Genomic DNA, 72,089 nt, shown 5'->3' on the forward strand with positions numbered 1-72,089 from the left:
TTGTGTTAAACTCATTAATTTGTTTATCCCGCTGGTTTCATTTTCCCTTTCCCCCCGCTGGTTTCATTTTCCCTTTCCCCCCGCTGGTTTCATTTTCCCCTTTCCCTTTATTGCTTTGATTATCAATATTAATTGCCATGGTTAGTAATCTTAGGGAGTGCAAGCCTGTAATCAACTTAGAACAATTAATTACAAGATAATTTTCTAAATATAATCACGTGATTGTTGCACCCACGCACGCTTTTGGGGTAACCTCTTTGTTGCCTTGTTGCCTGTTGCCTTGTTGCCTGTTGCCTTGTGTTTTTGCAGAATAGCCATGTCCCTCGAATACGAGGATACCTCAGCCATGCTGCCTCGATAAATACAAAGGTCATACGACCCTAATAATGCTGCCTTCGATACACTAAACATGATCTCGACCCTCGGAAATTGCCTACGAAAAGGCTGAGGTATCCTCTGGCTGCCTACGAAAGGCTATTCTGGTTCTTCCCTTAGACTACCTGCCTCTCTATGGCATGGGACAATCTTATGGAGAACGAACTCTCGATGACCCTTCAACCTCCAAATGAAAGGATTCCTGCCCTCTTATGGCATGGATAGACCCTTTCACCCTGAAAGGCTAAAAGAACAGTTTTCCACTTTATTAAGGTGATTGCCCCTAATTGCTTTGCCTTGCTCTAAAACTTTTTTCATATTCTTTCTCATAAACCTTCAAAATGGCTACGTTCATTTACGAGCTAAAGTCCATATTCTTTTCTTCTACGTTTCTGAAATCAAAACGAGCAAAGCAATTAAGAGCCCATGGAAAACCATGGATGGAAAGGGTGTCTTACACCTTCCCTTTGCATAATCACCCCCCGAACTCAGTTTTTTCTCAAAAAGGTTTTTTTCTGTTTCTTTTAGCCTTTCTAATTAATTTGGATAAAATAAAAGTCGGTGGCGACTCTTGCTATCCGCAACATTTCAAATAAAAGTCAGTTCACCGTATTACATATTCACATATATCACATTCACATTACCTTCTCTAATTCATATCATATGATTCATCATTTCGCATATATATACATATGAATCAAATTCACATCCACATATTCATATCACATAATCACACATAACAACATTTCACACCGACACGTGCGACTCGAGTGTGACTCTATGCGATATGCATGTGGATCCCTCCGTTACCATTTCTGGTCATGCTCATTGTCATCCTCTCTAGACTAGATAACCACCTCAAAGCCCCATACTCGTTAAGCTTTCAAACCCATACTCGTTAGGTTTGGGACAAGTAAATAACCTTTGCGAGATTACCCAACATTTCCACTTTCAAAGACTTATGCTTGTGTACGTGTGCAACAAATTAAGACTTATGCATTTAAGACGATCACACTACCTCTTAAACTACACAATCACATCTTGACAACTTTGCACAACATTACACAACATCTTATTCAATCCAATCTCAACACAATTATCATTTAGCAATCAATTACATCATACATCCAATTATACCTCACGCATATTAATTAATCAATTAATAACACATAATGAACATATAGAAGTAATAGGTATGCAAGTCAAGTCTCAAACAAACAAGAAAATATCTCTGGACACAGTTCGCGCTGCCCAGCATTGGTCATGCCGCGAAGTACCAGGCAGAAACAATGTATTTCAAAAATTCACTCAGTTCGCGCCGCGAAGTACGCGGCAGAAACAAGTCATTCCAGAATCCATTCAGTTCGCGCCGCCACCATTGTTCGCGTCGCGAACACAACGCAAAAATGAATTTTCTGTGTGAAATCAGCACAGTTCCCTCTTTTCATTCCATCACTCAATTTATAGTTCAGTTCAATCTTTTGCTCACGAATTTCACACACATATCACACATATAACTCATATGTATCATTAGATTCATCAAAACCTCATTAATCATGCAAATCTATGAATTTCACCCAAATCCCAAAAGTTAGGTTTTCACATTCTTTTCATCAAACATGTTATAAATCAAAATCCACCCATGGAATCAAGTAAGGAATCATTATTACATGTTATTTCTACCAGTTCTAAGCATAAACAACATCAAACAACACAAATCTCATGAATTATGAAAATACCCAAATTGAAATCTCATTTTCTAACACATACAACATTACCCAAATCATACTCATTTAAGATAAAAAGGATTCTCCCCATTACCTTGGATTTCTAGTCCTTCTTCTTCAAGAATCTACCTCCCTTTTCTCTTCCTCTTCTCTTCTCTCTAGCCTCTTTTTTCTTCTTTTTATCTTTCTATCTAATTTTAAGGTTTTCTAACATAATCCCTTACTAACTCTATTCTTGTTATATTGGGCTTAACTCACACAACTCTCAATCTAGTTATTAGGCCCAATTAGTTATATCATCCTAATAACTCAATTAATCTACATAACACAATTACATACATAATCAAATATTCAAATAATTATTATATCACATAATAACAAAATAAATAAATAATTATTAAAACACCAAATAATATAATCACTAATATAATTAATAAAAATACTAATAAAATCGGGTTGTTACAATGGCCACACCTTCAGTGTCAAAGAAACAATTGACTACAACCAGAGGCTGCCACGACAACAGTATCGGGTCTCAATCCCAGATCGTTGGTGCGACTATGGCCAATTTCAAGCATATCGCATGCCTTGCTCCCATGTTGTTGCAGCATGCTCACATAGTCACTTTGATGCATTATCATTGGTATCACCCATTTACAAGGTATCAACGTTGCTCAATGTATACGAAAATTACTTTACGATGGTAGCAAAGGAGGCATATTGACCTGTGTACGAAGAGGAAACAGTTTGGCGCAATGATTTGATGCGCCAGAATAAAAACGATAGACCAAACAGCAAGCGTATTAGAACCGGAATGGACGCCACTGAAAAATGCAAAGGAAGTGTAGTATATGTCTTGAGGTAGGACATAATAAAAACAAGTGTCACAGTCGTGGATCTAGTTCCACAACATAGTTATTAGGTTCAATGTTATTTGTAATTTATTTTACCAATGAAATGGACATTTTTCCTTACTCAGATGAATTACAACATACATAAAAAACAACATAAACAATAACTAGAAATAAAATTTCAACTAAAAGCAACAATTAAAAAAACAATGTCATCTGTTTCATCCATTATTTATTCAGTATGAAGGTCGGCTTTCACATCAACTCACCAACGTATCGTCCTCCGATCATAAGCGACACCCTTGTTCTAAGCCCTCTGGATCCTTTTGATTTCTTCCCCGAGACTATACTCCCCTTCTAACTGTGACATCACATCTTTTGTATTCTGGTGCCAGCACAGGACGACTGGATGATGTTCGGAGCCATGACTCCAGCCTTATGCGAGACATGAACAATAATGTGCAGGGAAAATGGGAAAATTTGTGGAGAAAATAATGAATTTTGATGCAGGAATGGGCTGCTATTTATAGGGAAAAAAACATTCTCAATTTAATGTTGTCGCCACCCAAGGAGGCGACCCGGGCCCACGCATGAAAGTAAAAAAAATTATATAAAAAAATTTGAAAAAAATAAAATAAAGGAGGTGTTGTCGCCAGGGGTGGCGACAACATCCATTTTTTGAACATGCTTGCCACTGGGCCTGGCGACTTCATCAAGAGGATAGTGTTGTCGCCACCCCGTGGCAACAACATGTATATTTAGCAAAAAAGTTGTCATTTGCATAAATATTTTGAAAAGTTGGTTTTTTTGAAAATTTTTAAAAAAATTGGTTATTAAAAAAAAATCTCCTTTGTATTATATTTGAGCTTCTTTTGATTTATTTAAAAAAGAGATAAGTTCCGTTATTTAAATAAATCAAGAAATGTAAAGACTGAAGTAGAATTCGCGTGTAGAGCATAGCGGGACATGAAAATGAAACGGGGAAAATTGTGCTAGCTGCACATGTCCGCACACAAATTTGAGAAACTAAATTAAAAGTTTTCAACTTTAAAGACTAAAATGCTATTTAACGCAATTTACTAAGTTGGCCCCTGATGTGATGCAAGTCACCCTCAGTCTCTGCATGCATACAAGGCATCACCTCATACTTCAATCTTTGTTCATGTTTCCCATGCAGACATACTTGATCTGCAAAAGTGAAAAATTAAAGTCTACTCAAAACAAATCACATCATTTAGCAGATGATATCTGATATATGTCACTATATCTTTCTGCTATAATACATGTTTATCTCCTTGCATTGAACAAGGCAAGATAAGGAGTCTTCTAATTCTTCACCAATACTACAGATGAAATAGTTGAATAAATTTACAGTGATGAATTTTTTCTTACCTCCAAATATTCATCCATCCCATATTTGGAACCTTCTCTTCCGAGGCCAGACTGTTTAACTCCACCAAATGGAGCCACCTACATCATCCCAGACACAAATAAATCCATTAACAAAATATCTCATTTCTTCTTATTCTCATTAAACAGGGAATGAGACTCACCTCTGTTGAAATTACTCCTTCATTAACTCCTACAAGTCCATATTCAAGAGCTTCAGCCACGCGCCATGATCGTTGGATACTGTTTGTAAATACGTATGAACCCAAGCCTTCGTATGTACAGGTAGTGTTCCACAGTTATAAAGATGTGAAAACATTAAACCAAGGGTGATTAGAGATAGCAAAGTTAGTAACGTTCAACAACAGTATAGAAGGGGGAGGAAAAACCTGTCTTCCAAATAACCACATTTGAATATAGAGATGGAAGAACTACCTGCATTAGTGTCGTTAGCAATTTTGATGGCGTCCTCTTCAGTTTTGAATCGCAAAAGGGGGGCAACAGGTCCAAATGCTTCCTCTCTAAAGTAAGACAAATGGGTGAGTCGTGAAACGAAGTCCATTAAAAAATTACTAATAAAGCTCTATCTGATTGATACAAACCAAATCAAATTTTCAGCACATCACAGCACCGCAAACTGTAAAGCTATATTAGCTCAAAATTTCATATCACCAAGTCAGGTGAACCCTACCTTTTTTAAAAAGAAATAAGTTTTACATTAAGACTTCAATTGCAGTTTGAACTTCGTGGAGACTAGCCTTGTGCATACAAGGACAACAAATCTATATCCTCATTACAGCCAGTTTATTATTGTAAAACACAATTCAGCTATCAAGATTAGTTTTTCTTAATGGAAAATTTGTGTATAGTATAGCTAGTATTTTGTTAGGGGTAAGGATCAAATTGAACCCTCTCCCTCCTTAATTCCCCCACCCAAACCACCAACCCAATCTTATATCAAGATTTAGATAACAATAAAGGAAATGCTTACCCAAAAATCAATAGTGATCAATTGAGGAGTGTGAATGCAAGAATTATAGTGACAGAATATGCTGTTAATATTTCTCAAGTGCTTAGTTGGAAGTAATCAACATTGACACGGATTCTTTTCATCCTACAGCCATTTTACAGACTCCCTGTCTCCGTGTATCTTTTTTATTCTTTTACAAGACCTTCCACTATCTCTCTATAACTTTTCAACATGATTATTCTTATATGATCATAATAATTTATAATATGGATTTGACTACCACCACTACCAGTACTAGTACACGATTCTAATAATTCTAATAATCTCATTGACAATGGCCTCAAATGTTATGTTATGACCAACTTTTCTATTTAGTACAATTAGAATGAAGAAAACACAGCAAACAATGTCCATAAGTATATGGAAACTTGTTACCACCCTTTCATTATTCAATATCAATCATGTTAAATACTATTGCTGACATCTAAGAAATTGTAGGCTTAAATTCACTTATATAATATAATGCAAGAGCACGAACTATGAAATATGTAGAACCAGATCCTAACTTAGGAAGCCAGGTATTATTAAAGCTGTTAGGTATGCCTGTGTTATGTCGGCATCAGTTAAAAATTAATTAGAATATCAAATGAAAGTTGCTAGCCAAAACTAAAAAAATATAACGTTAGATAAAAGCCAGAAACACAAGGGTTTACCTTGATATACGCATCTCATTGTTGACATCACTGATGATTGTTGGTTCATAAAAAGTTGATCCAAGGCTATGCCTTTTACCCCCAAGAATAACTTTTGCCCCCTTTTAACAAAAGCAATTGAATCATCAGAACTATTGCCTTTTGTTATTTGACTTGCCTATCCATCTTTCTATACTTTCTAAAGAGAAAATTAATGGTTTATGTACATTTGCGCAAACAAAAAAAATTTTATATTTTTGTTTTTCTGCTCAAGTATACATCCCAGATAGAAGAACAAAGAAAGATTTGGAAGAAATCATTAAAAACACATTTGCATTGTTTGACCAATGTAACCAACCTCAACAGGCGCAATAAATAAGATGTTGTTCAAGTATAACTACAGTAGCAAAATAGTCATCACAAAAATGGATAAGAAACCTAGAATTTCCCTATACAGTTAAAGTCTCCATTTCAGTGCAGGGATTAAACACTTCGCTTGGATACATAAGTTGATAAACAAAAGTAATCTCCAAGGGGGTCTCACATAGATGGCATCGGTATGGTAGAATAAACATTTTTTTTATTCAACTACTAGGTTCATAGTGTAGAATTTGAAATATATAGGGGGATGAAGTGAAGAATCAAACAGGAAGCTAGCAAATAAGACAAACCTTTGTTGTAGCATCTTGAATCAAGGAGTCAACCTGAAAGGAAAATCACAAATTCCCATGAGTTGATGGAGACACCCTGCAATTCTACAATGTTGCATATGAAAAATCAAATACTAAGAACACAAACCTTTTTGACAGCAGCTTCATTTATCAGAGGGCCCTGATTAGAGACGAAAATGAAATGTTGTTACTGGATTGTCTCATTTAATTCAGATTTTCTATCAAATTTGGGAAATAACAAAAATAGCGCCAATAGAAACAGATTGCTACCGGAATTATCACATCGAAAAGTACTTTAGGCTAAAAAGGAAAAATGGATTCTCGGAAAAATGGATTATCAAATTTAAAAAGCTAACTACCTGAGCCACTCCTTCACTAAAACCATCTCCAACTTTCATACTCTGAACAGCATCAAGCAATGCATTTGCAAACTTGTCATATATACCTTCACCGAAACATGGTTAAATAATAAAATGCAAATAACTAAAAAACTGAAACAAATAATGTATCTAACTGGACATTGAATTAGTGTGAGATAGAAACGGGCAAATAATCAATGGAAAACATTAACATTTCTAATTAAAGAAAATCTCTTAAAAGAATGTTGGTAAATCTCTTATAAGAATGTTCGTAGAATTTCCCTCTATTCCTTATCCTATGTTCTCTTGTTTGCATTTTTTTATTTTTGTTTATTTCAAAACAATTCTAAATTTCAAGTTAAATCTATGTGACAATTAAATAAGCAGCCACTTGCTGAAATTGCAAATCATTAAGATTGAGTAATACAGGCTACAAAATACTAGGCTACAAAATACTAATCAAAATTCCTGAAAAGATTTATAATGTTATCTCATAAAACACATTACATGAACCAGCTACTATGTGTTGTGGCAAATTCCCACATCCTACAGCAGTTAGGAGAAGGAACTTGAAGCAAAAAATGTAGGGAATCATTCGCACATTACCGTCAAACAAAATTAAGGATGACAAATCAGAAAAATGTATTATGATAGTAAAATTGATAGTTTGATATCTCGTTTATCTTACCTTCTTGCACAAGAATTCTATTTGCACAAACACATGTTTGTCCACTATTACGGAACTTTGCTGCAAGCTGCACACAGGAATTTATTATTTCTAGTTGCAAACAGAAGGCCCAAGAGAATCATAAACCCTACAAATTGGAAAGAAAAAAATAGAAAAAGGCTACCAAGATATTGTTCGATTTAAAAACTTCACCTCAGCAAGATAGATTAGAATTTGAAGCAAAAGAAATATTCATATACCTAGACTTCAGTAGTTTACAACTAACCAGAGAAAATCCAAGGGAAGATGATGGTAACCCAGAGTTAGCAGTACAAATTAATTGAAGAGAGAACAACTGAATAATGAACAAGTGAATAATATTACTAAAATATAGAAACTACATAGGAATTAGTAATCCTACTGCCCAGAGCTAAGTTCTTTCAGAGAAACAAAATGCTTTCAGCCCATAACCAACTCAATGATTCTCCAAGATACCCACCCCCACTATTCTATCCACTGCCCAATATAACAAACTCAACTTTCTTCCTCTCTCTCTCATAACTAACTCTTTCCCTTCTCTAATTTCCATCTTTGGGTGATTCTAAGTGGGCCTTCAACAATTGGACCTACAAGTACGGATAAGGCTTCCAGAAGAAGATACATAATCCCTAAAAGAACAGAACACGAATTTGACTAGTCAAAAAGTATGTACTTCGGAGCTGGACTGATTGATCCTTGAAGTTTTGTTTTAGCCTCTGCAAAGTTTGTTTGTGTTGGAATTAGTCCTTGTAATACATGTGCAGTATGTACTTTAGTACATATGCAGCCATATTGGAGGAACTAAAATCAAATACTCTACATATTACAGAAACCAGTTCTAATATGAACAAATTTTGCAGGAACCAATACAACAAGAAAACAAAATAAAAAACGGGGTGTGTTTGCAACGATGAAATACAGAAAAACAAAAAAATTAAAGTGACTAAAGGCAAAAAAAAGTATATGATTGTAGGGATTACATACATATTTAAATCAATTAAAGATAAACAAATATCCCCGAGCAGAAAAAAATGAATGAAAAGACTTATAGTGACAAGAAATGTATTTAGCTACTTATACCCCTGACAAAACCAGCAGCTGAGATTGATTTTGAAATTAGCATGCGCAGAACCAGCAGTACATCCACTTCTAAAATTGCAACAGCCTAGCCCAGCTAACAAGCCAAGACGAATGATCTATTGGGGATACTAATACATGCTGTCACAGTTTCTCCATGAAAGTGGAATTGCTATTTGGAAACTGGACTCTGCTATTTCCCCATATGCACATGACCCAACTTCTGAGCTACATTGTTCCCTATGCAATTTAAGTTCCACATAGTCAAAGGAACCCCATAATTTTCCTGTTTGGCCCAAATTGTCTAGGGTCAAACCTCACATTGATACCAACATAGACATAAACTTCCATTTCTGGTAGGTTCGCTACAGAAAATGCTATGGTTTGTAAATCTGCAACCTTTCCGTCGTTGCATATGCTAGCACTTGCATATGCTTGAAGAAGAAAAACATGCAAGTAGATATCTCATTTCCAGTTAGAAAACAATACCCTAATCCACTATCCAGCATTGTATTAATCAGACGCATTAATATGGTTTTCATGTGATCATTTTCAGGCCACAGTGAGAATACAGGAATTAGCCGCTACTGTTAGAGTCATCAACAAAAGTTCGAGGACACTGCAAATGCACATCCATATAAAATAACATCTAAAACAATATACATCATTACAGTAAACATGTGTTGTCATTCTTTCTAACTTACCGTTCCTTTCACTGCAACATCCAGGTCAGCATCATCAAAAACTATGCAAGGCGCATTGCCACCAAGTTCCAGAGATACCTAGAATTTCAAAAAAATACATATGTAAGGGCTAAAAGTCCATTTGAATGTATGCCTAAATCTGCATTGTGAGAAAACCAGCCTATGCAATTTATAGTAACTATGAAAATCTACAAAAGAAATAATGAGGGAAAACAAATACTAATTATGATTAATAAAAACATCTAATCATACTTTTTTAACCGTCTCAGCAGAACCTGCCATCAATTTCTTTCCAACAGCCGTTGAGCCAGTGAATGTAATCTTCCTAACCTAAAGAAGGTGATAATTCTTTCATATATGTTCAATTACGTTTACAGGGTAATTGCTTTGTAAAATCATATGGTGATAGAACCTGTTGACTTGCTAGTAAGGCGTCTCCAATATCAGGAGCATTTCCCATAACCACATTCACAACACCCTATATCATTAAACAAAAAATATCACAACAGTTAAAATCATAAAAATGGGTAGGAAGAGGGGAAGAAATCTGTATTTGTAGAGTAAAGAAAGAACAGGGAAAAGATCTGGAAACATGTAGCGACATAAAAGGTGTGTAAAGACTTCAGGTACGTTTCTGTAAGATTTATGCAATATAGTCGAAGAAACTAGATAAAAGAAGCCAAATCAGTATTTCTCTTCTATAGATCTACTTCAGATTTATGTTATGCATGTGCCATGAATGTAAAATATATTCTACAATCATAAACTACAAAGACTTATGTATTTGAAATGGGGCCATAATGTTACAGTATAGTCCAGTATTGAAGTTTTGACATGAAGACAGAACACTAGAAGCCAAAATATGGCAACTTAAATTACCAACTAAGCTCCTGATGTACTATTTACAAGCTTACATGGCAATCTAAAATAAATATAATTACTAAATTACCAATCATCATAACAGAAAATTATATTATGTAGCGCCAACACTGCAGATTGAAGGTGTGTTTCCATGTCCAACACGACATAACATGTGTGATTATACTCAATCGCTTCCATTTTCTTAAAGCATTACCGGTGTCTACGTGTCGGCGTCATGTTTGTCAATGCTCATATGAACAAAAAAGCCAAATAATCTATAACCTCTTGTTATTACCAGTCATAAACGTAGGTTTAAGAAACTACCGCAGGTATTCCAGCTTGAATAGAAAGTTCTGCTGCAGCTAAAGCAGTCAGAGGCGTAAGTTCAGAGGGCTTTATGACAACTGTACACCCACATGCAAGGGCTGGACCAACCTAATGTAAGAAAAAACATAAAATTTGAAACAACTGGTATTCACTTGCTCCTAAAACATTATTAAGCAAAAATGAACAAAATCTGGAAAAAGAAGACCTGAAACTAAATATACCTTTCGGGTAATCATAGCAAGGGGAAAGTTCCATGGTGTAATTGCACCTACAACCCCTACAGGCTGCAAACCCCAAAAAGATGAAAGAAAGAAACATGCAGTCATGTCAGGATTTATGAAACATGTTATTGGAAGTCAAGACAAAATACTCAATAATGCACAAATATATAGCTACAGTTTGCTAGAATCTAATCCCATTTTCGTTTAATGAAACAGAAATATACTTTCTATTTGCTGAAGAAAATACATCCTTGGATCCTGCTTGACACATGACCAAAAATTAAAAAACTCAATACAACTCAAACAATGCCATGTTTAAGCTTCAACTATTAGCATTATTTCAACAACAACCATCCAGCCTTATCCCGCATTATCACACTAGATGGGGCAGCCTACATGCACTAAACGTCATAATGCTATATGATAAACTATATCAATGATGAATCATATCTTTAGTCAACCCATCCAAGATACGCAAAAATAAATAAAAATTTACTCAAACATAGATTCGTTTTGATTCCATTTGGAAAAGTGTTTTCAAATGAAGGTCTTAATGTATGTTTGGTCTATTTTGTTTTTGGCTTCTCTTAGGCTTAAAAGAAGAAGTTAGACCAAACAATTACTATATGAGCCTCTTAAAATAATAAGGAGCTTATTTTGAACGGAAAAAAACCCAATGAACTAGCTTTTAGATAAGCTCCTCCCGCTTTAACAAAAAAATTGTGGGCTTTAATTTAATAGACCTCCCATTAGAATCTTCACTCCTTGTTTTGTTTTAATTTTTTTCTATTTTATTCTCTTTCCATCCTAATTCTAATTGTCCTTAAATCAAGAACAGTGATCCAAAGGGCTCCCTGTGAGTTGTTTCCATTTCATACTTGTTGGACCATCAAATTTCTCTAGTAAAAGCAATCAATCATTCATGAAAGCATTTGTGTATATAAAGTGCAATTAGTATAATCAATATAAAACATCAAATTAGTATATGTTATATATTTTAAAATTTCCCATTTATATATTTCTATAAATGATTTTTTATATGTAAACTAACAAATAAAATATTATCACTCATGAATTATTTAGTAAAAACTTCTCATAAAATTTATGTTATTCCTGAACTTTCTTTGAAGAACTTTTTCTTTTATTGTTTTTTAAAACTCCATCACTAATATCAAAGTTTCTAATTATATACCCCTCCTGATAATTAAAACTTTCTTTAAAATCTTTTTACTTACTATTTTATATGAATTTTTATTTGTGCTATAAAAAATCAAACTAAACTTGAAACTTTATGATAATTTTAAACAAAACCCGTTTTTATGAAACAATTAAACCACTTTCTTTAATATTAATAGCATTGTATTTCAACTTTATTTGCGCAATAAATTTTGTTCAACAGAATTGAACTTACAAACTCATAATTGTAATTTTAAATAAAATCAAAGCTTTCATTAAAACAAAATTACCAAATAACTTTTAGCTTGAAAGTAAAATACCAAAAAGCTTTAGCCTAATTTTTTAGGATCTTTTTCTAAACCTCGACTTAAAAGTAACTTTTAAGTCAAAACAAGGTCAGTTATAATTAATAACAGTTTTGTTGGCTCTTATTAGGAACCCGTAACAATGTAATCCTAATGCGTTGACATGATGTGTAATGCTAAATATCATGCACGACTTAAATCCCATAAACAAATATATTTAAATGAACTGATGTAGCATACTACAAAGTTTTTCTAGGAAATTGCTTAATAAAATATGAAATAAGAAATTTAAGACACGAAATAAACCTCGAAACTTACCTGCTTTAAAACAAATAACCTCCGATCAGATAGAGGTGCAGGAATTATATCCCCATATATACGCTTTGCCTCCTCTGATGCAAACTCAATAAACCCAGCACCGTAACTTATCTGCAAACAGTAACTAATAACATAAATCTAACGTTGGAAAAAGCATGCAAATTGTTGGAATTATAAAATTAATTGGAGGAATATGTTCAAGAGATTACTAACTAATTAAATGCCTAGTAAATCACATTCATGAAGTTAGTGTTAGAGTTGTATTAGACAATTCAATATGGTTAGGGTAGCCAGTTGTAGTCTGTTAAGAGTTAGTTAGATAGATACAAAGGCTAACTAACTCAGATATAAATAGGAGATACTGGTCACATTGTAATATATTGAAAACATGAATACAATATCCCAACTTTCTTTCACTTTATATCTTCTCTCAACTTCTAGCACGGTATCTTAGAGCTTTTTGATCCATGGTGAATCCTTTTATCAATGCAGGGTATACCTTTTCTTCCTCCCAAACCAAGATCTCAAACCTAATTTCCTTGAAGTTAACAATAAGAACTTTAAGCAACGGAAAGAGCAAGTTAATAGAGGGATTCCTAGTTACAAACTCCAGAAATTCATCACAAATCCGGTAATTACTGGAAAAAATTCCTGAACAATATCCCACCGAAGAAGATTGAATTGTTGACAATGTGAATCATCTTGCTCTACAATGGGAGCAGCAAGATAATTTGAGATGCACATGGCTTCTCTCCAACATGTTTGAAAATCTTCTTGCCAAGTCGCTCATCACACATATTCTTGGCTAGTGTGGGAGGAGATTCATCACCATTTTCATACCTTACTCAACACCAAAGCACGTCAACATCGCTCCAGCAAAGGAGACCGCACGATCGAATAGTTGTTAAACGTGTTCGTGAAATCAATGATTCACCAATCTCCATTGGTGATTTTGTTCCTCGTCGCAATCTTGTTGAGATGGTTCTCGAAGCATTATCAGAAGAGTGTGATCTTCTTGTTGCTGCAATTAAGAGTAAATTTGTTCCTTGCTCGATTGATGAACTCGAATCATTCTTGCTCGCACATGAATCTCACTCAATTTCCTACATCTCAACCTTCGTCTCGGAGTTCAAACTCTGAAACATCATAAACACAGTTACAACAACCACCAAATCCTAATTTCCCTACGGGATCCATTCACGTAATGGCAAACAATCAAGTTCATCAATGTTACAAGTTTTGGGGTGGCCATTCTGGTAGAGACGGTGGTAGCTCTAGTAGAGGACGCGTTCAATGTCAAATTTGTCATAATAATGGACATGTTTCCATAGGTTACTATCGTCACACTGGCGCAAGGAACATTGATTTTCACTCTTGGTATGCCATGATGTGACGTCAATTTCCCAATCCCTATTGTTTGGGAAACCATAGCCCTCAGTTACAGCAGCGACTTAACATGCCTCAAGCTCTTCTTACAGGTGTTATTCTGGCTTCAACAACCAATGTTGGTATCTAGGTACTGGTGCTTTACGCCGTGTGACACCAAATGCATCCAATCTCTCTGACTCTGTCACTTCCTAGATCTAATCATGTTCTCATGGAGAACAGACAAGGTTCGACTATCGACTCGGTAGATTCTATGTGTCTTTCATCTAACACAAACCTTAAAACCTCCCTAACCCGTAACAATCTACTATTAGTCCCTTCCATAACAAAGAACACATGATTATCTTGTGCTTTGAAGTAGGGTAAAGTTCAAAGAACACATGATTATCTTGTGCAAACTTAAAGATACTAATGAGGTTCTTTGAGATACACATGATAAACTTCACAGGAGTTCTCTATCACACATTCAGCAACTTATTTCCAAACTCACCACTAAGTTTGCCTTGAAACAGCTTGGAACACTTGATTAGGTATCTCATTTATCTGATTGCTATTTTTTTTGCTCTCTCAATCTAAGTATATTAGAGATATCCTTTCAAGAGTCAATATGGATTTTGCTAAGGAATGCCTACCCATATGGTATCTACCTTTAAATCATCTAAAGTGGGATATGTTCATGTTGAGGATCCTTCAATGTTTAGGTCAATTGTTAGCATTTCAGTATGCAACTTTAACAAGGCCAGAGATATCATTCTTCTCAGTAAACGTGTGTCAGTTCTTATCTAATCCCTCAGAGGGACATTGGAAAGGTTGTCAAAAGAACACTTAGATATTTGGAGGCACTTTTCATCATGGTTTACTATTGGAAGCTGCTCATATTCATCAACCACTGTCCTTAATTGGATTTTGTGGTGTTGACTGAGCTTCAAACCCTGAGACAAGAGATCTACATCAGGGGCATGTATTTACTTAGGCCTTGATATTGTTTTGTGGTAGTCCAAGAAACAAACACTAGCAGCTCGCTACAATGCAGAAGTTGAATACAGAAGCTTGGCAAATATCTCTGCAAATATACTCTGGCTTCAATCTATCCTATCAAAACTAGGTTGCAGGTTCAACAAGCCTCAGATTGAGTGTGATATTTGAGTACTGTCTCACTAGCACAAATCTTACGCTGCACAATCGTACAAAACATATGGTACTCGATATCTTCTTTGTGAGAGAGAAATTACTTGGCAAGAATCTCTTTGTTTCACATGTTCCTGCTCATGACCAGAGGGCAGATGCCTTAACTAAACCACTTGTTGCTGCTAGATTTAGCATTCTTCGTGGCAAGCTTTGTGTGTTTGACAAACTCAGTTTGGTCAAGACACCCTCCACTTGTAAGGGGAATGTTAGAGCTTTAATAGATAACTCAACATAATTAGGTTAGCCAGTTGTAATCTGTTAAGAGTTACTTAGCCTTTGTACCTAACTAATCGTGATATAAATAGGAGATCCTGCTCACATTGTAATACATTGAAAACATTAATAAAATATCACAGTTCTCTCTCACTTTCTCTCTTCTCTCGACTTCTAAGACCTAACTAGAAACTACATTTAAATTTTAATGTCCTTGTAACTCTCACATTGTATTTAATTTTTGGTGTGTATATAAGAAAATCAACCGACTGGAATTTCACTCAAGCATTCCATTACTATTCTCTATTTACACAAATGAAGAGAGTAATAATTGGAAATATACAAAATAACAAATATTCAACCACCCTGTACCTCACCCATAGACTCTTTAAGAGGCTTTCCTTGCTCCAAGGTAATAAGTTGTGCTAACTTTTCTTGATGTGCCATGAGCAAATCATACCTAAAGAGAAATTAAGAGAAAATTACTCTTTTACCATTAGACACTACTTCTCAATGTTTGATAATAAAGAGGTCATACAAATTGTGACAAATCTTATATTTCATGAGCATAGAAAACATATAGAGGTAAACTATCATTTTAACAGAGAAGCCTTAGCCAATTGATGTATCTCTCTTTTCACAATTCTACTTCTCTTCAAGTCGATTATACCTTAACCAAGGTTATGATGAGACAGCCGCATCAGTTTCTTATTGGAAAATTATTGTTCGTAAACCAAATAATCCAGGATGTGGGTATGTTTAAGACGGACATATTTATCACGTCCTTAAAGCTATTGTATTTATTACGTTATCATATGTTACAACTGTATTAATCTGTATAGACCTAATTTTAGGAATTTATTTCCTATCCTATAAGTTTTCTGTACATATCGGTAATATTTCCAAAAACTCTCGTAAATATGCTGAATGAATATTTAATTAGGATGGCTCCAGTCTTCCCCAAGCAGAATTCCCAAATTATTTGGATATGTTGTGTGATTTTCTGATACCAGAGCTTAAAACAAATTCTAGACAGCAGGTAGGTCAAATATTTTCATCAAAGCAGGTTGTTCATGAAATGAGTCGACAACAAATTTACCATTTCCTCAGATATTTGCTTCGCTCAGCAGCAGTGATTTTACTCCATGCTACACAGAGGAAATCATAGTTATTATAGTATTATGAATATTCCAAAGATACCAACAACAAAGTTTTTTAGTTAATTCATCATTTGCTATAAGTAACATCGATGCATATGAACATAATTCTACAATGGAACATCAAATCCATCAACAAATGGAAATAGACAAAGAGCATAGTTAACATGCTAAAATCAATGAAACTAGGGCAATGCTCTGTTGACTGTAATTATAGGCTGAAACTTCGTTTATATTCACTTTCAAAGTTATAAACCTATTTGATTGTGCAAAAACATATGCATATACATCAAGTTATCTATTATAGTATATCTTAATCCTCTCCCGTTTCGTTTCTAGTCCCTAACTAATACATGATATTATAGCATGAAAATGTGAAGTTGTGTACATTTAAAAGCATCAAAAGCAGAGGAAATTGCATCATTTGTTTCCCTTCCACCCATGCATGCTACATCTGCTATAGATTCACCAGTAGCTGGATTAATAACCTACAATAACATTGAACATATCAGATTATTTTTTCTTACAGAAGCACTACCATGAAACTTATAGCAATAAAATAAGGAGAGAAGAATAAGCAGCAGCAACAAACTATAACCATCAGCAGTATCAACTGAAAATAAATCAGAAAACCCCCACTCCCCCTCTGTCTTTAAACTTTGCAAAAAAACAGTTGAAAAAGTGAAAAATAACAGCAGCTATGGCACACCTTTATGGTTTTCCCATCATAAGCATCCCTCCATTTCCCTCCAATGAGGCCCTGTGTTCTCAACAGCCCAGAACTGTTAAGCTGGGAAGCAATACTCCGAGCATCTACACTCATCTGTCATTTAAAAAAGACCATTAACTCAAGCACAAACTAATAACAAGAACATCCTCAAATTATTATAATTATATTGATGGTGAGTGGACACTCGTTTGGTATAGCAATTGTGTCCCAGGTAGCAATGCTTTTTAAAGTTTAATCGAAATGCTCTGACAGTGTAAAAGAAGCTTCACACTGTCATCTAATAGGAATATATCACTTTGCCATGTCATACAACTAAAATGTCAGTCTGACTTGGCGGGATACATCATCGTCATTGATTGACTTTATTTACAATGTTTGTACACCATCTCTTTTCTCATCCTTATTATATAGGAAAATAATGAACAAATGAAATCAACTGGCATTGTGCAATCCTTGGAGTTGCAGAAAATTATGAATATATATATATATATATATATATATATATATATATATATATATATATATATATATATATATATATATATATATATATATATATATATATATATATATATATATATATCAAATCAAATGAATGAATATCAAATTTTCACATCAAATTGGTTCACACTAATAATAACATCAAACACAAAAATCAACAAGATCCAATTCAAACTTCTCACTCTTGAAACAAGAACCTAGACGGACACCAGAAACACGGACACTTGAAACACGACACTTAACACTAACACGACGTTGACACCACCTACATTGCAGATAGATGCGATTGATTGTGACCTAAATTAACCATACAGTTAACGATCATAGTAAGAAAACACGAAATTCACACACACACACATGTTCAAATTTTCAAGTCTATGAACCAATATTTCAAACGCAATGGTTGATTTGGGCGAAAAAGAGGGAAAGTGAGATCGTACCTTGCGAGTGAAAGGAATTTGCATGAGAAACTTAGCGGAGAGAAGATGGGAAGAGGAAGAGCGATAGAGATGCTTCGATGATCGGAGTGCCGTGTACATGTTGCCACCGAATTTCAGTGCTGCCATCATCAACTGCAATCGTGTCGCTTCCTAATGATTTGGAAATGATGAATTTTTGCTGATTTTGCAACGAGTAATGCTTATAGTGACGACAAGAAATCGTGGATGCATACAAAATGGATACGAAAAATAGAAACAAAAGAATCGATTTTTTTAATTGAAAAAGATTTTTTCTTTAATTATTTTAAAACATGTACATTTTTGTGTATTTGTGATCACACAAAAATTATGTGTAATAATGTATTATAAAAGAAATGAATTTTTTTTCCTTGTTTGGAAATCTTAATTCAAGTAACAAAAATTGATATTATTAAATTGATTTATTATTATTATTATTATTATTATTATTATTATTATTATTATTATTATTATTATTATTATTATTATTATTATTATTATTATTATTATTATTATTTAAATTTGTTTTTATTCGGTTGATCTCAAAAGAACATTGGTCTACTAAAATATTGAAGAGAAATGTTATAGTTACATCTAAAAATGACACATACACCGTATATACATACGGTATGATTTACTTTTCATTTTATTTTGTTATTTTTGAATGTTTTTTGAAAAATGTGTCTCAATCTGTGGAGCTACGGTGTCAATCATACGGTGTAAAAAATAAATGTAAGCATAGCACAGCTCAATATTGAAATATGTAAAAATGATTCAATCTCAATGCATAGTATTTTTGGATGGTTGCATCAAAGGATAACAAAAAAAGATAGACTAGAAGAAAAAGTTGTAAGATTTTAGAAACATCTTAAGTTCTTCCTTAGGAATACTCATAATCAATGCATGATGGAATGGAGGATGTTAAATGATAATCTAAGTAGTATTAGGATACATGCCCAAAGGAGAAAGGTTATGGATTCTTAAAGAATTCATAAAAACTCTAACCCTGGAGTTTACTTGTAAAAAGATGAAAAAAATTATAATTAAGGTACACATTTTCTAAATTCTAAAATATTCTTATCGAAGTTAAATATGTCATAAAGTTTCATTAGGTTCAGATCGAATCATTAAAGTCCTCTGTGAGAATCATTGTACACAACATTCTCTTTTATCCCATTTCATGGTGAGGTGGCACGTTTTAAAAGAACACTTACCCTCGATAGTTAAGGGTTCAAGACTCCAATAGAGGTAGAAGACAAGCCAACTTTGACTCTTTTTCAAATTCTCCGCCTCTCGCTCAAATGGATGTTTAATTGGTTGGATGATATTTCAGTTGACAGTTATGCAACAGCTTAGAGGATCTACCCGTAAACTCACACAAAGGACTTCACTGAGTTCTCGTTGTCGACAGTCAACACTCACCTCCCAAGGAGAATTGATGTTTTCTCTCAAAATTGAACCCACTTTTTAAGAACACTTATATAAGTGAAAGCCCCTTTTTTTACAACGACGAGCTAGTCAAAGGCGTTCTAAAGCACCGCATACAAATGCTCATTAGGGTAATGATAACGGGTCATGATGTTCATCATGTGCTTGTGGACTAGTAGAGTCGTATGATGTAATGTAATATAAGACGTGTAATAAATTGGGTATACATCTAATACTCAAACCATATTATGGGGGAACTTTCCCTGATTTTGACATAATTATCATTAAAACTTTGTGATACATTGAGCTCCTGTGACCTTTGGAGTTAGTAAAGAGATGAGAATCATTAAGGTAAAGTTCACGATCATTGATGGTGACTCGGTTTACAATTGCATCCTTGGGAAGGCTGACATTAACGAGCTTATAACGTAGTCTCATCGACCATTCATTTAAAATCAAATTCCATACCATAAAGGATTAAATTGATGTGGTAGAAACAAATTTGGCCTCATGCCTAAAGTGTTTCCTAGCCCTCTTATCTAAGCAATCATCCATGCAGGAACACCATTTCCCTAAGGAAAAAACTGAATAAGCGTTGAAACTATATGTCTGGTTAGAATAGTGGTTCCCCTACAAAGCCACGGGGAGCAACTAAGTTATACCAACATAATCCCAGAGGAAAGTGGAAAGACTCGAACCAATGAGAGACTTTGTTTTAATCTTTGCTATATGAGACTCTTTGAAGACCATTAAGATTGGAGTAGAGTTTCCTGAATTCGTATGAGACGCGTTGATGCGATATGCCTATAATGAAACCATGATATATTCGTGTGGCCAATGTCATACTCCAATTTGTCTAAAGTTGTATGCATCTCATCCATAATGACATTTGCATGTTGACCCACAGAGTTAAAATACCTATGCCTTAACATTTTAGTCCATAGTTAATCGTGTTTCTTTCTGCATATTAGTACATTTCCCATTTAAATTCTTGTTGTGTTTTTTCTTGCATTAAAAGCTTTCTTTTGAAAGGTCAAAATAAAGTCAACAAAAAAAAACAAAAAAAAGTCAGTGTTTGATTTAGGACCAATATTTTTTAATTTCATTATCATTTTGTTCATTCATATGACAAAAATCCAAAGTTTATTTTTTCCATCATGTGCATTTACAATGTTGGCATCTTTTTGAAAGTCAAGGCAAAAGTCAACCAAAATGTGATTTTTGCTATAAAGACAAACATTCAAAATTCTCACATTATCTCATTAGCCATATCATGAGTTAAATTCACTAAATTTACCATTACAATAGCATTAGATCATTAATCATCGTATCAAGGCATTATACTAAAACCAATTTAGCCATATTTGAATAAGAACAAGTTGGAATCTATCACATTACTCCATACATACACCATCACCATGTGAAATAAAGTGTGAAAGTTGAAATTCATTCATGTTCATTATCATGTCAGTGTATACCATTCACCATTCATATGTCACTGCCTAAACAAATTGGTGGTTCATTCTTCAATCTTTCTTTATTTGCTTCTCTTTCAATGTCGCTTAACTCTTCCATCCTTTCTAAAATGTGATCCGACCAAGTTTCAACATCTTGTATGAAATGTGTTGTCCACTTCAATGATGTCTTTGGTATATAACATCCCGGTTTCAAATAAACTTGAAGATAATGTTACGTTTTGATAGCCAATCTATACACATGATGTGTTCGGATGGATTTTGAGGTGACTTACTTCGGAAATATCACTCACTTATTATTTAAATCAGTTGCGTGAATAATAAAACTCATAAATGAGTGCATATGAATCTCAGAGATGCATCTATGGAAAATACCAAAATGGTATATAAAGATGTATCTCCAAACCAAATTTTTTAAACTTGAGTTGAAACTCAAAAAGAGAAGATTGACGTAATTTTATATACATTCGAAGATGCAACTCCCAACAAATGAAAGACAAGTTCGAATTTTTAAGAATATTATATGCACATATAAGAGTGAAAAGAGTATTTTTCTTTAATAAAATGGGTAATGCTAACTTGTGCTCCAAAGGCTAGATATAGAAAAAATTACTTGGAAATTGTGTATTTCTTTTATTAAAAACTTATAATTAATGTTTTTGGTTGTTTTTTTCAATACAAACTTTTCATTTATGGGTTTTTTAACATGTACCCCTAGGGCATAAGTTAACATTATCCTTAAAAAAATTATGTTCAAATCTAAAATTAAGCATGTAGTCTATAATCTATAGACTTAGATTTAACAAAGTTGTGACATAACCAATTTAATTTATGCTAGTCCATCCCTTTTATGAAAGTATCATTTATTTAAAAAAAAATATTTTAAATAAATATTATTATTATTATTTTAATTATGAACTTTAATTAATTTTTTATGCACTTCTCTCAAACTATTAAATGTTACTACTTTCATATATTGAAAAATATATCAGTAACTAATAAATTAATTATTAAAAATAATGTTATTTTCTAACTTTAATATATTTCTTAATACATTCATAAACGACTTAATATATTTGAAAAAAAATTAAATACTTCCTCCTTCCCATAAAAAGTATCATATCTAGATTTTGTTCAGTTCTTTAAAAAATTATTAATTACGATAAATATATTAATGAGTTTACTAAAATTTATTAATAATATAAGAAAATAATATACCATCATAATTATTTAATTAACCTAATTAACACACTTTAACAACCTTAATTCATACCCTTATTGTAATTTCCTATAACTAATCATTAGACAATCTGAAAATAATTAATAATCCATTTATTTAATATCTTTTGTAAAAAAATCGTGCCTTTCCATTGAGATTCTAACGTTCCAACCATTAATATGCAGATTCATTTTGTAACGCCCGGAAATTTATTTATCCGCTTAATTTAGACGTTTGTGATGTTTATTGAATTTTTGCATTTTAAGCGATTTAGTCGGTATTAGTTCGGGATAGCGGATCGACATTTATTCAGAAATTTTAATATTTTTAGTATTAAAAATATTAATAAGCTAATATGTAGTGTTTTGGGAATTTTCTGACTAATTGAGATTAGACCGTAAATATTAGTTATTGAGTATTAACCGGTATATTAAATAATTGAATATTTTGTTTTAATAGAATAATAGTGAAATATTATTAGAAGTAGTAATTTAACTTATTTATTTTTTGTTAAGGAGAATATTGGGCTTATTTTATTTAAATGAAGAATAGAATTGTGATGTTATTTATTAAGCCCAATGTTATATAAAAAAAAAAAAGTTTTTAGTGAAGAAAGGGGTTTAAGTTAGTGTAGAGAAACCAGAAAAAGAAATAGAGTCATTTGGGAGAAAGAAAGAAAACTAGGGTTTTAGAGGGAAGAAGGAGGCCAAAGAGGGATTCTATTCAAGAGCTATTTTCTCCAAATTTCTCCAAGAGTCCATTAGAGCTGCACTCAATCCAAGGTAAGGGTGGGGTTCTCTTCCTATAATGGGGTTTATGAACAATTGTATGTGGGGAATTAAATGTGTCAAATTATTGTATTATCTAATGTTGATAGCTTTTGGAAAAATTGAGATTTGTCAAGAACAACCCGAAATCTGGAAACTGTGATGTTGCTTTTGGTTAGTGATATTTCATTAGTAGAAATTGTTAAGAATTATATGGGTTCTAGAAATATAATGCTGTTCTATTGTTGTTGTCTGTTTAAAATAGAATGCCGATTGGGTGAGAGGAGGGACTATCCCAAGCTAGTGCTTCCCATTATTTTGTCTATTCTTATTTCGTTATTTATTGATTTCAAATTGGTATGAAATATCTTTTGCTATGTTCCACCATGATTTTGTTTTATTCTGTATCCTGTGTATCTTTCTGCCATCTTTGCAATGTTCTACTAGTTTGTTCTACTACTTGTAATATTCTAGGTGTGTTACATGATAAATGTTCTACTAGTTTGTTTTACTACTTATAAATTTTAGGTGTGTCACATGATAAGAGTAGTATTGGTAAAGTAATTATATGACTCAGTAGCAATTATAGAGCATATAACTCAAAACAGTCCCGTTTGACCGAAATAGCGGAATTAAACGATATAATTAGTTGTCCGGAATTTGATGAAAATTGACGTAATAGCTAAGTTTAATTAGTACATTAATGTGACGTTGTTCTTTTGTCGAAATTGTGATAGTAATCGGTTGATTAAATTAATGGTTGAATTAATTTTTAATAAGCCTATTTAATTAGAATAAATTAAACTTAGATTAACTATTCGGTTTAGCGGTAAATTACGGTATCTTGTGAATTTGACCGTGAATGTGATTGTTGTGAATATCTTTGTGATTCTTTTGCTAATGGTATTCGTTCGTTGATTTGATGAATTTCCGGAATTGTTCCGTTGTTTACGTGATGTTGTCGTAAAATGTGTGAGTGTTATTACTTGAGTTAATAATGATAATTTTGATATGGGCGTGTGCCTTGTGATGAATAATTTGTGAAGTAAACGATGATGATGATGTTGTGTGATGTTCGGTTCATCGAGTCACATACATTTGCATATACTCTGTGACGGCCTGAAAACTATGGCAAACATGACGGCCTGAAAACTATGGCAAACATGATGGCCTGAAAACTATGGCAAACATGACGGGCCAAATGGCAATTGGTGACGGGAGCTGAAGCTCCGATTGGTACCACATGCATATACATGAGTCGTGTCCCATGTGTCTTATGTGATTTATACATTGTGACGTTTTGCGACTATATTGTGATTGTAATTTTGTGACTTGTTATATGACAGAAGTATTTGAATTGTGAATTAATGACTTGGTGAATAATATGAGAATATCAATACTTGTGAATGCGATTAACCGAATATGTCTAATTTCTAATATATAATTTATCATGCGCTCAATTATATGAATTGATATCTCACCCTTTCTTTGTTTCGCCGTTGCCTTTATATTGGTAACGTGCAGGTGATTCGCATTGAGAGGAGGTTAGCCGAGTTGGTGTTGAGTCGTTGACGCTCTGATACGTAGCACTCGGGGGGGACGAACGAGTTGATTTACTTGCTTTTGGATTTTTATGTTTTGGCATACACTTGAGTTATTTGTTTGAGATTGTCGCTTTAAAGTGCTTTAATTGTTGAATTAAGATGCTATGAAATCTTGAACTAATTGTTGAGTTTCCGTTGCACTTCTATGGAAGTTAATTCATGTTAAAGACTATTATTTGACGTTTTCAGTCCTTCCGTATTTGTGAATGCTATGTATCCGCTTTATGCGACGAGGTGAATTGTTTTTGAGGATGATTATGTGATACCTCAATTGTTTGTTTATGAATTCTTATACTCTGATTTTATTTAAATTCCGCGGGTAGAATTGGGGTGTTACATTAGTGGTATCAGAGCTGGTCGGTCTTGTCCGGCCAAGTGTCGAGTCGTAGTGTAGACTAACAATTGTGTATTGTTGTTTGTGCTGATTGTTTTTGTGTTGTAGTGGAGCTATGGCTGGGAGGAATGATGCTGCGATAGCTGCTGCTTTGGAAGCGATGGCTCAGGCTATGCAGAACCAACCGAATGCTGATGAGAGTGCTGGATCTCGTAGTTTGGCGACTTTCCAGAGGGAGAATCCGCCGGTGTTCAAGGGTACGCATGACCCTGATGGTGCTCTTGAGTGGTTGAAGGAGATCGAGCGAATCTTCCGTGTTATGGATTGCACTCCTGCACAGAAGGTTAGATATGGCACTCATATGCTGGCTAAGGAAGCGGATGATTGGTGGCTAGAGACCCGTAGGAGGTTGGAGGCTCATGGTGAGGAGATCACTTGGATTGCGTTTCGCATGGAGTTCCTGAGGAAATATTTTCCTGAGGATGTCCGTGGTAAGAAGGAGATTGAATTCCTTGAGCTGAAACAAGGAAACAAGTCTGTTGTGGAGTATGCTGCTAAGTTTGGTGAGCTGGCTAAGTTTTACCAATACTATAATGGTGTGAATGGTGAGTTTTCCAAGTGTATCAAGTTTGAGAATGGGTTGCGTCCAGAAATAAAGAAAGCGGTTAGTTACCAGAAGATCCGTATTTTTGCTGATTTGGTGGATAGTTGTCGGATTTATGAGGAGGACAACAATGCTCATTACCGTGTTATTAATGAGAAGAGGGGCAAGAATCAACAAAGCCGCGAGAAACCGTATGATGCTGGTAAAGGGAAGCAAAGAGTTACTCATGGTCATAAGACTAGTGGGGGAGATGCTCCTGCTAGGATTATATGCTTCAAGTGTGGTCGACCTGGTCATAAGAGTAATGCTTGCACTGCTGATGTGAAGAGGTGTTACCGTTGTGGTAAGACGGGGCACATGTTATCTGATTGTAAGCATAAGGATGTTGTTTGCTTTAACTGTGGTGCGGAGGGGCATATTGATAGCCAGTGTCAGAAGCCAAAGAAGACAGCTGTAGGTGGTAAAGTGTTTGCTTTGTCAGGAACTCAGACATCTAGTGAGGATGGCCTTGTTAGAGGTACTTGTTTCATTAATAGCATTCCTTTAATTACTACTATTATTGATACCGGTGCCACTCATTGTTTTATTGCTGCTGATTGTGTGAAAAGATTGGGTCTTACCTTGTCTGCTATGAATGGAGAAATGGTTGTCGAACTCCCCGCTAAGGGAACGGTGACTACTTCTCTAACGTGTTTGAATTGTCCTTTGTCAATCTTTGATAGAGACTTTGTTGTTGACTTTGTGTGTTTACCGCTTGTTGGTTTGGATGTGGTATTGGGTATGAATTGGTTGAAACGCAACTACGTTCATATCAATTGTTTTAACAACACGGTGAGATTTTCTTCCCTTGAAGAAGAAGGAGTTGGTTTGTTGAATGGTAAGCAGTTGAAGCAACTGATGCAAGACGAAGCGCAAATGTTCTCATTGATGGCGTCCTTGTCTTTTGAGAATCAAGTTCGAATTGATGAGTTAAAGGTGGTGAGAGAATTTTCTGAAGTGTTTCCTGATGACATTCCTGATGTACCTCCAGAAACAGAAGTTGAGTTTACGATTGATCTTGTACCTGGTACCAGACCTGTTTCTATGGCACCGTACAGGATGTCTGCATCAGAGTTATCTGAATTGAAGAAGCAATTAGAAGAATTGCTTGAGAAGAAGTTTGTAAGACCAAGTGTATCACCGTGGGGAGCGCCCGTATTGCTTGTAAAGAAGAAAGATGGAAGTATGAGACTTTGTGTTGATTATCGGCAGTTGAATAAAGTGACGATAAAGAACAAGTATCCACTTCCAAGAATCGATGACTTGATGGATCAGTTAGTGGGTGCTAGTGTGTTTTCTAAGATTGATTTGAGGTCCGGATATCACCAGATTAGAGTAAAAGAAGATGACATTCAGAAGACCGCGTTCAGGACTCGGTATGGACACTACGAGTATTCGGTGATGCCCTTCGGTGTCACTAATGCGCCGGGAGTATTCATGGAGTACATGAACCGTATTTTTCATACTTACTTGGATCGGTTCGTGGTGGTATTCATTGATGACATTCTCATTTACTCTAAATCTGAAGAAGAGCATGAAGAGCATTTGAGGATTGTGTTACAAGTTTTGAAAGAGAAGCAATTGTATGCCAAGTTGTCTAAGTGTGAATTTTGGTTGCATGAAGTTAGTTTCCTTGGTCATGTTATTTCTGGTAGTGGCATTGCCGTGGATCCTTCTAAAGTTGATGCTGTGTTACAATGGGAGACTCCGAAGTCAGCTACTGAGATTAGAAGCTTCTTGGGTTTGGCCGGTTACTATAGACGGTTTATCGAAGGATTTTCTAAGTTGGCACTTCCATTGACGAGATTGACTTGCAAAGGAAAGGCGTTTGTGTGGGATGTTCAATGTGAAGAGAGTTTCAATGAGTTGAAGAAGAGGTTGACGTCGGCTCCAGTTTTGACTTTGCCTAATTCAGGAGAGCCTTTTGTTGTGTACTGTGATGCTTGTCTGATGGGGTTAGGTGGTGTGCTTATGCAGAACGGTAAAGTGGTTGCTTACGCGTCTAGGCAATTGAGGACCCATGAAAAGAATTATCCTACGCATGATCTTGAGTTGGCTGCTGTGGTCTTTGCGTTAAAAATTTGGAGACATTACCTTTATGGCTCTAGATTCGAGGTGTTTAGCGATCATAAGAGTTTGAAGTACCTTTTTGATCAGAAGGAGTTGAATATGAGGCAACGAAGGTGGCTTGAATTGTTGAAGGATTATGATTTCGGTTTGAACTATCATCCTGGAAAAGCAAATGTAGTGGCCGATGCTTTGAGCCGAAAGACTTTGCATATGTCGGCCATGATGGTTAAAGAGTTGGAGTTGATTGAGCAGTTCCGAGACTTGAGTTTGGTATGCGAAGTGACACCGCATAGTGTTATGTTGGGAATGTTGAAGATTAACAATGACTTTCTTGACAATATCAGAGAGGCTCAGAAGTTAGATGTGAAGTTGGTGGATTTGATGGTAGGAACCGATCGACTTGAGAATGGTGATTTCAAGTTAGATGCACGTGGTGTGTTGAGATTCCGAGATCGTATTTGCATTCCTGATGATGAAGAGATTAAGAAGGCGATTCTAGAAGAGAGTCATAGAAGCAATTTGAGTATTCATCCAGGAGCTACAAAGATGTATCAAGACTTGAAGGGTTTGTTTTGGTGGCCTGGTATGAAACGTGATGTGGCACAGTTTGTGTATGCTTGTTTGACTTGTCAGAAGTCAAAGATCGAACATCAGAAGCCTGCAGGATTGATGCAACCGTTAGAAGTTCCAGAATGGAAATGGGATAGCATTTCGATGGACTTTGTAACGGGATTACCTAATACCTTAAGAGGATTTGATTCGATTTGGGTGATTGTTGATAGGCTTACGAAGTCGGCACACTTTATACCTATTAACATCACATTCCCGATTGCAAAGTTAGCAGAGATATATGTCAGGGTGATCGTGAAGTTGCATGGTGTACCTTTGTGTATTGTGTCGGATAGAGATCCGAGGTTTACTTCCGATTTCTGGAGAAGTTTGCAAGAGGCGCTGGGTTCTAAGTTGAGGTTGAGTACGGCGTATCATCCGCAGACAGATGGTCAGACCGAGAGGACTATTCAATCATTGGAGGATTTATTGAGAGCATGTGTTCTTGAGCAGGGAGGTTCGTGGGATACTTATCTTCCGTTGATTGAGTTCACTTACAATAACAGTTACCATTCTAGTATTGGAATGGCACCTTTTGAGGCGTTGTATGGTCGGAGATGTAGGACTCCGTTATGTTGGCACGAGTCGGGTGAGAGTGTGGTACTTGGACCCGAGATGGTTAGGGAGACTACGGAGAAAGTGAAACTTATTCGAGATAAGATGAAAGCTTCTCAGAGTAGGCAGAAAAGTTACCATGACAAAAGAAGAAAAGATTTGGAATTCCAAGCTGGTGATCATGTGTTTTTGAGAGTCACACCTGTGACTGGTGTTGGGCGAGCTCTAAAGTCTAAGAAGCTCACTCCTCGCTTTATCGGTCCGTATCAGATATCAGATCGTGTGGGGAAAGTTGCTTATCGTGTGGCGTTACCGCCAAATCTTGCTAATTTGCACGATGTGTTTCATGTGTCACAACTCCGGAAGTATGTTTCAGATCCGTCTCATGTGATTCGGATGGACGATGTGCAAGTGCGCGATAATCTCACAGTAGAGACGATGCCTGTGCGAATTATGGATCGCGAAGTGAAGGTTCTAAGAGGCAAAGAGATTCCATTGGTGAAAGTTGTCTGGTTGGGAGCTGCTGGTGAGAGCCTAACCTGGGAGCTGGAGAGCAAGATGCGAGACTCCTATCCCGAGTTATTTGAATCAGGTAAATTTCTATTTTCGAGGACGAAAATATTCTAGTGGGGGAGAGTTGTAACGCCCGGAAATTTATTTATCCGCTTAATTTAGACGTTTGTGATGTTTATTGAATTTTTGCATTTTAAGCGATTTAGTCGGTATTAGTTCGGGATAGCGGATCGACATTTATTCAGAAATTTTAATATTTTTAGTATTAAAAATATTAATAAGCTAATATGTAGTGTTTTGGGAATTTTCTGACTAATTGAGATTAGACCGTAAATATTAGTTATTGAGTATTAACCGGTATATTAAATAATTGAATATTTTGTTTTAATAGAATAATAGTGAAATATTATTAGAAGTAGTAATTTAACTTATTTATTTTTTGTTAAGGAGAATATTGGGCTTATTTTATTTAAATGAAGAATAGAATTGTGATGTTATTTATTAAGCCCAATGTTATATAAAAAAAAAAAAGTTTTTAGTGAAGAAAGGGGTTTAAGTTAGTGTAGAGAAACCAGAAAAAGAAATAGAGTCATTTGGGAGAAAGAAAGAAAACTAGGGTTTTAGAGGGAAGAAGGAGGCCAAAGAGGGATTCTATTCAAGAGCTATTTTCTCCAAATTTCTCCAAGAGTCCATTAGAGCTGCACTCAATCCAAGGTAAGGGTGGGGTTCTCTTCCTATAATGGGGTTTATGAACAATTGTATGTGGGGAATTAAATGTGTCAAATTATTGTATTATCTAATGTTGATAGCTTTTGGAAAAATTGAGATTTGTCAAGAACAACCCGAAATCTGGAAACTGTGATGTTGCTTTTGGTTAGTGATATTTCATTAGTAGAAATTGTTAAGAATTATATGGGTTCTAGAAATATAATGCTGTTCTATTGTTGTTGTCTGTTTAAAATAGAATGCCGATTGGGTGAGAGGAGGGACTATCCCAAGCTAGTGCTTCCCATTATTTTGTCTATTCTTATTTCGTTATTTATTGATTTCAAATTGGTATGAAATATCTTTTGCTATGTTCCACCATGATTTTGTTTTATTCTGTATCCTGTGTATCTTTCTGCCATCTTTGCAATGTTCTACTAGTTTGTTCTACTACTTGTAATATTCTAGGTGTGTTACATGATAAATGTTCTACTAGTTTGTTTTACTACTTATAAATTTTAGGTGTGTCACATGATAAGAGTAGTATTGGTAAAGTAATTATATGACTCAGTAGCAATTATAGAGCATATAACTCAAAACAGTCCCGTTTGACCGAAATAGCGGAATTAAACGATATAATTAGTTGTCCGGAATTTGATGAAAATTGACGTAATAGCTAAGTTTAATTAGTACATTAATGTGACGTTGTTCTTTTGTCGAAATTGTGATAGTAATCGGTTGATTAAATTAATGGTTGAATTAATTTTTAATAAGCCTATTTAATTAGAATAAATTAAACTTAGATTAACTATTCGGTTTAGCGGTAAATTACGGTATCTTGTGAATTTGACCGTGAATGTGATTGTTGTGAATATCTTTGTGATTCTTTTGCTAATGGTATTCGTTCGTTGATTTGATGAATTTCCGGAATTGTTCCGTTGTTTACGTGATGTTGTCGTAAAATGTGTGAGTGTTATTACTTGAGTTAATAATGATAATTTTGATATGGGCGTGTGCCTTGTGATGAATAATTTGTGAAGTAAACGATGATGATGATGTTGTGTGATGTTCGGTTCATCGAGTCACATACATTTGCATATACTCTGTGACGGCCTGAAAACTATGGCAAACATGACGGCCTGAAAACTATGGCAAACATGATGGCCTGAAAACTATGGCAAACATGACGGGCCAAATGGCAATTGGTGACGGGAGCTGAAGCTCCGATTGGTACCACATGCATATACATGAGTCGTGTCCCATGTGTCTTATGTGATTTATACATTGTGACGTTTTGCGACTATATTGTGATTGTAATTTTGTGACTTGTTATATGACAGAAGTATTTGAATTGTGAATTAATGACTTGGTGAATAATATGAGAATATCAATACTTGTGAATGCGATTAACCGAATATGTCTAATTTCTAATATATAATTTATCATGCGCTCAATTATATGAATTGATATCTCACCCTTTCTTTGTTTCGCCGTTGCCTTTATATTGGTAACGTGCAGGTGATTCGCATTGAGAGGAGGTTAGCCGAGTTGGTGTTGAGTCGTTGACGCTCTGATACGTAGCACTCGGGGGGGACGAACGAGTTGATTTACTTGCTTTTGGATTTTTATGTTTTGGCATACACTTGAGTTATTTGTTTGAGATTGTCGCTTTAAAGTGCTTTAATTGTTGAATTAAGATGCTATGAAATCTTGAACTAATTGTTGAGTTTCCGTTGCACTTCTATGGAAGTTAATTCATGTTAAAGACTATTATTTGACGTTTTCAGTCCTTCCGTATTTGTGAATGCTATGTATCTGCTTTATGCGACGAGGTGAATTGTTTTTGAGGATGATTATGTGATACCTCAAATGTTTGTTTATGAATTCTTATACTCTGATTTTATTTAAATTCCGCGGGTAGAATTGGGGTGTTACACATTTTCCTTTTGTATAGAATCAATTAATCGTGCCTTTTGTATTGAATCATAATACTTTCAGCCAACTGAAGTCTGCATTAAATCAATTGTGCAAACCCTTTCTCATTCCCACATTCAATTTTGTCTGCCATGAAATCTTATAATAACTACATAATGCCTCATTCCTCCATGCCTCAACAACATTCATTCTCTCGTTTAACCTGTCGCCCTCGGTTTTCTATACCTCTCGTGTGTGAGATACGAACTGACTCTTCTTTTGTTTTTGAGTTTTGAAAATCAGAGAGTCGCCACCGACTTTTATTTTATCCAATTAAGGAAAGGTTTATAAAAGAAACAGAAAAAGACCTTTAAGAGGTTTTGGGTTCGGGGGTAGGTTATACAAAGGGAAGGTATTAGCACCCCTTTGTATCCATGGTTATCCATGGCTCTTAATTGCTTAGCTCACTTGTTTGAATCATTTGTCTTGCCTTGAAATGCTTGTATGTGGTTTTAAAATTCATTTTGTAAATTGAATTTGTAATGATCCTTATGCGGATGTATACAAAGTGTTTTATCTTTCGAAAAGATGTTTTGAAAAAAAGATCTTTAATTTCGTAATGATCCTTGTTTGGATATATACAAAATGTTGTCTTTTTTTGAAAGTTTTGTTTTGGAAAAAACAATGATATATGAGACATTTGTTGTTTTGTTTTGATTTGAGCAAGCAATTAGGAGATCTACCCTAAGTTTATAAGGTCCTTTCCTATTTCTTTTAGAAAATTCTCCTTTGACCGGATGTAAACAAAAGTTTGATTTTGCATTTGAAACGGTAGAATTTTGATTTTGAAAGAGTAACAGAGGGATTACCCTAAGAGGTGCAAGTGTGATTGTGTCCTGATTCAGATATTTTTATCTTTGAAGTTAGTGACCTAACGCTTCAGTTATTATCTTTGACATACACACAGTTTTATATGTACAGAAATTAAAATGCGGGAATGTAAAATGCGGAAAGTAAATCTACGCTATTACATCGATTGTGCGGGAAATGTAAACTACGCTATTTACATGATTTTGACAACCTATACACTTATCTATGAATTTAAATTGCAATAAGATAAAAGGAAGTATTTTTGGATTTTTTGTATGATTGATTTTAATTAAAATTAATGCATAATTAATTTGATTAAAATGAGAAAGATGGAAATAAAATTTAAACCTAAAAATTAAGTCTAAAATATGTTCATATTGCTTGTAAATTAATTTTAAAATAAAACTATTTTTTTTTTGGATTTTTTGACGTTGTTTTGGAAATTTATTAAGCTAATTAACATATAATTATATAAACAATTATACAAATAATTAAAACTTAAAGAGAAAAATATTCTAAATATGTACAAAATTAGTCTATAATATATAAACCTAATTTAATAAAAAGAACAATTTTTTTCTGATTTTGTGATTGGTTGAAATAATTAAAAAGCAAATATATAAATATATACTAATTAATTAAACAAAATATTTCAATTATTAAGAAAAATAAAATATTTTTGTGTCAAAAATTAATAGATTATTTTACAAACCTAAAAATATTTTTATTATATTTTTTTGATTTTTTAAACTATTTTAAATTAATTTTAGAAGTAAATAAAATAAAATAGAAAAATATATTAATTGATGATCTGGTGTGGTTAATAGGAAGGTTTATGGTAAGGATGAGCGTTCAGGCACGTTGGATGGGGGAATTAATGAGATCAGATGGCCTGGAAGCGAAGGAGCATGGCACGTGTATCACCTGCAAAGCACTGAATCAAAGAAAAATTAAATTAAAACGCGCGCGCACACTGGCCACTCAGGTGAGGACACCTCATCCTCTTCAACCTCTCGCCACCACTTTTAACAGCGCTTTTGTGAGAACAACGCTGTAATAAGTGATTCTCAAACCTGCAAAATAGCGAATAGGGGTAAACTCATGCAAAAAAAAATCGCGACCTATGAAGTCAACTAGCCTTGATCCACTGAGTTCAAATATGCCATTAGTTTTGTCTAATTTTGCCTCTAGCGGAAAATCCCAAATTTTAGCTTAAGAACCCTAAAATGGTATATTCTACAAACGGCCATTAAAACTCAATTAGAGCTCCAGAAACGACCAGAGCACCAATCTAAACACAAATATATGTCTACATCTTATTAAACATGCATGAATGATCAGATACGAGTTGATTTTATTTGAACAAACCGTGGCTTGTGTAGCTCGATTTGTGAGGTTTTGATGCTTAGAATTTATTTGGATAGGTTCAATGAAGTTCAGAGATGATGTTTGAATACTTGGTTTGGATTGAAACTAGCTGAAATTTAAAATTCGAATTCTAAATTTTCTTCAAAATTACAAGTTGTTACAAGAGTGGTATATGCATAGTATTGGTTCTGAACTTGTGTCTCCTTTGTTACTGAAGTATCCTACTTCATTTATAAGCAATGAAGTGCTTCAAAACTAAGCTAAGAAGCATTGATGATCTTTGTTGAACTTTTGAATTCTTTAATATAAAAAAGTTTGAATTCTTGACCATGGCTTGATTTTTCTTCAACCTCTTGCCCTAGGCCTGCTTTGTACCTCTCTTGCTGCAAAGTTGAATCATTCTTGGTGGCCTTAGCTTAAGAATCAAGCATTGCATCATTATCCTTCACCATTTCTTTTTCAATTTAACTTTAAATGTAATAAAATTAAACCAAAAAAGAAATAAAAATGCTATGGGCCTTAGGTTGGTCGTGGGAGGCCCTTAACATTGTTAGAAGCATGTTTGGATCATGAAAACTTGGCCCCTTTTGGAAAAAAACACTTTTGATCAATGTTGGTTTCATGCATTTTCCCAAAATATAGCCAACTTCAACAAGGCATAAATCCCTCAATTTTTATCATATGAAGGAGTTCTTGTACTTTTTAGAAACCTCAAGATGTCCTCTACAAGCTACTTTGGAAACTTTTTTTCATTTGGAGAAGTTATCTTGATGTTATGGCCTTTGACAAAAAACCACTTTTTGTTGACTTTGAAAATGACCTATAATGTCTGAGCTCATATTTTTCAAATGGTGAATCCAATGACCATGGGATCAATTGCATTTGAAATATAATTGAATTTACTTCAAAAAAAGCTTTGGTTGGAATTTTTTGAATGAATGAGGAGAGAGTTATGGTCAGTCAAAGTTCAGTTGACTTTTTAGGAGAAAACCCTAATTTTGAAACTTAGGGTTTTTGTTGATTTTTGATCTTTCCTTGATGAGTTATGATCAACCAATGATCAAATGATGAATCTTTTGACAAAATATGGATGTTGACAAAAAATTTCATTTTTGACTGTCTGTTGACTTTTTGGTCAAACTGGTCGTCTGTTGACCGTTTGAGTTGCTGATTGCGCGTCTGAGCGAATTGAAGTTTGAAAATTTGCATGGTGGTAATTTGAGATATATGGAGGTCCATGAAATCCATTTGAGGTCTCAAAAACTTGTTCTCCTGAAAAAAAAAAACAAAAAACCCTAGTTATGGACTGTTTGTGTAGGAGACAGTTAAGCGTACCTGATTTTTGTGCAGTGTTGAGTCTCTGCTGATCATGTGATTATCAGAAGACTTCTAGAACAAAAATCTTGGAATTTTGAAACGCAAAAGATTGATTTGATTGATGGTACAAAACACGGAGAATCGTGCTGTCAGCGGGTTTGACTGTCAACTGGCTGTTCAGGCATTAACGTAACAGTTAAAGTGAAAATTCAACAGTTAAAGTTAATTTTTCCTTTTTGTTTTTTGTTGTGTTAATGGTGAAAATCTATTTACATGAGTTGTTAGAAAAACACAAAACATAATAAATAAATAAAATACACTGTACGCGAACGAAATTACCGATAATAACCTTGAAAAATATTTCATGCGCAGAAAAATAAATATTTAATTAGCAGAAAACACACATAATATTATCTGGATAATTAAACTACAGTACGACAGATAGTACGATATTTAATACTGACAGTACAAATATTACATAATATAATGAACAGTACGACAAATAAACGGTACATTATTTGAAAGCAAAAGATACGACAAACTTTAAAAATGACGATTAAAAACCCATGCTATAAATAACAACATATAGATGATCGGGAGTGTAAGCAACCCAGGTCCGCATTTTTCAGGACTATGCAGACAGAAAAAGGACATGATCACCACCAAGACGGTGATGACCATAAGAAAACACGTATCCATCCACTTCGCTATTTTTGCCGGGGAAGAAGAGAAAATAAATATGAGGTAGAAATTTGAGAGATGAGTTGAAATTTGATGTGAGAATTTATGGAAAAAATGAGAGGTATTTATAGAGTGAAAAGAAGGATAGAGACGTTGGGGAATGAAGTGATTCCGTACAAAAAAGGAAAATTTGAGTGGTAGTAGGATTTGAAAGAAAGTGTATGGTAGGGTTTGAAAAGAGGAGATGTGTAGAATAAAGTTAGGATTTGATTTTGAAAGAAAGAGATTTGAAAAGAAAGGAAAAGATTTTGAAAATAATAGAATATAGTACAAAAATTAGTGAGAAACAAAAAACTAATAGTAATTTAATTGTTACCAGTACAGTCTGAATCCCCGAACTTTGCGCCTGCAAAATTTAATTCTGTACCAATTGCATCAGCACTATTTATCTGTAAATAAATCTCAAATAAACAGCGTGTGTGAAGTGATAAATAGTAATTGGCGTTTGTGTAAGAATAAATTCAACAGCGAGCCAAAATACCGTATAATAAAAATTCTAAAAACCGAGTATTCATAAAATCAGGATATTTATGAAATAAAATCTAAGATTATATGAAACTCTCAATTTTTAGACAGAAGTCTGTTGACTTCTTTTTTTTGAAAAAGATGCGGGCAAATTTTGGGGTATAACATAACCCTAAACCCATTATTTAATCTCAGAACAGATATCAAATTTTTCATTTCTGCATTGAATCATATTTGTTCCAATTTACTGCTAATTTCGTATTCAATTTCTCTTTCTTTTATTTGATTGTTGTGATGGCGTTTAGATTCGTGGGAGCACGAAATGGGAGACTCAGGTTGCCATCTACTCTACATTTTTCCCTTTCTTCTTTTTTTCAAAAAATGATCTCATACGGTAATTTATCTTCTAATTTATGGCTAATTTTGTATTCAATTTCTCTTTATTTTGTTTGATTGTTGTGATGGCATTTTGATATGTGAGAGCATGAAATGAGAGGCTCGGGTTGAACAAGATCTTGATAAAATGCTTGAGAAAGCTAAGCTAGCTAATGAAAGACGTTGCATTGGATTCTTGATTTGTTCAATTGTTATAATCTTTTGTGTAGTGATGTCGTCTTAATATTTTGATTTGTAATTTGAATGAGGGTTTGAGATGATTTGGAAACTGGATTTGGGGATTTAATTGGACAATTCCAGAAAATTCAGTGTATAATTCTATTCAGGTTTCTAAACCATTATTTAAAACTCAAAAAAGCACCTTTGAGTTTGAGTTTGTTCATACTTTTTTTATGGTTTTTTTCAAAGATTACGTGACACTATGGTGTACCAAGATTTTGCTGATATCAGCTAAAGATTATGAGTTGAAGAGAATGGATTCTTAGAAAATGTAAGTTCATTTTTTAAGGATTTCATTAATTTTACAACTTTTGTAGTGGATCTCAATTCTTTTTCTTCAATATGGTGAAATAAATCTCTGATCTCTATGAATCTATATAATTTCTGTTGCTTTTTAAATCTTTGAGCAATTTTGGGTTTCAATATATATATATATATATATATATATATATATATATATATATATATATATATATATATATATATATATATATATATATATATATATATATATATATATATATATATATATATATATATATATATATATGCGGTATGTATGAGTGTTAATAGTTAGTTGAAGGCATTTCATTTTTTGTTTGGTTATCACATAGTCAACTGCACTTCCAATCTATCCTTGGTATATGAGTTTGATATTCTATTAGGTTCATGAAACTAAATAACTTTATTATGATATCAACAATGTGGATACCAAGGGTTCCATTGACGGTAGTGATGGCAACACTACAGGTGTGAGAAATTTGTTGCTTTTATAATTTTTCTCTCTCAATTTTGTACACTAATAGTAATAGCCTCTTACTTAAATTGCCTTTAAAACACTTAAGTATGAAAATATTTGCGAATAATATTTATTCTCTATGACAAATATACTTCTAAAATCAATAGTTTTTTTTAAGTATGATCTTGAATAATAGATATTATCTATTTACTCATGCATGTTAAGATAAAATTACCATGCTTTTAACTTTTTAATTAATTCGGATTTGATCTTAACTTTTGAAGATTTGTTTAGCATCTTGTAGTAGATTAGGCTGACTATTAAAATATTAATGTATAAAGTTTGTTGCTGAAAAGATCTGGTGTGGTATTGATTTATTCTATTACTGTTGTTTGGTGTTGTTGTTCGCTTTGTAGATTTTGTTGGATTGGACTTTCTCTTGCGTATTTTTTGTTGTGTCGTGTTAGAGTGTAGAAGACACAAATATGTCCTTTTTTTTTACCTCAGTCCTAAATAGTTAATGTGAGAATTGGATCGAACTCTAGTGTGTTGAAGGGTAGCTTCTGGTTTGACATAGATTGTATTGAATACCTACATGCTGTAGTTGAAGTGTGTTTTAGTATGTGGGTGTTGAAATGCCAGGGTTGTTAGTATTTAGAATTGGGCTTGTTTGTTATGCCCAATTGTTTAAGTTAGCTTGTACTCTAAGTTGGCTTGTAATGGGTACTTATGAAAAAACCCATTAGTTTAGTATGTTAGGTTTTATTATAAATAGCATACTAGTCTCTCATCATTGCATACTGCAAATCCTAATTTAGGGTGAGGGGGTTATTTGTTATTCTTGTAACTTGTAATCATGATTAAAGAGAAAGAAAGGAATAGCCATTATAACCAATTATTGTGTTCTTCTTATTTTACCATCTTTTCTAACCCTTGTGAGTTTCTTGCCATTAAGAAGAAGTTATTTATACTTTGTTTACGGTATCGTTTTTCCAAAACAAATTGGTGCGGTGAGCGTGGATGAGTTGCCTTCAACAAAGTATGAGATTTAAAAGTTCACTAGAGTGAACGATTTCAGTCTGTGACGCTTGAAGATGAAAGCCCTACTGGTTCAGTAGGGTTGTTTGGAAGCGTTGAAGGGAGCGGCAACTATGGACGCTACGTTAATTAAAAAAGAAAACACGGCCATGATCGAGAAAGCACGCAACAAAATTTTGTTGAGCCTTGGTGATAAGGTTCTTTGACAGGTATCAAAGTAGACGAAGACATCAGGGTTATGGGTGAAACTTGAAAGTTTGTACATGACCACATCATTGGTAAATCGACTCTAACTGAAGCAAGCTTTGTATTCATTCAAGATGATTGAAGACAAAGTGATGGTTGAGTAGTTGGATATGTTTAACAAGCTGATTCTTGATCTTGAATATTTAGATGTGAAGATCGATGATGAAGATCAAGCGTTTGTTACTATTGTGTGCTTTGCCTCGATCACATGCTCACTTCAAAGAAACTCTCCTGTATGGAAGGTAGTCCCTGACCTTTGAAGAAATTCAATTAGCCCTGTATTCTAAGGACTTGAACGAACAAAAGGAGCATAAGCCTTTGACTATTGGTGAAGGTTTGACCGTTAAAGGAAAATTATTGCGAAATGAGGGTAAGTTCGACAAGAAGAAGGGAAAAAGTCAGCAGAAGTTTTATAGTGGCGAAGCATCTGGGATTTGATGCTATCATTGTAAGAAGGAGGGTCACACAAGAAAGGTGTGCCCTGAACGCCTGAACGATCACAGAGGTAAGGATAATGACAATGCAACCATTAGTCAAGATGATTTCGAATCATCTAATGTTCTTGTGGTTTCAAGTGATGACTCTAGTAAGGAGTGGATTATGGATTCAGATTGCACTTGGCACATGACTCCAAACAAAGACTTGTTCGAGGAATTATGTGATCAAGATGGTGCATCTATATTGCTGGAAAACAACAAAGCTTGCAATATTGCAGGTTTTTGATCTGTGAAATTCAAGCACCATGATGAGTCAATAAGGTTGTTGACTGAAGTCAGGTATGTTTCTGATTTGAAGAGAAATTTACTTTCTCTTGGTGAAATCGACAAGAAAGAATATGTTTTCCAAGGTGAGAAAAGTATCCTAAGAGTATGAAGGGGTCGAAGAAAGTCTTGAGAGGCGTGAAGAAACAAGGCTTGTATATCCTTGAGGCTAAAGTTGTAAGTGGTTCGACTAATGTTGCATCCACGAAATATTTGTCGAAGACGGAAATTTGGCACATGAGATTGGGTCGTGTCAGTGAAAGGGGTCTGGTCGAATTAGGGAAACAAAATCTGCTTGGTGGAGACAAAGTCGAAAAGCTGAAGTTTTGTGAACCCTGTGTACTTGAAAAATCTTGTAGAGTGAAGTTCAACAAAGGCAAACAAAGAACACATGGATCCCTTGATTACATCCATGCTGATCTTTGAGGGCCTGCAAGGTGTCCATCACATTCAGGAGCGAGGTACTTTCTATCCATAGTATATTATTATTCCAGAAAATTTTGGGTATTTATCCAGAAGACTAAGGATGAAACTTTTGAGAATTTTAAAAGTTGGAAGACTCTGGTCGAAAATCGGGCTACCAGGAAGGTGAAGAGGTTGAGAATCGATAATGACCTTGAATTTTGCAATGAGGCGTTCAACAGCTTCTATGCTGCCTCTGGTATTGCAAGGAATAGAACTATTGCAGGTACTCCACAACAAAATGGTTTGGCTGAAAGGTTTAATCGAACTATTTTGGAGAGAGTCAAATGCATGTTGACTAGTTCTGGGATAAAGAAGGTGTTTTGGACCGAGGCTGTTTCGACATCAACATATTTGATAAACAGATGTCCTTCGACAATGTTAGATATGATGACACCTGGAGAAGTTTGGTCAGGACATCCACCAAATCTCGATAGACTGAGAGTATTTGGCTGCGTAGCCTATGCTCGCATTAGGCAAGACAGGGTCGAACTTAGAGCTCTAAAATGCATGTTCATGGGATACCCTGAAGGATTCAAAGCTTATACGCTATGGTGCCTAGAGCTAGGTCACAAGAAGAGTTTCACCAGTCGAGATGTAGTTTTCAATGAAACTAAAATGACTTTTAAGAAAACTGATGATGTTGGTCAAAATATAGAAACATCTGACGAAGAGTTAAAGCAGGAAGAGATTCTTGTTGAGGTGGAGCATGTTGATGTTGAATTGCATATCCCTGATGAAGTCAAAGAAGAAGCAGAAGATGCTGAGGAAGTTGAGGAAACTATCGATGACTACCTATTGTCAAGAGTTAGGTCGAGAATAGTCATCAATTCACCTTAGAGACTTGGGTATGCAGATCTTATAGCTTATGTCTTAATCTCTGTGTCATACCCCAAAATTTGCCTTCCATATTCCATTTACAATAATTCAAAGTTCAAGATTTAATTCCAAAGCCTTGCTCAAACAATCCCAAGATCCACAGTCAACTGATTCAAACCTGAAGGTCTACAAGCAAAGCAGGATTCAAACCTATGATCATTGGTCAAACATCAAGCATAGGTGTGCATAACCATCATTTGATCAAAGATTGATCATGATTCCATTAATAGAAACTCAGAGATGAACAAATACAAAAAGGTTCAAATTAGGGTTTCTTAGGAGAAAGTCAACCCAACTTTGACTGGGCATAACTTTCACATGGAACATCAAAAATTCCCCACTCAAAGCCTATTTTGAAGGAAATTGGATTCTCTACAATTTGGTCTCTCACAAGCCAAGGCTAGAAATGCTTCATTTGAGAGGTACAAAGCAAAATATTACAGGTCATTTTCAGGCATCCTTCAAAAGCAGTTTTTTGTTAGAGAAGATATGATCAAGATAAAAGCTCCAAATGAAAAATATGTTCCAAAGTGGCTTATAGAGGACACTTTGAGGTTTCCAAAAAGTCCTAGAACTCACTCATAGCTTAAAAATTGAGTGAGATATGCTTGGTCAAAGTTGGATAATTTTAGAGGACCAAATGTGAAATAAAGGAAGTCCAAATTGAATTTCTTGCAAGTGGGCCTATATTTTATGACTTAAACTTGGCCCATAAGTTATCCAAAGTACGTGCCACGAATAATAACATTTTATTTGACTTTACACAATTTTATTTCATTTAAAATTGATTTTTTATGATTTAAATAAGTGGGAAAATCAAATATTTTGTTGGAAAATATATTTTGGTGATTTCCAATCAATATTAATGATAAAATATATTGCTAATTTCGTGATGATTGGATTAGGGAAGTGTAGCGGGGAAAAATCTGATATCGAAGCCATGGGATTGACTCGAATCAATATTCCGTTTGAAATCGCCACCGCGCTTTATTTTTTCAAAGGAAAAGGGAAAAGAACGTAAAACCCAAAGTTTGTTTTTAAAACAAAAAGAAGAGATCTTAGGTACGGGTGTTGTTTATACAAGGGGAAGGTTTTAAGCACCCCTCATATCTGTGGTACTCCACAGGAACCTTTTTGAAAATCTGTGTGTGTGTGCTAAAAAAGAGAGTTTGTTTTATTTTTTTAAAATAAGCTCGGCAAAGCGTTAAGCTTTGGGCCTACATACCTCCTCGGTGCAATGGAGAAGTCAGAGCTAATGTAGTTCCGCTTTTGGGAAAAACGTTTTTAAAACGAATAAACACTTTGTTGTCGTTAGAGAGAAATACTCAGCCATTGATCTTGAGCATGAGAACAAACAAGTTCTTTGCATCGCAAATGAAAGAAGGGCGCCAACTCGGATAAAATCAACGAGTATGCCACTAGCTCTCTCACGCGGAAAAGATCTTGTTATTATCAATCAATTTCAACATCGTGGGGTATAACCACTCGTTTCGACAATTAACGGTGTCTAAACTTTTGAAGAAAAGCCACTAGGGGCGAAAGATATTTTTAAGCAAAAGGTTTTGAAAAGATTGCAAACATAAGAATATTTTGGAAAAAGGGAGAAGATTTTGAAAATTTAAGAATGGGAGGAGATGAAGAGGCTAACCTAATGCATAAAATAAAAGCTAAGGAAAGAAACGGTCTAACCAAATAAGAAGCCAACACTCGACATTAAGAGCCAAGGTAGTTTTCCCATCCTTTGGATTTATCAATACCAACACATTAACACTTGGGGATCCAGATGAACTTATTGTCTTAGCACCATTTTTCATTAAGCACATTAAGATTCTGACGAAAATTGGGCAAAGTAACGGCTGTTTTCGGGTAAAATCCTTATATCAATGTCTTGGAATTAACCATCAAGGGCTTTCAAGGAAATACCTGCACACATAAACATACAACAGAACAATGCCAGACAGACAGAACAATCACAGGATAGTAATAGAATGAGTCCAGAGGTACTAGGTCCATAAGTCTGAATCTCCAAAGCGCTAGGGATAGTAACCGATAGTCCAAAGGGAGCCTTATGTATTTTTTAGATTTTGGTTATTTATTAGTGTTTTAGCGAAAAAATAAAGTATGGTCCAAGTGGACAAAAGAAAAATAACAGAAGCATAAACATATGTCCAAGTGGACAAAGAGAAAATGACGGAAAGTAAATATGATGAAATGATAAAGTAAAGCGATAAAGCGAGAAATATAAAGAGCGGTAATATAAAGAGCGGTATAGTAAAGGTGCGGAAGTTAAAGTTAGTTGTTAAGTGTTAAAGATAACCATCTTGAAACTTGTCAAGTATGTTATCAAAGTTAGTAGGAAGATCTATGGTGAGTGAATGATGTACTCGGATTTAAATTCAATGGGGTTTATCAGAAGCTTGATAGAATCATAGCGACTACACGATAAGAACCTCCACAAGTCTTAAATCAACCGCATACAATTCTCTTCCATGTTTGATCTTTTTTTTATTCGGGACACGAAATATTGCGCTATGTTAAGCAGATCGCCAAGTGATTTATGTAGAAATCACCCTACAACGTGGCCGGTCAAAACTTTATGTGCTAATGCATGCGAGAAGAACGATATGTAGATCGCCTTCCGAAAGCAATACCGCACGAAAAGAAAATAGGTAACGATCTAGTCTTTACTAAGAATCCATAAGAATTCTCAAAGTATTAAGACTTTCATCGATCAAAAGAAAAAAAGGAGAAGGAGAAGATAAAATTCATAAAGATAATCAACTCACACTATCATTAATATCATTCATCTAATATTATGGATTTGGTTCTTTCAAACCTATCAACATCCTAGATCCAATGATATTAATGAAATGGAGGAAGAAGAATAAAATTCACAAAAGGTAATCAACTCACACTATCATTAATATCATTCATCTAATATTATGGATTAGGTCATTTCAAACCTATCAACATCCTAGATCCAATGATATTAATGAAGTGGAGGAAGTAGGAAGCCAAAACAAGCATAAAAAAGGCAAAAAAACACATTCTGCCAGCAGGAAATCGATTTACCTCTGTAGGAAATCGATTTCCTGAGTCCAGAGTTCAAATTTTTGAAAAAAAATAAGGTGGAAATCGATTTCCTATAGAGGGAAATCGATTTCCTGCACGCAGCATTCAAAAAATCAGCATTAGGAGGCATAAAACTTGACTTAAGCAAACATACAAACACCTTATGATCACATATCCATTGGAGCACGAATTTTCCATCAAATCACCATCAAATAGCACCAATATAGCATCAAAGATGCATTGAACACAAGCAACAAAGATCTACATCTTAGAATTGAGAAATTTACCAATTCTTGAATTAAAGTGTTGAAGTAGCTTCAAGAACAAGCACAAAGTGTAGATCCTTCAACTATGGAGATGAACAATCAAAGAAAAGAGTGAAATGTAGGAGGCTTAGTTCAAAATTAGCAAGATTCAAGGTGAATCTTACTAATCTTATGAAAATGAACTTTGGGTGAGGGTTTTGGAAAGGGTGAGAAATGAATTTGCAAGCAATTTTTTGGCTCTCCAAGCTTGAGAAATGAACTTGCAAGAACTTTTTTGGCTATCAAAAGCTTGAGAAATGAGAGAGTAGAGGGCTCTATTTATAGAATTGGAGCAAGAGTAGTGGCAAATTGGTATTTTTGTGTTTGGTGATTAACTTGTGTTTAATTGGTGATTAAAGTGGCAATTAAATGGTAAAAATGGTAAAATGAGGTTAAAGAGGGTTTAATGAATGAGTTAATTTTGATGAGGTGGCAAATTGATAAAAATGATCAAATAAAAAGGTGCCAAAATGATGTCAAGCTTCCCTCCTTATATTTTTTGAATTTTGCGCACAGGAAATCAATTTCCCACAGGGGTAAATCGATTTCCACCTTCAAATTTTCAAAAACTGTTTTCTTGCACTGTTTTGATTTTTGCCCGATCTTTCACCTGTAAAATATAAACAAAAGAGACAAAACATATATTTTTTTGATTTTTGGTTAGTATAAACAAATAAAAGGCTATAAATGCTCGATAATTCCCCTCAGAGATAATCACAGTATCAAAGATAAAGCTTCACAATGGTGCTCTTGATTGACGATTGAATGCAAATGATGTGTGATCTTAGGGTCAAAAATTGGGGTATGACAGGAAGAATAAATTAAATTTTGGCCAAATGTAGTAGCTTATTATTCAAGAAACAAATCAAATTTCTCAACTATGGCAAGTTTTGATTTAAGAGATTCTAGGGCTCCTCTTTAGACCTAATTTACTCCCCTATAAGTAGTAAACATAAAGCATGGGATTAGGGGTCGGAATTCTGTCCGGAAGTGCACACTCAAGAAAAAGAAAATTCTTCAAAAACTCAGATTTGATTTGGAAGGATCAAGCAATTGCAAGAAGATTGAAAGGTTGCACGAGGATCCTTGAAGAATTCCGAACGTGTTGGAAGCATTACGCGTCATCAACACTCCCAGAACAACCTCCAAAAGCCCACGGTATGCCACTTTGAATTTAAGGTCGATTGTATTGATTCATGCATCTATACTGGATTTTGGTTGCATATTATGGTTTATGTTAATGTTTCAATCGTTTCTGGGAAATTGGTTTAGCGTTTGCGTGGTTGTGGGGCGATCCACCATTGTTGACCATTAGGGTTCTAAGAGCTTTCAAATAGGGCTTTTTAGTAGGGCAAAAATCAGGTCAAATCGGATGCAGGGGTGAGATCGTATGGCCTGGAAGAAACGTTTTGAGAGGGTGCGAAAGATTTATATATATTTATGCCCTATTCGCTATTTTTCGTATTCTGGGTTTGCTACGAGCGTTTCGTAGCTAATTCGTAGCTACAGTTGCAGAGGTTTGCAGGTCTGGGGGGAAGAAGAAGGTAACGTGGCGATGGGTCATTGATCTATTCAAATTTTGGCGCTCTTGTTTCATTCTTTTTTTAGGTTTCATATATTATGTGATGCGCGCGTTTGGTAAACAAATTGACGCGTTTGGTGTAGTGGTTAGACTATACGTTTGTAAGGGGGAGGGCGTGGGTTCGAGTCCCTCCTCCAACGTTAATTTCATTTTATTATTGAGAAGCATTGCTTGATTCAGTACGAGCGCAGCTAGATGGCCCACCATATACCCTCAGCTATTAGCCATAGGATCCTCGTCCTCTTAGATCTAACACCCAGGATCTGATTGCTCATATCATACACCCTAGTGACTGCCACACTAAAACCTAACCCTAATAACTAAATTAATTTTAATTAATTTATTTGATTTATTTAAATCATTTTAAAACATTTGTTTATATAATAATAATAATTTATTTTTATAAATAGGTTAATATATATTATAAAATGTTAAAATTTCAATTTATTGTTCGTGCCGATTAAATCGATTAATCGCTATGGACAATAATAATTTTAATGTTATTAAAATGCAACTAATTCCTATTTGGTTAAATGGTTTCGACTATCTTATTAGTCGCGATGATTAACCTTTCTATCTTCCATACTTCAATTCATTATTCTTTTTAATCGAATCAATCGATTGCAAGGGGTAATGATACAAATTAAATCATATAAACTAATTATAAAAATTATTAAAAAATATCTTAATTCGTTATCAGTAATAATCAAATCAATTGATAAAAATTGGTAACGGTGCAACTTCAAATCTATTAACTATGGCGATCGAATCTATTGATCGTTGCGGTTAATAGTGCAAAACTAAATCAGGGTTGTACGCCCAAAACATCTTCAAAACACTCAAAACACACTAAACCACGGTACTACGGATTTTCATCTTTTCAACACTGCGATGTTCACAACTACGATAAGGTAACTCAAAATACCTTCGAACATTCGCATTTCAAAACAACTTCAAAACAAATTCAAATACATTCGATTCAACTCTAAGGCGTACAATCCTGTGCCCGAACTACGTTGACTCTGATTCTCCATAAGGAGATACGTAGGCACTTGGATAACCAAGGCGAGTCCCCTTCCCTCTAAATCTCATTTTTCCCGATTCATTTCCCTTAATTATTTAACCCTCGAAAGCATAAACCTTACCTTAATACTCTTAGCCATCAAACTGTTGACCTTAGATTCAAAGCCATAGGAAAGGGTTGAGGGTGCCTAACACCTTCCCTCGACCTGAATATAGTATCTTATCCTGATCTCTATACTGCGTAGGGTTTCCTATTCGCCCTTCAGAATAGGTGGCGACTCTAAAATCTAAATTTTTAGGGCAGGTTGCTACAGCTGGCGACTCTGCTGGGGACAACTATAATGGTGAATGCTATGCTCCTATAGGTTTTGGCAGGGTTTAGGTTTTGGCAAACTTTTTAGGGTTAGGCTAATTTTCCATTTTTATGGTTTGTGTTTTGTTTTATTTTTATTTATTTTTGCCTAAAATTATTTAATTATTTATGTTTATATATTTGCATTTAATTGCGTAAATGTTATGTTATATGCACTGTTGCGTTATTATGTTGTGTTAAACCCTAAGTGTGAGAGTTAACTTTGAGATCAATAGGGGAGTATGAATCGCCTACGAGTCTCATTGATAACTCCACTCGAAGTGGGTTGAATATTCAAAAATGTCCAAAACGAGGCTTGACTTTGTTGAGGGCAGGACGGGATATTTGGCTGATCTCTCCGGGAACCTACCCCAAAAATTCGAACCTCATGGATAAAATGAGTTGTTCTAAAATCCGAAGAGACAAAAAGTCTCGGAGGCTACGAACAACCCCATGAGACCTTCTAGAACCCCCCATATAAAAGGTTGGCTCCCAAGAGCCGCTACGTCAAACCTATGAACCTGGATTTCTTGAAATATTATGATCTGATTTGCATTTTTGTCTCGTATGATTTGTTTTTGGTTTGTTTGTTGCTAATCTTTGGGTTTGCATGCATCATTCCTCACTTGCATTCTTGCATCATGTCTTATCCAAAAAAAAATAATAAGAAGAAAAAAAGATTTTTATTCCATAGATGTGGATAAAGACATAAATTCGAACAAAGCATATCATGCATGGCATGCACATCATTTTCATGGCGTTAAGAGAAGATTTCTCTTCTATCTCCAGAGCAAGGGACCATTGGGAAGGATAACCTAACATCCCGACCATATTATCAAACAAGATTTCGGCAAAAGAAATCAATGGACCAGCTAGAGCAGAATCAAGCCGCTCTTCGTGAGGAAGTGGATCAGCTGAAGGTTAGCATGGAAGAAGTTAAAGGAGGTATGGCTCAGATGCTAGAATTCATGAAGGCCCTCATGGACAACAAAGAAAAGGCAAAAGAGGTTCAGTCTAGGGATACCCTGGTTCAGGATGAGATCCCCAATAACGAAAACCCGCTGCTAGGATTTGTTCCAGGCTTTGGCCCTGCTAAGGAAAGACCTCAAGTCCGCTCTGTTAGGAGAGCTATCCAATTCCAGGAGAAAGGAGAGACCTCCCAAGAAGGATTTGTCCCCACTTCACAAACGAAAGGGACAACCCGCACAGTTCGCATTCCTGCTAGCAATGTCCCTAGGGATGATGATTACCTGGATCTACAATACGGAGTGCAAGAGGTGGACAACACAGACCAAGCACCTCAGACGCAACAGTCTAATCCCAACTCTAGGGAAGAATCCAAGGATAGTGAACAAATCAAGGCGCTGGAAGAGAGACTAAAAGTGGTAGAAGGATACGATGCCTTCGATGTGGATGCCTTCGAAATGAGTTTGGTCTCAGACTTGACTATCCCTCGCAAATTCAAGATTCCCGATTTCGAGAAATACAAAGGACTCACATGTCCGAGGAATCACTTGCGCATGTATGTGCGGAAAATGGCTGCCTACGCCCACGATCAAAAGCTAATGATACATTTCTTTCAAGAAAGCTTAAGCGGAGCGTCTATTGACTGGTACATGCAATTAGAGAAGTCTTCTGTCCGAAGCTGGAATGATCTGGCTAACACATTCTTGAAGCAGTACAAGTACAACTTGGACATGGCACCCAATCGGATGCAATTACAAAACATGTCACAGAAGAAGGATGAATCATTCAAGGAGTATGCCCAAAGGTGGAGGGAAATGGCTTCTCGAGTCCAACCTCCCCTAATGGAAAAAGAACTGGTGGACATATTTATGAGCACCTTGCAAGGACCATACTACGACAAGATGGTCGGAAGCATATCTTCAGGGTTCTCGGACTTGGTAGTTATTGGTGAGAGGATTGAAGATGGAATCAAAAATGGGAAGATACAAGGGGCACCCTCAGGTTCCTATCACACAAAGAAGTCATATGACGGAAAAAAGGAACCCAACACCGTTGGAGCAATCCTGGTTAATCAGACACCAACACTACAACAAAGGGATCAACAAAAGCAACAGGGTGGCCAACGTATATGGAGGTCCAAGCCAAAACGATCGTTTACCCCATTGCACATGCCGCTGTCTCAAGCTCTGCAACGTCTGCTCAGTCAGAACTTGATAACTCTGCTGCCTCCATACTCAGCTCCAGTTAACCCCGCTCCTGGGTACAAGCATCATGCCAGGTGCGCTTATCATTCAGATAGTCCTGGTCATGATACAGAGGATTGTGGGCCGTTGAAGCACAAGATCCAAGATTTGATTGAAGAAGGGCTCATTGAGTTCGAAGATCCTAGCAAGTCTAAAGCCATAGGTGGCTAGAAGGAGGATTTCATAGATCATTAGTTTTGTTTTCATTCGCAATTTCTTTCCGTTTGTTTAAACATTAGTCTTACGACATACGCTATGTACTTTACAACAATCATTAATGCATTGCTTACGTTTGTCTTGATTCATTCCTAGTGTTCTCACTATATTTAAAACCGTGTTTTTACTTGGTTTTCTTCTTTGTGATATTCAACTCTCGATCAAAGTCGTACACCTTTTGAGGGAGAATGACGAAAACGATACCACAATTTCATACACTACGCTTTCGAACAGACCGTGTTGACGATGTACAGGCATTGTTTCAATTCCTAAATAATGGAGATATAAGGATGTTAATCCCTTGTCAACCCTTTTGAGCCTAAAGAAGTAGGAGTTTTCCTTCATATAAAATAAAACCCTTCATACATAACCTGGGGTAGGGTAGCTACTCAGTTAACTAAATTATTCCAAGTTGTTCCTTTGAACATAATCACCGATGGTTCCCCGTCATCATTAAGTCTGGCAGTCAATGTCCGCAAAGAAAAAGAAAGCAATGCAAGGGTCTGCTAAGTCAAAACCTATTAAGGAGACTTAGATAAAATTGGGGTATCCCGCTGACTGTAGTTTTAAAACGAACAGTTCAGGCAAAAGTTAGGGATAACAAAGTCGAAAAGAGGTCATTACATACCCTCACAAAAGAAAATATTACAAGAAAGGAGGATGACTGCCTTTGCAAAATAAAATTCCGGTTTTTGAACCATCATAAATGTCAACGTCATAATTCCCAAATTCTTTTGGAGACTAAACGCATAGTTAATAGAGCATAGGACCGGAGAACATCACGAAGATTGGGATGGGTACAAATAAACTTTGAGCCTCTATCCTTTGTTTCTTAAAACCGTGAACCAGGCCACGTTACAACCCTTAAAAGTCCTAACTGAAGCACGGTTAGTTCGAAAGCATACCGTTACCAAAGGTATCCCGACTCCTTAAGGTCTACTATAACTCTTGAGTTGATATCACTTTCTCACAAAAAAAACTTTGTTTTACTTAAAAAAATGTTTTTAAACTTTCAAGACAGACATATGCATTCGCATCTTATGAGTTTCATTATAAAGTACACTTGTCTATATAGATTTAAATGTTAACATCAAGGAGAAGTTGCATGGGGCATGGCTAATGACTAAAAGTCCTACCGACGGACGAAATAGCTTTCAAAAAGAAGCTTATCAAAAGAAGAAACATCTCTTACACATGACCGGGATGGCTAATGTGTACACGGGGCATAACCCGTCATTATCCCATTTATATGGGGCAATCTAATCGAGACCCATGGAGTCTCTCAAGGACGCTGAATAGCCCATGGGGCAAGTCCATTACCTGGGGCATGTTGCAAAGGTCACTTAGTATCAGATGGTGTCAACACCACTCTCACATCCTTTCCAGGAACCTTTATAGGATACTTCTCAATCCGTCCATATAGTCTTCTTCAAGACATGTTCAAATACTTCTCACCCTTTCTAGGAGCCTTTTTCAGATAGTCTTTTAAGACCCATCTTCTTATCCTTTCTATTTTCAAACCCTTTCAGACAGTCTTCTCTAAGACATATTCCTCTCTAAGAACCTTTTCTAGGTAGTCTTCTGTAAGACATCTCTGAACTTTTTCAGTTAGTCTTTTAAGACATATTCAAACTTCTCTTGCGCTTCCAAGAACCTCGTCAAACTTTGTTTAAAGTACAGAGTCTTCTCTAAGACAGTTCACCATCCTTTCTAGGGTGATCTTCTTCAAGATGTCTTTTCCTAAGTTTTGTTTAAAACCTCACATTCCTTAAAACAGTCTTTATCCTCTATAGGAACATTTTTGACCCTCTGCACGAACACATCCCTTTGAGCTTTGTTTAACGCACAGTCTTGTTTAAGACAATTTCCCATTCTTTCCAAAGACCTCCTCAGATAGTCTTATAGAAGACATCATCTCATTCTGAGTACTCAGTAAATCACTGCCTGTCAGGCGCAACCGAAATGCATGACTCATTCTGAAAAGCATCTGCTTCACATTCAGATCAACACTTAGCATCAAGGAGACCTCAAAATTGGTCTAATCAAAGACGATCATTCCTGATAAAGACTCTTGAATGGGGAAACCACATCCAGAGGGTTTTCCTAAAACAGGGGCATACAACCAAGGATCCTATTGACTAGGGGCATATCTTTCAAAAAAATCAAACACTGGGGCAATGCATATCAGGCAAGACATGGTGAAACTCGAGTTCCCTCTAAAGGTCCCTCCTTCATATTAAGGGGCACGTCTCTCAAAATTTCTGATAATCGGGGAGTCACACTAGTATCATACAAGGAGCATTGTTGCATAATTGATCTTCCCACGCCTGTACTATTTACATCCCGCAATGTGGGATAAGCATACATGCATAATTCTCATTTATTTTGAGAAATCTCATTACATGACACATGCATCATGACATTGCATAAAACTAACGCTGCCTTTTCAGGTCATTTCATAATCGAAAAGGATGTTATCATCCAATTACAGTGCAAATACGATCGTATCAACGATTCAATCTTAACAGATACAATTCCAATACCTCATTCCAAGTCTTTCTTCAAAGACAATCTAGAAGCAATCAAAGAATTTCTTACCTCTCCAGGTAGCCTTGTCCAAGACAATTATCAACCTTCCCAAGCAGTCTTGTTTAAGACGTATCCTAACCTTTCTAGGCAATCTTGTTTAAGATGTATCCTATACTTTCCAAGCAGTCTTGTGTAAGACGTATCCTGACCTTTCTAGGTAGTTTTGTTTAAAACGTCTTATGTCCTTTATAGGAACCTTTCTAGGTAGTTTTGTTTAAAACGTCTTATGTCCTTTATAGGAACCTTTCTAGGTAGTTTTGTTTAAAACATTTCATGTCCTTTATAGGAACCTGTCTAGGTAGTTTTGTTTAAAACGTCTTATGTCCTCTATAAGAACCTTTCTAGGTAGTTTTGTTTAAAACATATCATGCCCTTTATAGGAACCTTTATAGGTAGTTTTTTTAAAACATGCCATATCCTTTATAGGAACCTTTATAGGTAGTTTTGTTTAAAACATAACATTCCCTTTATAGGAACCTTTATAGGTAGTTTTGTTTAAAACATATCGTTCCCTTTATAGGAATCTTTCTAGGTAGTTTTGTTTAAAACGTATCGTACCCTTTATAGGAATCTTTCTAGATAGTTTTGTTTAAAACGTATCATTCCCTTTATAGGAACCTCTCAAGGTAAGTCTTGTTTAAGATATCCCGTATCCTATCTAAGAGCCTTTCCAGGTGAATCTTGTGTAAGACGTATCGCACCATTTCCAAAAAACTGTTCTAGGTTAGTCTTGTTTAGGACATATCATTCCTTTCTAGGTAATCTTCTTAAAGACATGTATCCAATTCCTCTTTATCCTCTTCAGGAGCCTCTATAGGTCAGTCTTGTTTGAGACATACCCAAGTTAACCTTATAGTCTTATTTAAGGCATGTCGTATCATTCCCGAGAACCTTTCTAGGTTAGTCTTGTTTAAGACGTACCATAACCTGTCTAGGTAATCTTGTCAAGACGTTTCGTATCCTTTATAGGAACCTGTCTAGGTAGTCTAGTTGAGACATTTCATATTCTTTCTAAAAAAAAAAACCTCTCCAGGTGAATCTTGTTTAAGATGTTCCATATCTTTTTAGGAGCCTTTCTAGGTGAGTCTTATTTAAGACATATCATGCCTTTCTAGGTAGCCTTCTTAAAATGTTTATCCATTCTTTTCTAAGACACGCTTAGTTCTTTTAAAGAACTTCTCAGTTAGTCTTCTCCAAGACATTCTTCCTAAGCGTTGTTCAAAGCCTAAGCTTCTTCGCATCAACCTTCGATATACTCTATTCAGGAACCTCTTCAGGTAGTCTTGTGTAAGACATTACTTCCTCTCTCCTCAAATACAATCAAATGATCAAGGTCAGAAAAGCATATGCTTTAGACAAGTATCCTGCCAGACAAATGGGTGGCATCTATAAGCCCATCTCCCACAGAGCTCCGTCCCTACGCAAGCAAATTTCAGGGCATTTCAGTGTCCAATCATCTTCTACCTCTTCAGGTTCAAGAAGATTGAACAGGGGCAGCTGTCATACCCCAAAATTTGCCTTCCATATTCCATTTACAATAATTCAAAGTTCAAGATTTAATTCCAAAGCCTTGCTCAAACAATCCCAAGATCCACCGTCAACTGATTCAAACCTGAAGGTCTACAAGCAAAGCAGGATTCAAACCTATGATCATTGGTCAAACATCAAGCATAGGTGTGCATAACCATCATTTGATCAAAGATTGATCATGATTCCATTAATAGAAACTCAGAGATGAACAAATACAAAAAGGTTCAAATTAGGGTTTCTTAGGAGAAAGTCAACCCAACTTTGACTGGGCATAACTTTCACATGGAACATCAAAAATTCCCCACTCAAAGCCTATTTTGAAGGAAATTGGATTCTCTACAATTTTGTCTCTCACAAGCCAAGGCTAGAAATGCTTCATTTGAGAGGTACAAAGCAAAAGATTACAGGTCATTTTCAGGCATCCTTCAAAAGCAGTTTTTTGTTAGAGAAGATATGATCAAGATAAAAGCTCCAAATGAAAAATATGTTCCAAAGTGGCTTATAGAGGACACTTTGAGGTTTCCAAAAAGTCCTAGAACTCACTCATAGCTTAAAAATTGAGTGAGATATGCTTGGTCAAAGTTGGGTAATTTTAGAGGACCAAATGTGAAATAAAGGAAGTCCAAATTGAATTTCTTGCAAGTGGGCCTATATTTTATGACTTAAACTTGGCCCATAAGTTATCCAAAGTACGTGCCACGAATAATAAAATTTTATTTGACTTTACACAATTTTATTTCATTTAAAATTGATTTTTTATGATTTAAATAAGTGGGAAAATCAAATATTTTGTTGAAAAATATATTTTGGTGATTTCCAATCAATATTAATGATAAAATATATTGCTAATTTCGTGATGATTGGATTAGGGAAGAATAAATTAAATTTTGGCCAAATGTAGTAGCTTATTATTCAAGAAACAAATCAAATTTCTCAACTATGGCAAGTTTTGATTGAAGAGATTCTAGGGCTCCTCTTTAGACCTAATTTACTCCCCTATAAGTAGTAAACATAAAGCATGGGATTAGGGGTCGGAATTCTGTCCGGAAGTGCACACTCAAGAACAAGAAAATTCTTCAAAAACTCATATTTGATTTGGAAGGATCAAGCAATTGCAAGAAGATTTAAAGGTTGCACGAGGATCCTTGAAGAATTCCGAACGTGTTGGAAGCATTACGCGTCATCAACACTCCCAGAACAACCTCCAAAAGCCCACGGTATGCCACTTTGAATTTAAGGTCGATTGTATTGATTCATGCATCTATACTGGATTTTGGTTGCATATTATGGTTTATGTTAATGTTTCAATCGTTTCTGGGCAATTGGTTTAGCATTTGCGTGGTTGTGGGGCGATCCACCATTGTTGACCATTAGGGTTCTAAGAGCTTTCAAATAGGGCTTTTTAGTAGGGCAAAAATCAGGTCAAATCGGATGCAGGGGTGAGATCGTATGGCCTGGAAGAAACGTTTTGAGAGGGTGCGAAAGATTTATATATATTTATGCCCTATTCGCTATTTTTCGTATTCTGGGTTTGCTACAAGCGTTTCGTAGCTAATTCGTAGCTACAGTTGCAGAGGTTTGCAGGTCTGGGGGGAAGAAGAAGGTAACGTGGCGATGGGTCATTGGTCTATTCAAATTTTGGCGCTCTTGTTTCATTCTTTTTTAAGGTTTCATATATTATGTGATGCGCGCGTTTGGTAAACAAATTGACGCGTTTGGTGTAGTGGTTAGACTATACGTTTGTAAGGGGGAGGGCGTGGGTTCGAGTCCCTCCTCCAACGTTAATTTCATTTTATTATTGAGAAGCATTGCTTGATTCAGTACGAGCGCAACTAGATGGCCCACCATATACCCTCAGCTATTAGCCATAGGATCCTCGTCCTCTTAGATCTAACACCCAGGATCTGATTGCTCATATCATACACCCTAGTGACTGCCACACTAAAACCTAACCCTAATAACTAAATTAATTTTAATTAATTTATTTGATTTATTTAAATCATTTTAAAACATTTGTTTATATAATAATAATAATTTATTTTTATAAATAGGTTAATATATATTATAAAATGTTAAAATTTCAATTTATTGTTCGTGCCGATTAAATCGATTAATCGCTATGGGCAATAATAATTTTAATGTTATTAAAATGCAACTAATTCCTATTTGGTTAAATGGTTTCGACTATCTTATTAGTCGCGATGATTAACCTTTCTATCTTCCATACTTCAATTCATTATTCTTTTTAATCGAATCAATTGATTGCAAGGGGTAATGATACAAATTAAATCATATAAACTAATTATAAAAATTATTAAAAAATATCTTAATTCGTTATCAGTAATAATCAAATCAATTGATAAAAATTGGTAACGGTGCAACTTCAAATCTATTAACTATGGCGATCGAATCTATTGATCGTTGCGGTTAATAGTGCAAAACTAAATCAGGGTTGTACGCCCAAAACATCTTCAAAACACTCAAAACACACTAAACCACGGTACTACGGATTTTCATCTTTTCAACACTGCGATGTTCACAACTACGATAAGGTAACTCAAAATACCTTCGAACATTCGCATTTCAAAACAACTTCAAAACAAATTCAAATACATTCGATTCAACTCTAAGGCGTACAATCCTGTGCCCGAACTACGTTGACTCTGATTCTCCATAAGGAGATACGTAGGCACTTGGATAACCAAGGCGAGTCCCCTTCCCTCTAAATCTCATTTTTCCCGATTCATTTCCCTTAATTATTTAACCCTCGAAAGCATAAACCTTACCTTAATACTCTTAGCCATCAAACTGTTGACCTTAGATTCAAAGCCATAGGAAAGGGTTGAGGGTGCCTAACACCTTCCCTCGACCTGAATATAGTATCTTATCCTGATCTCTATACTGCGTAGGGTTTCCTATTCGCCCTTCAGAATAGGTGGAGACTCTAAAATCTAAATTTTTAGGGCAGGTTGCTACACTCTGCAAGTGAGGTTCTAAACGAAGAACTTAGAGACTATAAGGAAGTTATGAGGAGTCGAAATAAGACTGAATGGCTGAAGGCCAGGAATGATGAGATGAAATCTCTTCATGATAATCACACTTGGGAACTGATCAAAAAACCTGCTGGAGCAAGGATAGTCAGCTATAAATAGATTTTCAAAGTTAAGGAAGGAATCAAGGAGTTGCATCAAAAAGGTACAAGGCAAGGTTGGTCGCAAGGGATTTCACTCAGAAAGAAGGTGTCGACTTTAATGACGTGTTTTCTCTTGTTGTGAAGCATAGGTCCCTTCGAATGTCGCTTGCCACGGTGGCACAGTTTGATCTTGAACTAAAACAGATGGATGTGAAGACTGCGTTCTTGTATGGTGATCTAGATGAAACGATCCTAATGAGGCAACTTGAAGGGTATGTCGAAAAAGGGAAAGAAGATTACGTGTTCAAGCTACAAAGATCTTTATATGGGTTGAAACAATCTCCTCGACAATGGAATAGGAGATTCGATAGGTTCATGGCACGTATAAGTTTCATTAGAAGTCAGTTCGACCATTGTGTTTACTTTAGATCTCTACCTGGTAATTCATTTGTTATTTTATTACTTTATGTGGATGATATCCTCATAGTAAGCAACAATGTCGAAGGTGTAAAAAGGGTGAAGGATGGACTCAATAAGGAGTTCGATATGAAGGATTTGGGAGCTGCATCCAAGATTCTTGGAATTGACGTTCAAAGAGATAAAAAGCAATCGAAATTATGCTTATCTCAAGAGGCATACCTACGGAAGATTTCAACAAGTTTGGTATGTCGAATTCAAAGCCTATTGTGACTCCAACAAACCCTCAATTTAAGTTGAGTGTAGTTCAATGTCCCAGTACTGATGTCGAAAGAGATTATATAAATAGCATCCTATATGCTAATATAGTAGGTTCCATTATGTATGTTATGGTCTGTACTAGACCCGACATAGGATATGCAGTTAGTCTTGTAAGTAAGTACATGGCAAATCCTAGAAAGGCTTATTGGAAAGAATTGAAGTGGATTTTAAGGTACATAAATAAGTCTCTGAATAGGGTCCTAAGTTATGGTGGAGCCTTGGGTGAAGATAGTAAAACAGTAATTGAAGGATATGTCGACTCTGATTATGCAGGTTGTATGGATTCTAGAAAATCTATTTCTGGATATGTTTTCACCATGTTTGGCACATCAATTAGTTGGAAAGCAACATTTTAAAAAGGTTGTTGCTCTATTAACCACTGAAGCGGAGTATATTGCCCTATTTGAAGCTGTGAAAGAAGCATTGTGGCTTAAAGGTTTTGCAAAGGAGCTGAAACTTCAAGGTCGAGGTATCACTGTTAAATATGATAGTCATGAGTGAACTAAGCACATCGATGTGAGGTTGCATTTAGTCAGAGGAATAATTGAGCGTGAAGAAGTCTAAGTGCTGAAGGTTTTGACAGATCACAATGCTACTGATATGATCACCAAGACATTGCCGAGTTGCAAGCTTGTACCCTAAGTTGGCTTGTAATGGGTATTTGTGAAAAAAACCAATTAGTTTAGTATGTTAGTTTTTATTATAAATAACATACTGGTCTCTCATTGTTGCATACTACAAATCCTAATTTAGGGTGAGAGGGTTATTTGTTATTTTAGTAACTTGTAATCTTGATTAAAGAGAAAGGAAAGAATAGCAGTTATAACCAATTATTGTGTTCTTCTTATTTTACATCTTTTCTAACCCTTGTGAGTTTCTTGCCGTTAAGAAGAAACTGTTTATACTTAGTTTACGGTATCGTTTTTCCACAACAGTTAACTTGGCTTGAAATGTTGAAATGCTATTATCATTGCAGTTGCAGGCCTTTGGGATTTTACAAGTTGGTTGGATAGTAGTGGGTGTGAATTTGTACTTAGAATTGTTGTTTGGATTGTATTATAATTTTGGGGTTTTTGTTAGGCCTATACTTGCAAGTGCTTCCTATATGCAATGAATAAACAATTTAATTTGCAGTTTAAAATGCAAATCTAAATGTTTTGCTCTGAATCTTTTTGTCTATGTTTAATTTTAATTTTTTGACAATCAAATTCAAAATTAAGCTCATGATATAATATGGTTTTTCAATTTTATGATTTTTAGTTATTAGTTACTCTATATGATGTCATGAAGATAGTTGTCAAAGGGGAATAACTTAAATAGAATATTATACAAGCAATTCAAACAACATATATTGATTGATCATTGAAGTTTAAAGCTAATAAAAATTTAAAGGATTTGTGCTTTTTACAAATTTATGTGTTTTTTTCAGAATTGAAAGGGTTGTTTTTTTTGTTTGTACTTTTTGTGGTCGATATCTATCAGAGATGTTGGCAGAACATCAAAAGTTTGGATTTTATTTTTCAAAAGATTTTGTTTTACGAATCAAATATATATATTTTTCAAATTAATTTGTTGGGGTTAAATTTAATTGAAAAAAATGTTATACGTCTTTATAACTCACTATATTCGGATATGTTTTCTCTATTGCAGTATTAATAAATTATTATTGTCTAGATCATCATTTTTAAAATTCCTTCCTAAAATATAAAAAAAATAGTTTTTAATAATATACAAAATATTCCTTATATTTAAAATTTTTTCTAGATATCACGTTCTTAATACCATTTTATTCAAATATAAAACTTTAAAAAAAAAGTTGAAAGAAACCCCAAAAGTTCAAATAAAGTCTTCACCAATTTATTATTTATTTGTTAATAACTCATATAACCATATATAACTCATAAAACCAATTTATTTTTTAATCTCATTCCTTTTTCTTTTACAACAATAAAATCAATTAAGGTATTAGATTTGAAACATTAATGAGAAATAATTATAATGAAATATAATATATGATATTATGACATGATATGAGGAAAAAATAAAATTAACTTTAAAAAATATTAGCTTTTTTATAATATAATATTAAAATTTATATTAAAAAATTATACAAATGTTTGTTTTTACATGAGACAATTATGATGGGTGAATACACACATTTTTTATGAAATCACAAATTTGTTATTTTTTTTTATATATTTATATATGTTTTTAACCATCAATATATTATATTTATTTACTATTTATACCATATTTATTTGTTATTTATAACGATATTGTGTGACGGCATGACCCATTCAAACGCACAGATAGATAATTGATTTTATATATGTATGTGTGAAATGTGCTACATCATATACTCATATATTTTTCAACATAATTTCTATGCATATCCCGACAACTATTACAATTTGACAAATTTGTTATTATTTTTACATATAGAACCAATCTAAAAAACATAGAAAGTAGAAATCAGAAGTCACAAAAACTTGCTTTCACTGAACTAATTCTCTAGCTGCCTGCCTCATCTGTTGCTCTCACTATCGTCATTATGATAAGTTATGGTCGCCTTCTTCGTGTTCAAATTCTCTTCGTTAATTTTCATTTTTTTTTACCTTTTTTGTTTCTTCTTCTTCTTCTTCAACAAAACTCTTTCTAATCTTGTTACAAAATAATTTTGATGTGTGTTTTAGGTGTGAAACATGTTAATTGAGGTGTGTTTTATCGTGTTCTATTTGTTAAACTTTCAAATCTATTTCCAACATTCTGATGCTAAGTGTCAATTTTTATATTTGATAGTGAATTTATTTCTTGATGCAATAAAACCATGTCACTGTTTCATATGTTTGAAAAAATAGAACATGAAATAAATGACATGAAATGTATTATTTTAAAAAATAATAGCATAAAATATACCGAAAAACATGATAATAGAGAATACATTGATGAATATAATGTTTGAAAAAAACATTGAAAACCGATCAACCAAACCGGTTAGTTTGGTTCGGTTCTACTTTTGAAAAATGTTAAGAATCGAACCATACCAAATCAATGAAGATATTATCGGTTTGGGTCTTTTTTGGACCAAAAACTGGTCCAAACCGATCCGATTACACCCCTAAAACCATATACCCATATATTTTTCAACATAATTTCGATGTATATTGTTGAAGCGGTAAAGCGGAAAGCAACAAAAGTTTTGGAAGTATTTATTCGTGATTTATCGTGTCCACAGAGATTGGTGAGAAAAACTGTTGTTCGACTATCTCGCGTTCTAAGTTTCATGATTGGGTTACGGAAAGTAAATGCGGGAAAAGTAAATAAAAACAAATAAATAATCTTAATAGTCTAAGAGAAATAGTTATGGAATTGCATTTCGTTATACCCGTCGAATACTTAAACCTGAAGATCTTATCGTAACACACTCATAATACGCATCAAAATCACCAGGCATCAATCGATACGCCACATCAGTGTCCATGTCTGAAACGCCGATGAAAGCTCAACTGTACTATTCACATCAGCGATGTCTCAACCGACACAAATAAAACAGAGGCATTAAATTCGATACCCATTACGGTTATTAGCCCTAAATCCATTTTTGAAATCTAGAAACTAACAGCTATCATTCCTAATCAAGATCTATGATGTCTATTTCTAAAACAACACAAATCCAGAGCATTTAAGCAAAAAGATCAAGAACAACAACAATGATGATTTGTAAAGCAAATATATAAAAACGATCCCAAGATCAACAAATGTACATACAATAAGAGTAGAAATATACATACAAAACCCACCATTGGAATGAAACATAGGGAAGAAAGGAGATGAACCGGAAACTCTCACCGTATCAAGGTAATCGAGACAAATCCATAGCCAATCCACATGGTGTAGCATCCAATGGTGTTTCCTAAACCTCTAAACCATCAAGAAAGGATCAGAGCTCAACTTGTCAAAGAAAAGATGATAAAAACTAACAAAATCTGATTTTACAACATATATACAATTATGAACTCGCAGACCTCGCTAAGCCACACAGATCTCGCTAAGCGAGCTTCCACTAATTCGTACACTATTTACAGATATTTTACACTAAACGACAAAAATTGATCTGGCTAAGCGAGTTATTTCTGGCTAAGCGAGAAAAAGCTGGCTAAGCGAGCTTGCGAAGCAAAAGTTACTGCCAGAGGAACACAAAAAGGGCCATAGCGCGCTAGAATTTGCGCTTAGCAAGTTTGACAGAACTTTGGCTCTTTATTTCTTCAAAACGCGCATCTGGAGCCGTGCCTTCGACACTTTATTACTTGAGACTCCAAACATGCAAGAATACCTACAAAAAGACATTAAAACTATCAAACGGTACACAATTACAATAAAATACAATAATCCGTAAAGTAAACGTATTTACAACAAAACGACGTTTATTCAAACGATATTGTCAAAAAGAATAGATAAGTGAGATAAAACTTATACACAAAAACAGATACAATTTGCACTTATCAAACTCTCCCCAACTTATTTCGTTGTTTGTCCTCAAACAATGGTCACTCAAACAATGAAGAAACAAAACAAAAATCAAAGAATCATGAATCAACAAGTTTTGAAAAACGAAAACAATTGCACGGATCAAAATTGAGAAACGTACAAGTCGAAGAATTTACTTACCACTATCCTACAACGATAACATAACCACAAAACAAAGACTAAATACAAAAATTATGCCAAACATTCTAAAACAACACAAGTTCACCCATGAATCACACATAGCAAAACAATCATCGGTAGATGAAAAACACACAAAATAAGGTACTTTCACTCACACACAATCTTGTAAACAAAAGATAAAATTATGCATTCATCCAAAAATCATGTTGAAAACACAAAGGCAAGAATCACAAGGACTTTGAGGGTTGTAATGTGGCTTGGTTAACAAACAAGGGATAAGTCCTAAAGCTAATCAAAATAAAAACTTGCCTAAACCTAAGGGAGTAATTACTTCCACAAAGTTTCAAACAATGAAATTTCAACCAAACTTCTTCATTAACCCAAAATTTCTCAAACCAATCACATAACTTATTAGCACAACATTATTCCATGCTTCTTTTTGTTTCCTTTCTCAAGGATTTTCTTTTTCTATTTTTTTTCTTTCTTTTCTTTTCTTTTCTTTTTCAAAATTTTTTTGTCTTCTTTTATTTTCTTTTTCTTAGCCTCAACCTCATAAAAATCAAACAGATAAGTGCACAACCATTCTCTCCCCAACTTGAATTCAACCACATCATAATATGAATACTCCCTACTTTCTAAGGCAAGGTAAAAATACATACAACAACACAAAGTTGAGGGTTCAAGAAAAAAGAAATCAACATCCATACAAAAAGGAAAACCAAACACTCATAGACAAGCATTAAGTTCAAAAATAACATGGATGTGGACAAAAAGCTCAAAGGGGTTAACAAATGCTCACACACTCACAAGGTAAATTGAACTATTTGGCCAAGGTAGTTGTGCTCAAAATGAAATAAAATTGCCTTGATCACTTTCATACATTTATACAATCAACACAAACAAAAGATTAAACATAATAAAATCCAGTTAAAACAAGAATTGTGGTCTCCAGCATATGTAAACAATGGAAAGCTACCTCACAAAAAATGGTAGGAACTAAAGTGATTCACAAATGAGCAGGTATACAAAAGAATGAACGACCTAAATTTTGTAAAAAGCCTAAGTTTCGTGGAATGTCATAGTATAGAAAGCGATAAACTCATACCTCGACAATGCACAAAACTCTCAATTAATCATTACCGTACAAATGCATGTTGAAACACTCATCTCTAAAATTTCTCCATGCTTCCTCAACTTGAAGCAAACCACAACATGATCACAAACAACAAACAAAAGTATTACACATATATAAAAGAATAAGTATAAAAGAATAGGAACAAAAGAATTGGGCAAGAATGGCTTGGAGAGAGAGAGGGAAGAATTCTGGTGCAGGCAACCTCGCTAAGCGAGCTCTGCTACCGCTTAGCGAGACAGCTGCAACAGCAATTCTTCCAGCATGAAACAGATAAAATCCAAGCCTCCCTCACCACTTATTGACCTATAAAATAGCAAAACAAAAAGTAAAAACGTAGGGGTACCTCCCTCAAACGTTGTTCACCCAAGATATTCAAAAGGATGCGAGTCCAAATGTCACTTGTTATCCACGTTGGTAAAAGAGGATATTTACGGACGTTTAGCAAAGGATTGAGCATAGGTGTTCACCTAGCGCGTCTTTACCCAAGGTATTCAACAGGAGCGAGTCCCATTTTCACTTGTTGTCCTTTTTAATTAATTTGTTTTGATTCAAAGGATCAAGGTATTCAAGAGGTGTTCACCTCTTGTCACTTGATCTCTTGGTTTGATTAATGTGTTTTAATTCAAAAGATCAAGGTATTCAAGAAGTGTTCACCTCTTGTTACTTGATCTCTTAGTTTGATTAATGTGTTTTAATTCAAAAGATCAAGGTATTCAAGAAGTGTTCACCTCTTGTCACTTGATCTCTTGGTTTGATTAATGTGTTTTAATTCAAAAGATCAAGGTATTCAAGAAGTGTTCACCTCTTGTCACTTGATCTCTTGGTTTGATTAATGTGTTTTAATTCAAAAAATCAAGGTATTCAAGAAGTGTTCACCTCTTGTCACTTGATGTCTTGATTTGATTAAGAAAGGTTTTAAAAAAGTTTTGTTTAATGTGTTTTGATCCAAAAGAATCGAGGTATTCAAGAGGTGTTCACCTCTTGTCACTTGATCTCTTGGTTTGATTAAAAAAAGTTTTTTGAAAAAAAGGTTATTTAATATATTTTAATCCAAAAGAATCGAGGTATTCAAAAGGTGTTCTCCAATTGTCACTCAATCTTTCGGTGTGGTTAAGAAAAAGAGAGATTTTTGTAAAGAAGAAACTCAACGTTAGATCGAGAAATTTATTGAAACGACTTGGTATTGGAGCAAGGTTTATTTATTTTTTGGAATGGGATGAATATAATGTTTTTGGTATTTTTAATAATAAAAGAGAAATAAAAGTCTAATTAAAACATATTTTTGTATTTTTCAATATTTAACAATTAAGACATTTATTAAAATTAAGCTAAAGTATAAACATTTAAATGAAATAAAATAAGGTGGGATAAAAAAATTAAAATGGAGGTGTCAATTAAAAGACATGTTATTTTGCTGATGTTCTCAATGTATGCTTTGCTGATGATATTTTGTTGTTCTCCAGGGCTGATGTCACCTCCATTAGACTGATTATGCAGAAAGTGAAAGAATTCTCCTCCACCACAGGTCTGGTCATGAGTGTTCCCAAGAGCAAAATCTACATGGGTGGAGTGGATAGTGAATGTCAAAATATACTGATGCTTGAAACTGGTTTCCAGATTGGGCAAATGCCTTTTAGGTATCTTGGAGTTCCCCTGGATAGTAAGAGGCTTACTATCAATAACTGCCAACCTCTTATTGATAAAATGAATTGTAGAATCAAGCACTGGTGCACTCGAATGCTATCTTATGCTGGCAGATTCCTCTTGGTGAAGAGTGTACTTTTTTCTATTGCAAACTACTGGCTGCAGATTTTCCCCCTTCCCAAGAAGATCATTCATCACATTGAAAGTCTGTGCAGGAGCTTTTTATGGACTGGTAAAGACTCTATTAGTAACAAGGCTCCCATCTCTTGGGAACATGTATGTGACACTGTAGCTGCTGGTGGACTTAGCCTCATTGATCTGACTATATGTAATCGTGCTTCATTGGGCAAGATGCTTTGGAACCTGAATGCTAAGAAGGATAGAATGTGGATTAGCTGGGTTAGTCACTACTATATGAAGAGAGGAGCTGATGCTACAAATTTCTGTGCTAAGCAAAGTGATTCTTGGATCATCAAGTCTATCTTTAAGTATAGGGACCTGTTGATGAGTTCTAGAGCGTGGAATGAGTTTTTACAAACAGGTGCTTATAGAACTAAGCAAATATATCTGGAGTTAAGAGGGGATCGTGGACTGGTCTCGTGGAGGAACATCTTCAGAGGGAATATGGCTAGCCCAAAAGCTTTGTTCATCTTGTGGATGGCTTGTCAGAATCGCTTACACACCAAGGATAGGCTGAATAAAATCGGGATTATGACTGATGGTGTCTGTTTATATTGTAATGAGACTGAAACTTGTGTGCATCTCTTCTTTGCTTGTAGGGAGACTCGAGTTTTCTGGCTGCAGGTTTTAAATTGGAGTCACATTCCACACTCGCCTCAAGCATGGACAGAGGAACTAAGATGGGTTACAACTGCTGCTAGAGGGAAAAGCAATAGAGCCAAGCTTCTCCGCATATGTGTAGCTGAAGTCATCTACCATGTGTGGATAGTGCGCAATAACAGAGTCTTTAAGAATGATAGAATGGCGCATCTTAATCTGCAGTGGGTGCTAGAACGGATCAAGTATCGGGCTAATCTTGACAGAAAATTAAGAGATTATGTTGATGCCTTGTAATGTTTGCTTTGTCTACTTGTAACCATGGGCTTGGATCTTAGTTGATCAGCTTGTACTGACTTTGTTTTTTGGAATATATATATATTCTTTATTGCTCCAAAAAAAAAAAATTAAAAGACATGTTAGGCCCAACTTGGTAAGAGGCCCAAGAATATAAATAATAATAATAAAAAAAAACTAACAGCAAAGGGGGTGTAAATATAAAGTTGGGCGCTTAAGCCCACATCTTGGCAGACCTAATACAAACAACAAACAACAGCCAGGGGGGTAGATATGTGAAGAAGATCAGCTTCGTTCCTATATTTTTACTGTCATATTTCTTGACTTGTTTGGTGTAGTAACAAAAATGAATAAATGGGCTCTAACCAAAATGATCAATGGGCCTAAGAATCAAATATTTTTTCCTTCTACTATCTACTATCTACCCATTAATAATAGATTGACCAAACTCTCTAAATTACCCTTTCTTTAAAAATAATTTACACTACAAATTGGACATTTTAGTAATTAACAAAATAGCCATTCACTTTTCATCTTTTTCTAATTGCTTGCACCAAGTGTTACTCATTCATTGGTCTAAATTGAAAAACTTATTTCCCCCCAAAACACTAACCCTATTTTTTTCTATATCTCTCTGTTTTCTCTCTTCTCCCTTTACCCTCCAACACTAACATTCCACATATGAATCGCCTTACTCCATCATCTTCTTCGAAGCAACATTCCACACAAACCCTGTGTTTTCTCTCTCTCTCTCTTGCACGTACCTTTCCTTTCTCTCTTTCATGTTCTTTGGCCTCTATTCTCAAATCCTAGACAGCTGTCGCCCCTTGTCCTTCTCCTCATGACGAACCCCCATATGCGAACTCCTCAACTCAAAAGTCATAAGAAGATGAAGAATCATGTGAAGATGTTGTTGATAAAGGTTGTTTCGAAGAAGATGCACATGAATTTCAAACTTCACAACCTTAGATTCTGAATCTGAATCTAATTCTTCAAGTAAGACTTTGTCAACTTAAACCTTTCATTCTCCATAGTTTTTTTTAAATCAATGATTGTTTTTAAAATCTGAATTTTACAGCTTCTGATTTTTGTTTTTGATGAAAAATGCTTTCAATGTCTATTTCATGTGATTTTGCCCTAACTTTTTTTTTGGATCAAACTCTAACATTTATTTCTTGTCTATTTGTTCTGTTGTTTTCAGGATGAATTTCATTATAAAGTTTCAACACTGTAGGTTTATATTTATGTCGGTTTAGTTTTTTAATGTATGTTAAAGTTGAAAGCTATGGTCTTTAAGTTAAATGTGATTATATGTTTTTGTAAGATTACACTACTATTTCAGATTTTAGTTTATTAAAGTATTCATATGTTGTAGGTTAATGAAAGTTATGGTTGATTCTGGTTGTACCATAGTTGATGTAACTATTTTGGTGTTTCTTTTCCTTAAAGCTCTTTCGATGAACTTGAAGAACGAATGCTTAAAGAGCGGAAATTGCAGGTAATATACATTAAACCAATTGATATACATTAAACTGTCTCTCTAGAAGTTATAATTCTTAACCTTTGATGTTATCAACAGTTTATCCCAATTGATTATGTCATTAGTTTTTGGTTTTTACATTTACTTCCTTTATTAGCTTCTGCCCTTGAATTTGGTTCAGCTATATCCACTGCTCTGATTGCATTGTTGAAAAAGGGTTCGTGGCTTTCGGTCGAGGAGTTTCGTGTCAAGGTAAATAATTATTTCAATAACAGTGTAAATGAATCTCTAATCAGGACCCATTCTCATGTATTGGTTTTCAATTTCAATATATAATCTACCGATTCTTCCTACATATTGGTCATCATTGCCGAATATGATTTTTTGATTTACCATTTCTATACTAATTCTTTGGCATATTTTCTGAATGACTGATGTATTTTGAGCTTTTGCAGTGGCTCAACAACTATCTATTATTGCTACTTTACGTGTTGTTCTGCTTTTCTTCTTTCATATCCTCCTCATTAAAAAGGTAAGATAGTATGCCTTCATGTTGAAAAGTATAAGATTACATCATAATTCCCATTTAACATCAATGTTATGCTTTTGCGATTGACTCAGGGACTCAACACATATGATTATATTATAGCTATGAGAGAGCTGGAGTAAGAGCAGGAACAACAGCTAGGAGTTAGAGGCCAGCAAAGTCCCCAAATGTCAACCATTAGCTCATTTACTGGGTTGAGCAGTGTAAGCTCCTTCAATGCTTTACATCGTGGTGCATGGTGTACACCTCCACGCATGTTCCTTGAGGATTAGGTGACATTTTCAATTCTTACTGATAAATATATCAAGAACAGTAGTCTGTGTCAACCATGGAATTTTGTCATAACTGTGTTGGATGGTTTGTGGCAGTATACATATCATGCAAGAAATATCCTTATGTATAGTAAGCCTTTTCATTTGACATACTTCCTTTTCATTTGATAGGTAATGGTTTTGTTTATGCAATTGTCAATTAGGTTCTTATTGGTGTTTGTAATTATATATGATAAATCTTTTGTAATCCCTTTTGTATGTTTCAGCTAAGCAAAAGTAACATATATTCCACTAAAAAATAGTTTAGTAGTTTGATTCTTCAAATAATGTTATTAAATACTGACCCCAATTTCGATTCCCGAGAGCAGTGAGAATGCATTAGACTTGACTTTTAGTCGCATGGTTATAAAGGAAGATTTCCATCGTTTATCACCACCAAGTGTAATGGTGAATTAGTATTTATCATGAACCCTTTCATTTACTGGACTTACGAAATATGAACCCGAACCGAGTCCCGAATTAACTAAATATCATAGAGACGGAGGTTTGGTTCAGAGTTTTCAGTCTAACCGTCGCTTTCACCGCCAGCACCATGTCGTCGACGGATATAATCTGTTGCGGCGATAACGGCTAGAATTCTGTGTAAAAATATTCATCATCATGAACCCATTTTCATTCATTTAAGCTTATTCACTCACATAAGCATCATGAACCATATTGTTTTCCCATTTCTTTGCAAAAAATATTGTTCTGCAGACAATTGGCTTAGGGACAGAGTGCAACAAAACCAGTAAACTCTCTTTCAGGTAAATTTAACTAATACATATTTACGTTGAAGATTTGTGAATATTTTACAATCAAGATTAGCTTCCTTATGTTCTGCACATTATTTTTTCTGTACTGTGTATACTATCTAACTGCAAAATTTGTGTTGTTGATGCATCAGGTTCCATAAATCTTGTAGGTGACGTGTTGAAATTAATCAAAAAGTGATTTGTTGGACTAATTTGAAAGATTTGTTTATTTTCTGATTTGTTGAAATTAATCTCATGGTTTCTTATGTTCTTCACGCTGCAGGAAAAAGCTGGGGCTGGTTCTACAACACTATCAATGGTTAATAGTTTATCTTTAATATTTCTACAGTTAAGCATTATCGATTTGTTTTAACATAATATTTGATCCGATTTTTACCAAATCTAATTTCATCTAAATTAATAATATTATGTTGCAGCTCAATTAACTACTACCGAGGAGAATGATCTCAAGTCCCAAATTGCGGTACATATTTTGGATTTCTCATCTTGCAGGCTCTGGTTATTTGTTCCTATATAAATAAGAACATTTGGTTTAATAAATAGTGATTTTGTTAAGATATTAAATCTAGACTTGATTTGATTTGTTAGTGGTTGTTTGAAGTTAGATCTCTGAGTTTCATCTATGACTTCTGTTACAGCTTCTGAGTAGGTTGGTTTTTGCTAAGAAATACTTGATGATGTCTTGATGGTCTTAACATGGATGGAGTATTTGAGTTGACAGTGAAATCAAAATCACATTCAAACAGTTGAATTGAAGGGAGAAGTGTGGACATTAAGTTTTTAATTTTTAGTGGTTAAAATTCAAACAAAAAATGATGATCATAGAGTAGTCTTTTCTTGCATTTATGTGATCTAAATATTCTTAATACTCTTGCATTTATGTGATTTTAATTTTCTTAATAATATTTTTAATCCTCTTGATTATTCCTGTCTCGCAATTCAAACCTGAAGTCAATGAATCCAATTTATATAAGTAGTTTTTTTAATCTCTTTTTCCTCAATTTTGATGTGTGCCCTGCAGATCATCAAATGTGTTTGTGTTCACTAATATACTATTTCTTAATTATATTTTCTTCTTTCAGTTAAATTTGTCACCATATGGTTCAAAACTTCAAATGAGTAATGAAAAACTGGAATTAGGCAGCTATGCATTTTGTGGTCTGTCCATGACTATGATATAGTATGCACCAATATCAACTATAATACTGTTTAGACAAGTAACTACAGGCTGGCCAGAATTTTTTGCAAATGTAATAATTCTTAGTAACAAGACTGTTATTTGACATTATCATGGCAAATGTACCTAATTAACCTTAGTTTCTCCGATAATTATTTTTCATCGTAATAGTAAGCTGCGAGAGAACTTATGTTGATCAATTATTTTTGACAGTTTTAATTTATTATTCATTTGATATAATCTGAATGCACTACACAACTAAATTTATCAATTCATATTTACAAATTCATATAAATAAATTGTATACTAATTAAAATTAATGGATCCGTGCATCAAAACCTTCTGTCTTTTTGGTGCCTTTTTCTATGATTCAATCATATGTATTTTTTCTATGAACTATCGGAACTTTTTTTTGGTAATTGTAAATCTTCTAACATTTTGGTTGGAGCACTCTTCTCCTGTAGTAGTAGTAGTATTAGTAAGATATGATAGACAATTATATAAGCAGTTGCAAATAATCTATAATATGATTAATATAAATATATTTAATTTGTATGTTTAGCAGGTGTAATTTTCTTTTATACACATAGCCCATCAAATTATATTATGTAAAATACTTATATAAGTATTTTCAAACTAATTTATAAAAGTATGACAATAAATATTTGTATAATATTCTAATAACAACTAATTTTAAAAAGTGATATTATAAAATAATCTATTTATATTGTTTTTTATAATAAAAAATTATACTATCAATGAATACGAATTTTTTGGAATTTTCTTATAATTTATATAGTATGCATTATCTATGTCAACATTGTATTT

General features: G+C 34.6%; 2 protein-coding genes and 1 long non-coding RNA gene across 4 annotated transcripts; 2 read left to right on the plus strand and 1 right to left on the minus strand.

Annotated features, from left to right (window-relative positions):
* Positions 1–3,773: 3,773 nt before the first annotated feature.
* Positions 3,774–18,573, minus strand: LOC131594660 (succinate-semialdehyde dehydrogenase, mitochondrial-like). Its single transcript, XM_058866846.1, has 20 exons — positions 18,345–18,573; positions 17,383–17,496; positions 17,062–17,161; positions 16,616–16,664; positions 15,889–15,976; positions 12,730–12,840; positions 10,931–10,993; positions 10,707–10,817; positions 9,934–9,999; positions 9,774–9,851; positions 9,522–9,599; positions 7,723–7,789; positions 7,035–7,120; positions 6,803–6,835; positions 6,676–6,708; positions 6,026–6,126; positions 4,778–4,863; positions 4,507–4,613; positions 4,346–4,423; positions 3,774–4,141 (listed from the first exon to the last, which is right to left on the minus strand). Exons 1-20 carry the CDS (start codon positions 18,471–18,473, stop codon positions 4,103–4,105), a joined length of 1,617 nt encoding a protein of 538 aa, XP_058722829.1. The 5' UTR covers positions 18,474–18,573; the 3' UTR covers positions 3,774–4,102.
* Positions 18,574–23,149: 4,576 nt separating this feature from the next.
* On the plus strand, positions 23,150–25,011 carry LOC131594661 (uncharacterized). Its single transcript, XR_009281437.1, has 2 exons — positions 23,150–23,266; positions 24,776–25,011. It is a non-coding gene; the product is annotated as an uncharacterized LOC131594661 (long non-coding RNA).
* Positions 25,012–25,301: 290 nt separating this feature from the next.
* On the plus strand, positions 25,302–32,038 carry LOC131598998 (uncharacterized). 2 transcript variants are annotated; one of them, XM_058871520.1, is made up of 2 exons: positions 25,302–26,310; positions 31,803–32,038. In XM_058871520.1, exons 1-2 carry the CDS (start codon positions 25,305–25,307, stop codon positions 31,814–31,816), a joined length of 1,020 nt encoding a protein of 339 aa, XP_058727503.1. In that variant the 5' UTR covers positions 25,302–25,304; the 3' UTR covers positions 31,817–32,038. The 2 variants fall into 2 exon arrangements, 1 of the variants encoding a protein (XP_058727503.1); XR_009282485.1 differs by lacking the exon at positions 25,302–26,310 and adding an exon at positions 30,177–30,293.
* Positions 32,039–72,089: the final 40,051 nt, after the last annotated feature.

The sequence above is a fragment of the Vicia villosa genome, linkage group LG4 (assembly GCF_029867415.1).
Source record: "Vicia villosa cultivar HV-30 ecotype Madison, WI linkage group LG4, Vvil1.0, whole genome shotgun sequence".
NCBI lineage: Eukaryota > Viridiplantae > Streptophyta > Magnoliopsida > Fabales > Fabaceae > Vicia > Vicia villosa.

Coding starts and splice junctions, on each gene's coding strand:
- LOC131598998 (XM_058871520.1), top strand. CDS start 25,305: ATGGCTGGGAGGAATGATGCTGCGATAGCTGCTGCTTTGGAAGCGATG.
- LOC131594660 (XM_058866846.1), bottom strand. CDS start 18,473: ATGATGGCAGCACTGAAATTCGGTGGCAACATGTACACGGCACTCCGA. Junction 16,665..17,061: donor TGCTTTTGATGCTTTTAAAT/GTACACAACTTC, acceptor TCCTCTGTGTAG/CATGGAGTAAAATCACTGCT. Junction 4,614..4,777: donor TGCTAACGACACTAATGCAG/GTAGTTCTTCCA, acceptor GTACATACGAAG/GCTTGGGTTCATACGTATTT.